The sequence below is a fragment of the Kogia breviceps genome, chromosome X (genome assembly GCF_026419965.1).
Source record: "Kogia breviceps isolate mKogBre1 chromosome X, mKogBre1 haplotype 1, whole genome shotgun sequence".
Taxonomy (NCBI): Eukaryota; Metazoa; Chordata; class Mammalia; order Artiodactyla; family Physeteridae; genus Kogia; species Kogia breviceps.
This window is the reverse complement of record NC_081330.1, coordinates 113006014-113078102: the sequence shown is the minus strand read 5'-3', so window position 1 is coordinate 113078102 and position 72089 is coordinate 113006014. Positions and strand designations below refer to the sequence as shown.

General features: G+C 37.3%; 1 long non-coding RNA gene across 1 annotated transcript; it reads left to right on the top strand.

Moving 5' to 3' along the window:
• The first annotated feature begins 21122 nt into the window (after nt 1-21122).
• LOC136793425 (uncharacterized) lies at nt 21123-57861 on the top strand. The gene is made up of 3 exons (XR_010838674.1): nt 21123-21180; nt 56732-56842; nt 57819-57861. It is a non-coding gene; the product is annotated as an uncharacterized lncRNA (long non-coding RNA).
• Nucleotides 57862-72089: the final 14228 nt, after the last annotated feature.

Below are 72089 nucleotides of genomic sequence, written 5' to 3'. Positions count from 1 at the left end.
AAAATTTTTAATTTAAATTTTAAATCTCTTTTCCTAACTCTTTCTATATATATATATATATATTTTTTTTTTTTTTTTTTTTTGCTACATGGAAATAATCAAAGATATACCATTGTAGAGATAATAGTATAATGGACCTGATGTATCTATTTCTCAGTTTAAAAAGTTATCCTACATAATTGATGCTGTGGGCCATGGTAGAGTCAGAAGGACTGGAATTACCCTTCTGCGTAAATAATTCGAAAACTGGAAAAATGTATGTGGCAATAGTCTTTGGACATTGGACGACAGTAAATTCAGGACTGTGATCTCTGTGAAAAGCGAAAAAACTGACATAAACCTAAACCTTGTGACTGCCCTGGCCTGTTGCCTGGAGGCCTTTGCTGTCCCACCTTCTAGTGACAAGGATCCCAGAGCAGGGAAGTTTCCATGATTTGAAGAGACAGAAAGGCCGAGGTGGCTGGAGCTTGTAGGGCAGAGTATGAGTGAGGAGAAGCTTCATGAAGAAAATGCTTCAGAAACCTGCATAGGAGTCCCCTGGAGTCTCTTCCAGAGAACTAAACTGTGAGGGGGGAGAAATTCCATGAAGCTGAGCAAAAATCAACCAGAAAGCTGTCAAGCTGAACAGCTCCCAGGAGTCACACAGGGCTGACAGGAGCAGACTGCTGTTCCAGTCCCAGCTGTTTGTGTATTTCTGGCATCACCCGCTAGGTGTGGTAGTGAGGAAGGCTTCAGATGCTTCCAGCTCCCAGCCTTGGAGCCATTCCGGCTTGATCTGGGGTGGCCACAGTGCACGGCAGCTTTGTGCGGCAGCTTGAAGCAGGATCTCAGTTCCCTGACCAGGAATCGAAGCCAGACCGTGGCAGTAAGAGCACCGAATCCTAACCACTAGACCACCAGGGACTAGTGCCTAGAAGCAGGGCCCTGGCTCTTGTCTTCTTTGGAAAAAGAATTTCAGCAAAGAGACAGAAATTTGTAAAGCAGATAGAGCATTTATTTAGGAGCAGAGTGCGAGCGGAAAGACACACAGGCAGGCTCAGAGGGAGTGGTGTGCCTTCGGGGTGGTTTAAGTCATTCATATGGGGACAGTTTTCTGGGTTCCCTCTGGCCAATCATCTTGCTTGTCTGGCCTCATGTTCATATCTTGTCTGACTCAGGGCCCTCCCAGATGCGCGTGTGCATCTGTTAGCCAGGATGGATTCCAGTGCAAGGGTCTCTGGGAGGTTGGCAGGCTATATTATGGGCTAGCGCCGTCTCCTTTCTCTGACCCCTGAGAAACTTTCTGTGCATGTGTAGTTTGGGAGGTCTCCTTGACCTCAAGAACGAGAAATATGTAGCCTCCTTATCTTTTTACCCAAGCAGGGCTCAGCTCCTCTCTGCTCCTGCCATTATCTTTTTTTTTTTTTTTTTTTTTGCTGTACGCGGGCCTCTCACTGTTGTGGCCTCTCCCTTTGCAGAGCACAGGCTCCGGACGCGCAGGCTCAGCGGCCATGGCTCACTGGGCCCAGCCGCTCCGCGGCACGTGGGATCTTCCCGGACCGGGTCACGCACCCGTATCCCCTGCATCGGCAGGCGGACTCTCGACCACTGCGCCACCAGGGAAGCCCCTGCCATTATCTTTATCTTGACGTGTCTATCCTCAGGAGACAAATTCCAGCAGCTCAGCCTGGAGCCCGTTTATCTCCTACTGCAGGCTGATGCTGTGTGGAGCAGAGACAGGCTCTCTCAAGTGAGCCCTGCCCAGGTTGAAAATTCATGAGCAGAATAAATGTTTCCAAGCAAAAATATTTGCTGCCATTTCTTACTCAGCACTAGATATCCAGAACACATCCTATATGCTTTCAGTTTGCAATTGCTACATGCTTTTCTCATTTACTGTGTTCTTCCCGAACACCAAGGTAAAAGTGGTTCTCGGGAGAGGGATTCCTCTCTCTCCTGTAACTCACACTTACCTCCCATACTTGCCCTTGTAGGTCAGGGCAACCTCCTAATTCCAGGAAGTGCTTCTTTACATCAGAATGATGCTAAGTGCCTGGTAAGGAGATGGGTGTCTGTCAAAGCACTGCCAGAATGTTTTCTATTTGGTGAGTCTCTCCCGCTAGAATAAGCTCTGAATGAAATTGTCCTCAGAGCGAAAAAGTGCTGTAACAGAGTCCTCCCCTTTCCCCCCCCCGCAACTGTTCCAAGTTCAGAGGTACTGATGGTGTTTTCTGGGTCTTCCTTATTTCCTACCATACAGCCCTCGTTTTCTTAGCCAGAACAGCATTGTCCCTAAGTGACTTTTCTTCAGTCTGAAATTCATGTCATACATTTGAAACTATTTCCTAGTTCAGCTCCTGAGGAAGAACGTTCCTTACTCTGTTTCCCTTTGGGCATAAAGGTCACTTGTTTCACCTTATTCTTATGCTGGCTCATTAGCTAGGATGTCCTCTGTTTCCCAAGTAATCTATTATGACCATATATTGTTCCTTCAGTGGGGATAAACACACACGCACACGCACACACACAGTATGGGAAGAGTTTTATATACTTCAAAAACCTACTACAAAGAGAACTTAAGAGCCAAAGATAAACTGGGAAGTTATTACCTGCAGATATGATAGAATTAGGGCAGGCCCTAAGTACTATCAACATTTTCAGTGGGATAAACTGTGGTTGTACGGCCTATTCTGTACATTGTAGGATGCTTTAGTAGCATCCCTGGTCTCTCCCAACCAGATGCCAGTAGTAGAACCTCCAGTTGTCACAAATAAAGATGTCAATGCCAATAGCCCTTGTGGTATGCAAAATCCAGCCCCCAGTTTGGAACCAATCATTTAGGGCTAGTCTCCTTTATTAGCTAGACTGTGCTCTGATATATTTCTTAGGTTATGTAAGGTCTCAATGTAAAATGTTTATTTTTTTTTCACATCACAGTCCTTTGCAGGTCAGCTGCCTTTTCTCTGTAGCTTTTCCCCTAAGAAGGCTATCTGGGACGGCTTCCATAGTTTTTTTTTTTTGTTTTTTGTTTTTTTTTTTGGTACGCGAGCCTCTCACTGTTGCGGCCTCTCCCGTTGCAGAGCACAGGCTCCGGACGCGCAGGCCCAGCGGCCATGGCTCACGGGCCCAGCCGCTCCGCAGCATGTGGGATCTTCCCGGACCGGGGCATGAACCCGTGTCCCCTGCATCGGCAGGCGGATTCTCAACCACTGCACCACCAGGGAAGCCCTGGCTTCCATATTGATTATTTAGGCCTCTGCGTTGCAACTTCAGGTTTGCTTATTGCAGTTTTGCCACCTTAAGAGTTCTTCCCTTCTTGCTATATGGATGAGAGAGCGAGAGAGAAGAATTCACAATACTTTTAACGGCCTCAGATGAGAAATGATGCATGACTTCTGCTCATGTTACAGCTGATGACCTAGTAGTTATATCACCCCAATCTAAGTGAAATGAAGAAAATAAAACTTCCTGTGTGCAGAGGAAAGTAGTGGTGTGGTAAACCAATCTCACTGTTATTGCAAAGCATATCTTATCTGAAAATGGTCCCTTGAAAATAATTTTAAAATCTTAAGTTTTCAGTGTCCAATATGAAAATTACAAAACCTATAGAGCAGTAATTCACCAAAGAAATACAAATGAATAATAAATATATTAAATTGTTCAACCTGCCAATAATCAAAGGAAAAATTTTAAATTATTTTCTCCTATAATATTGACAAATGTTAAAATATAGTAATAGTGCTGACATACTGATGGGAGTAAAATAAGATAGCACTCGTATATTGCTAGTGAGATGGTGAATTAATAAAAGCTTTGTGGAAAAACACTGTCAGTATATAGCCAAGACCTTATAATGCTCATACTTTTTAAAAATTGAGATATAATTAACACATAACATTATATTCATTTCAGGTATACAACACAGTGATTTGATATTTGTATATATAGTGAAATGATCACCACATTAAGTGTAGTTTACATCCATCTGCACACGTGGTTACAGTTGTTTCTCTTGTGATGAGGACTTTGAAGATTTACTCTCTTAACAACTTTTAAATATCCACCACAGTATTATGAATTATAGTTGACATGCTGTATATTACCTTCCCAGGACTTATTTTATAAGTGGAAATTTGTACCTTTTAAAAAAATTAATTTTATTTTTGGCTGCATTGGGTCTTCATTGCTGCACGCGGGCTTTCTCTAGTTGCGGCGAGCAGGGGCTACTCTTCGTTGTGGCATGCGGGCTTCTCATTGCGGTGGCTTCTTGTTGCGGAACATGAGCTCTCTAGGCACGGGGGCTTCAGTAGTTGTGGCACGGGGGCTTCAGTAGTTGTGGCACGTGGGCTCAGTAGTTGTGGCTCACAGGCTCTAGAGCACGGGCTCAGTAGTTGTGGCGCACGGGCTCAGTTGCTCCACAGCATGTGGGATCTTCCTGAACCAGGGATCAAACCCTGTCCTCTGCATTGGCAGGTGGATTCTTAACCACCATGCCACCAGGGAAGTCCCAAATTTGTACCTTTTAATGCTCATACTTTTTGATTCAGTAATACCACTTATAGAAACCTATACTATGATAAGGAGGAAATCAGGTATCTAAGATTTATGAGAAATGATTTTTATTAGAGCAGTTTTATACGACTAAATATGAGGAGCAAACAAATATATGCAAGAGTCAGGGAATGAGTCAATACAAACTTTCAGACTCCCTCCTTACCCCTCTCAAATTCTGATCAACTGTAAATAGTTACAGGGAATCAGAAAAGGTTCACCTTTTCAGCTTTATGGTAAGAAAAGCTGGAATGGAGAACAGGCCAGGGTCTCTGGCCTCAATTTCCTAACCTAGATCTTGGGACCTTCTTGATTGTAAATTATTGAATCAGGTCAGAGAGGATGGAACAAAGATGTTGACACCTGATGGGCCTGCCAGGAGCTTGGGGGTAGGTGGTTTAAGAGATGAGGGGGGAGGGGGTGTGGGGAGAGAGAGGGGGGGGAGGGGGAAGGGTGTGGGGGGGAGGGAGGGGGAGAGAGAGAGAGAGAGAGAGAGAGAGAGAGAGAGAGAGAGGGAGAGTGGGGGGGAGAGAGGGAGAGAGGGAGGGAGAGAGAGGGAGGGAGGGAGGGAGGGGGAGAGAGAGAGAGAGAGAGAGAGAGAGAGAGAGAGAGAGAGAGAGAGAGAGAGAGAGAGAGAGAGAGAGAGAGAGAGAGAGAGAGAGAGGAGAGGCAGGCCTGCATTGCTTTTAGGCACCACTGGTAATGTGGCCCATTGGGCGTTAGGCTCCAAGCAGTGTCCATTCAGATAATCCCTTCCTCTTCCTAAAAGTGATTAGTGGTTAAGTGGATAAAAGGTCAGAAGTTCTATGGTGATACTGCTTCCTCCCCCCTACCCCCCAACCCCGGGCTGACGAGGCAGAACTTTTCTCAGAGTCCAACAGAATTTAAGGGAGACATACATGTGGTGGTTGGAATAGGTAGACTATACACTTAATTCCTAAATGCACAGATTAGCTGCAGATGAATATCATGCCAGGTTAAAGGTGGCACCAGGTTAAAAGTGGTTCCAGGTTAAAAGTGGCATCAGGTTAAGGGTTCAAAGAAGGAGCAAGGGCTGGGGATATGGTTAGATCGAATATAAGGGTCTCTTTAGTTGTGGGTCAGCTAGATAAGCAAAATTTTAAAACAAAGGCGATTCATATGTGTCTGGAGGCTGGGGAGGGTGGCAAATGCATGCAGAAATGAGTTACAGGGTCAAGGCAGTCAGCACTTAGCAAATCTATAGTGGAAACTAGAGCGCTTAACATTTATTGAGCAGCTCCTAGTCTAGGATTTTGGCAAATATTTTTGATCATTTATGCAGACAGAAGCACAGATGCAAGTTACTAGGAGAAGGGAAGACCCTGTGTGTCACACATGCCCCTGAGCCTTACTGAGATCACTCCTGACTAAGCCTGGTGTAGGTGTCTACAGGTTGCTGATAGTTGACGACAGTTGGCTACATAGTGAGTGAGGCCAAGGAACTGATTTTTTTTCCTTGGAAGAGAGACAGTTCACTGATACCGGCTTTTTAATATTTCTGCTCCTCCCTCACTGCTGATTTGACAACTGTAACACAGTTTCCAGCAGGATATTAACTTTGCTTCAAATTGAAGCTTTCATTCTGTGTGTTTGGGAAATCAGATAACTCAACCTTTTCAAAATCCATGCTGAGCAAGCTAATGCATTTCAGAGGGTTCCTACTTGAGTATCTATACTTTGTGAGAGCTATTTTTGTGTCTTAGTGACTTTTAGTTTTGAATATGGTAAGGTTTAGATATGGCCTAGAGCAGTGGTTCTCAAAGTGTGCTCCCAAACTGGGCTCATCAGCACTGCCTGGGAATGCACACTCCTAGGCCCCATCCCAGATCTGGTGAACCGGGAACCCTAGGGTGGGACACAGCCCTCTGTTTTAACAAGCCCTCTAGAGACCTCTGACACACGTTCAAGTCTGGGAGCCGCTGGACTAGAGCCTTGTGTCTCAAAGCATGGGTGGTGAAACACTAGAAATTACAGTTATGTCTATTAGTAATCCAGAATCTTGGGCTATGCTTCAGAATTCCTCGATCAGACTCTACACTTCAAGATCCCCAGGGGTTTCATGTGCACATCACAGTTTGACAAGCACTGAGACTCCCCACCCCTGTGATCCAGTTACTAGGTTTTCTTAGGTTTCAGTTGATTGGGGACGTAACCCATGCCTTGGTTATGTTTTCTTACTGGTTTATTGAAGCATAATTTACACGCATCTTATAGTCATGGTATTTTTGAAAAGTCCCTCGGGTGATTGCAATGTGTAGCCAGGGTTGAGTACCCAGAGTGAGTGGGGAAAGCATAAACATCTTGTATTCTTAATAGCCTTCTTCCTTTATCCACCGAATTCACATTTTCATTTCTCGGTTCTTTTTAAGAGTCTATCTGCAATTGATGGTAAAGTAATTATGCTTGTCTTTTCTCGACAATGTGGACAATAAGCACATACACAATTAGGATGTTCTAAATGTGTTAACTTTCCATAATATTCTTTGAGGAGTCCTTTCTCGAGGCTGCCAAGGATTTGAAAAATTTTGCACACTCAACTTCATGAATATTTAGTGAAGAGCCTGGGTTAAATTGGGCTGATCACCAAACAGGTGCAAAGGGACCTGCTTAATAAACGGTGTATTTCCATGGCATCAACATAGTTATATTCTTTGTAGACAAATGAATGTGATTTCGTTTGTATGCATGAAGCACAATTTCTCTGTTGGCCCAGATGTTGATTAGCAACACTAGAAGTGAGGGGGTCGATCTGAAAATCTGGATGGAAAGCTGAAGTATTTGTTCACAATCAAAAATATTTGTGGCTCAACTGGCTCAAAGGGTAAAAAAATATTATGCTGTTTAGCCTCTTTTCCACAAATACTAAGCACCAGAAAAACAGTCCAGATTATGCAGCCTAGGCAGAGTGAACAAAGAACGGCACTAATCCAATTTATGTGGTTAAAACTGTGCCACTGAGACCTTCGCTCATAACGGCTGTTGGGCTAGACGTGAACAGGACTGTTCAACTCTAAAATGAATATCCGCCTTTGAGCGTGCCCATCTTCAGTATTAAAAGGGAAACAAAGGAAACCGAACAAGCAGCAGTTATAGCTTTGAGTAGCATTCTTTTTACAATAGTAAGAAACAAGCTGCTTTTACTTTTTTTTTTTTTTTTTGCGGTACATGGACCTCTCACTGTTGTGGCCTCTCCAGTTGTGGAGCACAGGCTCCGGACGTGCAGGCTCAGCGGCCACGGCTCACGGGCCCAGCCGCTCCGTGGCATGTGGGATCTTCCCAGACTAGGGCACGAACCCGCGTCCCCTGCATCGGCAGGCGGACTCTCAACCACTGCGCCACCAGGGAAGCCCCAAGCTGCTTTTAAACAGTGGGAACAATTGTTACTGAGATCCAGGTTCTGAGACCTCATATTAAATGTGAGCATAAGCATCCATAAACAAGACATATTGACAGAATATAATTTAAACTATGGTTCCCTGTTCGTAGTCCCAGTGATTTGAAATTTATCACTAACTGAAACATTCAATGCTTCTGTCTCATAATTTATGCAGGTTCTAAAAGCCTGACATTGCTAAGAATCATGAGCCTCATAGTTCTTTACTACTTTAAGAGAGCAATAGTAATGAGATGGAAAAAGGAGGGTTGAAAGCTTGCTGGGGCTGACGACAGATTGTGGAAGTGAGAAGCACCAAAAAGTCTGGATGTGCATGTTAAGCTTTATGCATTAAAATCTGGGGTTTATTTTTATGCTATAAAATCGTGAAAAGGGCATGGAAGAAATAAAAGCACCAAAGTAAAAACTCAGCAATATTTTGATTTTAATGAAATCAACATTTATGAATGAGGAAATAATTAGTTTTAATATCGTTAATTAAAGATGAACCAAGTATTGGAACATTGCTGGTGGAAATGTAAAATGGTGCAGCCCGTTTGGAAAATTTGACAGTTCCTGAAAATGACCACACAAAAATACGTTCGTGCATGCTCATAGCAGCATTATTCATAATAGCCAAAAAAGAAAACAGCCAAAATGTTCATCAGCTGATGAACAGATAAACAAAATGTGTTATATCCAAAATATAGAATATTATTAGGCCCTAAAAAGGAATGAAGTACTGATAAATGCTACATGGACAAACCTTGAAAACATTTTGCTAGGTGAAAGAAGCCAGTCACAAAAGACCACATGTTATGAATTCTTTTATATTAAATATCCACAGTAGGCAAATCTACAGAGGTAGAAAGTAGATTATTGATTCCTTATGGCTGAGGGGGGGGTGACTGCCGTGGACAGGGCTTCATTTTGGGGGTGATGAAAATGTTCTTAAATTCAATAGTGGACCTGTTTGTATAACTCTGTGAATATTGTATACTTTAAAAGGGTGAAGTTTATAAATGAATTATGAAATCAACAAAATAACTTCTTTGAGGCTATTAATTAGTAATATCTCTGTATATTGTCTAATTTTCTGAGACAGTTCTTGTTTTATTATTATTTTTGGTATACCTAAGAAATGTTTCAGGTAAGACAGAATGTGTGAGGTATTAGTCCACAAGAAACTGTGGAGTACATGGGTTACTTTATGCATTACCACAGTCAAGATTAATTAATGAATTAGTTAATTTAAAAAAAAATTATCTTACCCAGGGAATCCTGATTATATTTTTTCCAAGAATTTTGGATCTAAGGCTTTTTAAAAAATAATTAATTAATTTTTGGCTGCGTTGGGTCTTCATTGCTGCATGCGGGCTTTCTCTGGTTGCAGCGAACGGGGGCTACTCTTCGTTGCAGTGCGCAGGCTTCTCATTGCGGTGGCTTCTCTTGTTGTGGAGCATGGGCTCTAGGTGCGTGGACTTCAGTAGTTGTGGCTCGCGGGTTCTGGAGCGCAGGTTCAGTAGTTGTGGCGCACGGGCTTAGTTGCTCCGCGGCATGTGGGATCTTCCAGGGCTTGAACCCGTGTCCGCTGCATTGGCAGGCGGATTCTTAACCACTGTGCCACCAGGGAAGCCTCGGACCTAAGGGGTTTTGAATTTTAGATTTTGGGTTTCTTATAATGTCCTTCCTGTCACAGTAGTTATGGAGCTGAAACTTGGGTCCATGAAAAAAGAAGTATTGCCTTTCTCTCCTCCCTTCCTCTGTATAGCCTAGCTCTCAAATAGACTAGTTCATATAACAATGATTAGTCCAGGGTGGGATCACATAAGATGGGGATAGAATTATAAACAATCATATAGAAATGAAGTAAAGGTTAACGAGAGGCAGGAACACACATGTTCAGCTAATTTCACTCGGGTGGGTAAGTCTTCAGAGACATTTGGAAGGGGTTAATATGACAAAAAAATTGATGAGGAATATAATTTAGATCATAGATTAAAGGATTTATGGGAACTGGTGTACATAGGACAGATACTACAGATATGCTAATTCTTCAACTTACTTTGGTCAATTGTTGTAAGTAATAAATAATGTAGATTTTCTACATTTTCTCACAGGTTCTAATACTCACTATCATCTCTGATTGAAGGAAACGTAGGAACTCAGAGCTGGGCAATGAATTAGCTTTCCTTTAGATGTAGTTTTCTCAACGCTCAGCATTTGTTTTATGGAGACTAAAACAATCTGGAAATGTGACAATGGAATTGGGAGCTCTTGGGGAACCTGAAATGTGTTATAATTATTTGTGCTTTTGTATTTTATGAGCTAAATCTCGTGGGACACAGTATACTCATTATAAAAGTATTTTGGATGGCTAATATGTCAACTTTCTAATCAGGAAAATAGGCATTTACAAATTGTAGTAGTTAGCATATTTATTTGATAATTCTCAGTATTAATTTGGATATTTTTCAGATATCTTTTGTCTGGGTTGGGAGGACTTGGAGTCATAAATATGTAACTAAGGTTTTCTGTAAAAATCAGAGTTCACTAGAATTCTTGTGCCCCGAATGAACATTGATAAAGGGAAAGGAAAGTAGAAAGTAGATTAAAATAGTAGGTCTCAAATATGGGGTTTCAAGCATGTATTTCGGTTCTTGGGAATGAAAACTGGAAGATTTTATGCAAAAACCTTGAAACTCAGTTTTTTATTGTTATTTTCCACTGAGTGCATGGGTTTAATTTGTTGGTCTAAGTGCTGTATGCCTTTAATATTTTAGTGTTCCTCTGGGACTGGTTTGGATTTGTCTTTTTAGAGAGGCTGGGCTCAGGTGAAGCTGGCACAGTAGTTTATCTAGACCTGTACAGTTTCAAGCCAACTTCAGAATAGTTTGGCCACTGATCCAAATGAACAAAAAGAAGTACTCATGAAAGGAGGAAATACTCATGAAAGGAGATTTAAAGTCTTACATGGGATGGGGGAAATCACGATAATTTTAATCACATACACAGTATATAGCATGGCATCTTTAAGAGTGGATAACTCTAAAAGGTATCACTCAACAGAGAAAAAAATAGTGACATAATAAGGTCTCAGAGTAGAGTCTAAAGATAAGCAAAGGTAGAACTAAGTTGGAAAAATCAATATGAACTCTTGACCTTCTGACAAGGGAACTCTTCGTTTTTCAGTAAAGTGACCTATGTAATCTCTGGCGCCATCCTGGCTACTGAGGTCATTAAATGCAACATTCTCCTGTGCACTCTAGTTTCCCCTATTTTTGAACCCAGCATTATATTCCACTAAAAGGAAGAATTTCTCATTTGGGGCAGAAAAAATAAAGATGAGCTTAGAATATCTTATTATCATGAGAAAGCTAAGATTCATCTAGAGAAGACAAAGTGGTCAGCATAGAAAGAGGGCTGCAATTTGCCAAGAAGTGAAAATTTGACATTAAAAAGGGATAGAATGATTAAAGTCAATTAGAACGAGTTTAGAAGAAGTTCTGGTTTCATGTTGATACTGTAAAGAATAAGAGAATTCACAACTTGTTAAATGTAATTGTAATGCATAAACTATAGCTTATGAGATCTAATAGTATCTATAAAATATGTTATACATCAATTACCATAAATTAGATAATTCCTACACTGGACTACTGATAGATCATTAGGCTGTAAAGTACAGGCTTTTAAAAATAGAGGAATAAAAACTTTAATATGAGAATGCTGAGTGGGAAGTAGAATGGGAAGCAATAAGGGAGATTTAAAAGGGCAAGCTATTGTATAAGAGAAGGGAATAACATAAATGATATCTTATAAAAATAAAAGGAATGACTTTATACATTTAAAATACATTTTAGAGATTAGGCTGACCTTTGGGAGGAGGGAGAGAAGAAAAAAGCAAGCAAAACTGTGGAATAGTTTGCATTCTTTTGGCCACAGGAATGAAGGCAGTGAAAAACACAGTAATGGTCAAACTAAATGGAGTTATTAACCAGATAGTCGGTGAACTGTGTATGTTCCAGTTTTGTTACAGTGGTAATGGGTCCCAATCCTCATGCTAATGGAAAGATGATTAAAGGAAAAACATCACATTTAAATTGTGTTTGTTGAGAAGTGAGGATAGATGTTGTCTTTCGTTTTTGTTTTTTTTTTTTTTGATCTAGATGTAAGGTCTAGGACCAAGTTTGGCAAGGATTTATATGGGAGACACAGAAGTGATGTCATTTGGGAACTCTGAGTTACGTACAAAAAGATGAATATAAGCCAGCACACTTAATGAGGTTGCTAGGTACTGCAGACCTGCCTCTCCTATTCTCTCTGCTCAAATCAGTGGGGTTTTCAAATAATGTAGTTGATCTCTGTTGTCTTAGACACTGCACTTGTTGGTTTCATTGCTTGGGAGAATCCCTCAGGAACTCAGCCTGGAGAAAGACTGGGTCACTTGGCTTGAGTTGAGAGTAGTACAAGCAAGCAGGAGGGTTTGGTCTGTCACTCAAGATAGGGTCGAGTGGAATAGGGGAAGAATAATTACAATGTCTTTTAGTAAATCCTTGCTATCAAAAGGCTAAACCAGAATGTAGTTTCCTTGCACACTGGCAGGTAAAAGTTTCATTTCCTTATGTTACACATGGGATCACAAGGCCTGATGTGGTGAAGTGATTCACCCAAGATCACCCAGATGCTTCATGGCAGAACACACCCTTTGGCTTTTCAGTTCAGTGTTCTGTCTTCTGTAACATTAACAAAGAGCAAGTAACTTCATGTGTGATCTGAAGATGACATTTTAAATGTTAACAGTTTCCCACATATAAATGATATACACACAAAGATAACCAAAGATTTGGAAAAGAAAGAGAGTAAATCAGGAGAAAAATATTAATATGATTTATGTCAGAAATGCATAGACAGACTAATTTGTCTGAATTTTACCAAAGTTGGTTCCATTCACCATGTTAATGATGTGTAGAAATACCCAAATGCATCAAAATTTAAGCCTGGCAAATGAGAGAGGCCAGCTTGATTTAATGTCAAATCTGATTTCTAAAATATAATTAAAATTAATGGAGCTTTATTACTTTCAGAAAAACATAGTAACTAGTCATCATATGAAGTGTTTTTATCTTTTGTTGTGCCAAATTACATCAGAGTAGTTACGAATTAGTATTTTATTCCATATGGGGACTACAAACATTTTTTTAAAAACTTTGTTCTTTTTGGTATGTTAAACACCTCTCTTGCTTTTTTAACAAACTGCTGTGAAAATTGTGTTTACTAATAATTGCAAAGGTAAACACCTCAGAACCGTATATTTTAACTTTTATGAATTATATTTTAATAAGATTTTATTGAACTACAATGTGCAAAAAGAAAGTAGGTGTCCAGGGACTTCCCTGGCGGTCCAGTGGTTAAGACTCCACGCTTCGGGGCTTCCCTGGTGGCGCAGTGGTTGAGAATCCGCCTGCCGATGCAGGAGACACGGGTTCGTGCCCTGGTCCGGGAAGATCCCACATGCCGCGGAGCAACTAAGCCCGTGAGCCATGGCCGCTAGGCCTGCATGTCCGGAGCCTGTGCTCCGCAACGGGAGAGGCCACAACAGTGAGAGGCCCGCATACCGCAAAAACAAACAAACAAAAAAAAAAAAAAACAAACAAACAAGACTCCACGCTTCGACTGCAGGGGCTGTGGGTTCCATCCCTGGTCGGGGAAACTAAGATCTTGTATGCCGCATGGCACAGCTGGGGTCGGGGTGGGGCGGGAAAGAAAAGAGAGCAGGTGACCAATTCAGTGTATTATCACAAGTTGGGCACACACATGTAAACACTACCCAAGTCAAGAAATAATAATTTACTAGCAGCTCTGAAACCCACCTTTGTCCCCTTCTTACTTACTAGTTGCTCTATACCCACCCATAATTTTGCACTGTCCTTACACCATAGATTAGTTTTGCCTATTTGTGAGCTTTATCTTATAAAGCGGATGATATGGTAGATATATATATTTTTCCGTTTGGCCTTGTTTGCTCAACTTTGTGGCAGTCATCCATGATGTTGCATGTGTAAGTAGTTCATTCATTTTCTTTGCTATACAGTTTTCCATTAAATGATTACACCATGATTGACTGTCAGTTTTACTGTTGAAGGACATTTGGATTGTCTCCTATCTTTGGCTATTATGAATAATGCTGTTTCACATGCTCTTGAGCATGTCTTCTGGGGCACTTATGTACCTATTTCTGTTGGCTATATCAATAAGAATGTGATTGCTAGATCAAAGTGTGTGAGTATGGTCAGCTTTAGTAGATATCAAAAATCGTTGTACCAATTTATACTCTCACCTGTAGCATATTAGAGTCCAGTTAGCACATACATGTGTCTTAGAGTTGTCAAATTTCGTAATATTAGCGCTTCTAAGTGGATGTGTAATAGTATGCCACTGTAGGCTGAATTTGCACTTCAGTGATTACGAATGAAGTTGAGAAACATTTTAATGTTTATTTACTACTCTGGGATCATTTTGAAAGGGACTCTTCATGTCTCTTTCCCATTTTAACATCAGCTTCTAGATCGTATCTTTTTTATATGTAGGAATTCTTTTTATATTATAAAGATTCCTTATATATTACATATTATGGTATGAGTTCTTTGACAGTTATGTGTATTGCACATATTTTCCCCTAGTCTCTCTTAACTTTTTGCTTTCCTAATGTCTTTTCATTTAGAGAATGTCTTAATATTAATCTAGTCCATTTTATTAATCTGTTACTGTGTTGTTAGTGCTTTATGTATCCACTTAAGACATCTTTGCCAGATACTGAAGATGCATTCCAAAATTTATTTTATCTCTTACATTTAGATTTACAATCTGTTTAATTAATTGACACAGTGTCATTTATTATTATAAGATGATCCCTTCCCTACTGCTCTTCAGTTTTACCTTTTTGATTATGCAGGTGTCCATACATGTGTGTCTGTTATGTACTTTCTATTAAGTTCTATTGTTTTATAGACTATCCTTGGGAGAATAACATACTCTCTTAATTACTGAAACATCATAACAAGTCTTGATAACAAGTGAAGTAATTCCTTCAACTTGTTTGACTCCTCGAGGATTTTCTTGATTTTTCTTGACCTTTTACATTTTGATGTGAAGTATAGAATAAGTTTATTAATTTCCACAAATAAATTTCCATAGATGCTAGGTTTATAATAGAAATTCTGTTGAATATAGATCATTGTGAAGGAGAATTGATATCTTTCAACATTAATGTTCCAACTGATGAGCATGGTATATTCCTTCAATTATTTATATCTTTATCTTCTCTTAGTAATATAGTATTTTTTGTGTAGAGGTCTTATGTACCTTTTGATTTATTTCTATTTTATTGTGCTATTAAAAGCAGTATTGGTTCAAAACAGTTTTTAAAACTGTTCATTCAAGTAAAACATACATACATAAAACTGAACATATCTTATATGTACAGCTTGGGGAACTTTCACAACCTGGACACGCCTGTGTAGCCAGCACCCATGCCGAGAAAGAGAGCTTTACCACAAGACCTCACTGTTCTCCCTTTCAGCACCTACAGCCCTAAGTGTATCCCCTATCCTGATTTTACCAGCAGAAATTAGTTTTGCTGTAAAACTAGAATCATATGTCTTCTTGGTAGTTACTCTTTTGCTCAATATAGTATTAATAACTCATGCATATAAGTACATGTAATTGTAGATCATTTGTGCTGATAGTTGTATAGTGCTCAATTATGAAATATACAGCAATTTAATTATCCATTTTACTGTTGATGGGCATTTGGTAGTTTTCAGGTTGGGGGTTTGTGATGGTATTATCCTTTTTATTTTAGCCAACCTAGCTGATCTGGAGTAGTATTTCATTCTAGGTTTAATTTTCATTTCTTTAGTAATGATATTCAGGATTTTCATGTGCTTATTTGCTATATACCTTTGTAAATATCTTTTTTTTTTTTTTTTTTTTTTTGCGGTATGCGGGCCTCTCACTGTTGTGGCCTCTCCCGTTGCGGAGCACAGGCTCCGGACGCGCAGGCTCAGCGGCCGTGGCTCACGGGCCCAGCCGCTCTGCGGCATGTGGGATCTTATTTGGGATCTTCCCGGACAGGGGCAGGAACCCATATCCCCTGCATCGGCAGGCGGACTCTCAGCCACTGCGCCACCAGGGAAGCCCCTGTAAATATCTTTGTAAATTGTTTGTCTTTTCTCAATTTTTTTCATTGATTTTTAGGACAGTAGAATACTTTGTATATTCTCCATATAAATTCTATTTGATATGGGCTTTGTGAATATTTTCCCCCAGGGTGTGCCTTCTATATTTTCTTGTGATGTTTTCTGATGAAGAAAAGTCTTTTAAAAATGATGTCAAATTTATAAATTTCTTCTATTATAGTTAATGGTTTTGTTGTCTTATCTGAGAAAGCACTGACTCCCTCAAGTTTATGAAAATATTTTTTAATAGTTTCTTCTAGAAGTTATATATTAACCTATATATCTAGGTCTGTGGTGAATAGTGAATTAGTTGTTGTGTATTGTATTAGGTAGAACAAAGCTTCTTGATATTTTTTTCAGTATATATATTCAGTTATTCTAGGGTTGTTCATCAGAATGATATCTTTTTCCTATTGAACCGTTTTGATGCCTTTTTCAAAGTCATTACACTATATAGAACATGGTCAGAATCTACAAAATAGCAAACAGAGCTAATAAATCAGTGTTTCAGAATAAGTCAATATGTAAAGATAATTTTATTTCTCTAGACTGAACAGTTGAAAAATGCAATTTATAGAAATATATAAAATAGCACCAAGAAATATAAAATATTTAGGATCAGTTTTAACCCAAGATGTGAAATGCTTCTATATAAATATTAATACCTCTATAAAATAGGATATTTTTGTATAGTGATAATACATTACTTTAAAAATTAGAGAATAACTAAATTAATGTAAATATGTCCTATGTTCATGGATTAGAAAACTCACTGTTAACATATAGAATGTCTTCAGATTGATCTACAGATTAAATACAATCCCAATCAAAATCCCAAGAAATTGAGGAAATGCAAACAGTATTATTGGCTTTAAAATTGACAAGGTTTACAGAAATTGACAAGGTTACTCTAAATCTTATGTGGAAATGCAAACAGTATTGGCTTTAAAATTTTATTTTAGGGCTTCCCTGGTGGCGCAGTGGTTGGGAGTCCGCCTGCCGATGCAGGGGGCGCGGGTTCGTGCCCCGGTCCGGGGGGATCCCGCGTGCCGTGGAGCGGCTGGGCCCGTGAGCCATGGCTGCTGAGCCTGCGCGTCCGGAGCCTGTGCTCCGCAGAGGGAGAGGCCACGGCAGTGAGAGGCCCACGTACCACCAAAAAAAAAAAAAAAAATTTATTTTATACTTATTTGTGGTGTTTTATAGAAATTCAAATGACTTTTGAATATTAATCTTATATTTGGGACCTTACTAAATTATAGTTATACTAGTGTATACTTGATACTTATTTTATATATATATATATATATACACACACATACATATATACGTATATATATATGTGTGTGTGTGTATATATATATATATATATACACACACACTCTTTTGGAGTTTCTGAATAATCATTATTTTGAATAGCAAGTATTTTATTCATTTCTTTCCAATTCTTGTGATTTTTTTTTCTTTTTCTTTCCTTTTTAGCACTGACTAAAATCTCCAGTATAATATGGACTAGATGAGGTGCTAACAGGCATTCTTATTTTATCCCTGTATCAGAGGAAGATCTTCCATCATTGTATCACTAAATATAATGACTGTTCCCAAAATAACTTTTATCTAATTAGGTATGTGTACCTCTGTTTCTGGGTTGTTACGTTTTTTTTTTCTTCCCTGCATGTGTTGAGAAACTGTGTAATTATTCTTTTAATATAGTAGCTTATATTGATTGATTTTCAAAGTTAAACCAACTTGGCATTCTTCTAATAAATTCCTTGTGTTCTTAATAGCTTATCCTTTTGCTCGATTTGATTATTTATTTTTTATAAATTTATTTATTTATTAATTTTTGGCTGCATTGGGTCTTCATTGCTGCATGCGGGCTTTCTCTAGTTGGGGCAAGTGAGGGCTAGTCTTCGTTGTGGTGTGCAGGCTTCTCATTGCAGTGGCTTCTCTTGTTGCAGAGCATGGGCTCTAGGCGTGCGGGCTCAGTAGTTGTGGCTCGCGGGCTCTAGAACACAGACTCAGAAGTTGTGGTACACAGGCTTAGTGGCTCTGTGGCATGTGGGATCTTCCCGGACCAAGGCTCGAACCTGCGTCCCCTGCATTGGCAGGCAGGTTCTTAACCACTGCACCACCAGGGAGGTCCCTGGATTTGATTTATTAATGCATTGTTTAGAATTTTTATGTCTATATTTATGAGAAGAATCGGCCTTTAATTTTCCTTTCTTGTAAAACCTCTGTTATGTTTAGGTATCTGGATTATGATGGTCATAAAATTAGTTAAAGAATTTCCCCTTTTCCCCCTGTTCTTTGAAATACTTTGAAATGCATGTTATTTATCCTTAAATGTATGCTACAATTACTGGTTGAAGTTTTCTGAGCCAGAAATTTTCCTAATGGTGGGAGATATTCAGATTTTGTATTTTTGGGGGCAGTTTCAGTAAGTTTTGTTTTACAAGGAAATTGTGTCCATGCCATATAGTTTTAAAATGTACTGACATAAAATTTTTGATAATAACCTCTTATTTTTTGAATGTTTTCTTTCCTTCTTGCATCTTTGAGCCTTCCATTGGCATCATTTTTATTGTGCTGATAAACACACCCTTGGTACTTCTTTCTTTAGGAGAGAGGACCTGGTTATGATGAACTGTGTTTTCTTTGTCTGAAAATGTCTTTATCTTTCATTTTTGAGGAATATTTTACTGGAAATAGAAATACAAATTGGCAGTCATTTCTTTCAGTCCTTTGATTACATCATCCCATTGTTCTCTGGTTTTCCTCATTTTGTTGGGAAGTCAGCTTTCAGTTTTATTTTTACTCCTTTGAAAATAATATAGTCCCTTTGGACACTTTTTAGATTTTCTTTTTTGTCTTGGTTTCCATCATTTTTATTACAATCTTTCTAGATATGGTTTTATTTGAATTTGTCTTGCTAGAAATTCATATTACTTCTTTAATCTGTGGCTTGATGACTTTCATCAAATTAGGAAAATTATCAAGAATTATCTCTTCAAATATTGCTTCAATCCCCTTTACCTCTCTGTGAGGCCCCAAATTCTAGGCTGACCTCCTTTCTGGATCTTAGTTCTATAAATGCTCACAGCCTTGGTAGCTTTCTAATGCCTTTAAATAGATACGGAGTTTTTGTTAAGTATTTTATTCATATTTTCTGGAAGAGTTGGTCTGAATCAACCTATTCTGTCATTGTTAGAACTCAATATCTATGGAATACAACTTAAATAGAATCCAAATCAATGGGGTTAGTCAAGTAAAATCCTAAAAAGAACACAATAATTTGTTAGTTTTTTCATCTGTTAAAAATTCTAAATAAAACTTTTGTTCTTGTAATGTTTTTATATGATATATTTATTTCTGTATATTATACTATGTATCACATATTTTACTAAAAATGTGTTTTTTAGAAATTTTTTTAAAAATTATTTATTTATTTATTTATTCATGGCTGTGCTGGGTCTTTGTTGCTGCTCAAGGGCTTTCTCTAGTTGCAGAGAGCGGGGGCTACTCTTCATTGCAGTGTGCAGGCTTCTCTTGTTTCAGAGTATGGGCTCTAGGCAGGCTTTAGTAGTTGTGGCATGTGGGATCAGTAGTTGTGGCTCGTGGGCTTAGTTGCTCCGTGGCATGTGGGATCTTCCCAGACCAGGGATTGAACCCATGTCCCCTGCATTGGCAGGTGGACTCCTAACCACTGTGCCACCAGGGAAGTCCCAGATATGTTGTTTTAATATAACCTTTATTGTTTCTGTTAGAGGAGTATACTTGTGCTCCTCTAATTTCTCCCTAGGGTTTTCTCAAATAAATGTTGCAGTCCAACCATGGGAACTTACAGGGAAAAATCCTTCCTAATTTCTCTCCGTAATAAAGTTACTTGGCTTTGTTTCTAAGCCAACCAAAGAGTATCATCAAAGTACGTAGACTATGAAAGCAGTTTATCACTGTGTGTCAAAATGTGATATCGTATGGAAGTGATTTTTTTTCAAAAATCTCTTGACTACTATTGAAGTGATAACTAAAATTGACATGAATTCTTATCATGTTTTTATTTCAAACGTGTTTGCAGGGACTTCCCTGGTGGCACAGTGGTTAAGAATCCGCCTGCCAGTGCAGGGAACACGGGTTCGAGCCCTGGTCCGGGAAGATCCCACATGCCATGGAGCAGCTAAGCCCGTGCGCCACAACTACTGAGCCTGCGCTCTAGAGCCTGTGCTCCACAACAAGAGAAGCCACAGCAGTGAGAAGCCCATGTACCTCAATGAAGAGTAGCCCCCGCTCGCCGCAACTAGAGAAAGCCTGTGTGCAGCAACGAAGACCCAACACAGCCAAAAATAAATAAATTTATTTTTTTAAAAAATGTGTTTTGCAGTCCTCCTCCTTACACTCATATGCATCTGACACTTATATGTTCAAGCATATATGGACTTGTATAACAATTAAATTAAACCATTAAGGATTGGTTTGCTTAAAAGTTAGACAGATGGAGTCAGAATTTGTACAGGGAGGGTAGGGAATTGAGAGCCAAAATTTAATAGCTGCTCCTTTCTTTCTCAGGTCCAGACTCTGAACTTATGATTGAGTCACGGGAAGAGAGTGCTGAACTCAAATTAGAAGTGGTGGGCATCAGAAGCTATGGTCTTCCCTGCAGTGTTGCAGAAAACAAAGGGCATTTCAACATATCTCATTAATAAGGGATTGGAACAGGAGAGGAAGATCATGGCAGGTTCCACTCTGATAGGTAAGTTTATTCTACATGCACATATGGGTGATTCCTTAGTGAATTGTGTCTTCAAAATTTAATATATTTGCTTCTTTATTTAAAATGTACTGATGGTAGATAGTAATCGGAATATCAGATGAGAAATCAGGACTCAAACTGTCATTCTCTCTTTTTTGTTGACACTCTTTAGTTAAGCTTTCTGTGGCACTTTGTTCGCCTCCCACCCCACCCGGCCCGAAATTGATGATGCTGTCAACAGGTTGATTTACCAGCTGCTTCTATTCCTGGTAAGTTGAGAACCCTTGTGGAGATTCCCATATCACACAAAGAATAATGGTTAACACTACTCTCCTAACCTGGGTAATAATAATAGTGAGAAGCTGAATTCCTTCCTTCATTTATTATTCATTCACCAACTCATTTGATACTCATGTCCTGAGCACTTTTGGTGGTCCAGAGACTCTGTAGCTCCCTAGAACTTCCTCTTACCTAGATCTCTACTTTTGTGTGAAAAAAAAGTAATCATTGCCTTGATGGTTCTCTAATACCTTCAGCCAGATAATTTTTAAATGTATCCATTTAAACTTCTAGTTCAAAATTTCTAGTTCTTAGCAGGAGATTGATTTTTGACCCCTAAAAAACTACAGGAAATACTCTGTACTCACTTTGTATCTCTGCAGAGTAGTACAGGACCATAAAAATGATTGTGTGGTTTGAAATCATGCAAAATGATCTTAGTAATCAGTGGGGAAAATTATAATTATTCTCTGGCCTTTGAAAATTCTTATCAAAATATTAAAACTCTTATTTTCAGTTATAAATGTATAGAGAAGTAAAATAACAATAAAACTAGTGTGTGTAGTACTCCATTATTTAAAACCCAGACAGTGAGAATTAAAGTGTTTCATTTCTTTTTGAACAACTTAGCAAGAATAGTTTGAATAGTGCTTGCTTTCTTCTTGTCATGTAACTTATGACACAGAATAAGAATCTCTTCTATGCTTTGATGAATTATCATACCCTTTTTCTAATATTGGATCAGCTTCCAGTGTTTTATCCGTTGTTCATTCAGTGTCATGAAACATCTCCAAGAGTTCCTTGGAAATCTTATGAAGATTTTGTTGCTGGCATCACTCCTTATGGAACAATATCATACTTTTTATCACAACCACTGCCCTAATTATGTCACTAAGTTCACCTTCCCCAAGTTCCTCTGACTGCATAACGAGAGTCTCTTCAATGGTTGTGATACCATTCCCACAGTCAACTATTTCTTCTATAAATCTATTTATGTTCTATTTGAATTTCACTTCTAGGGTTATCATTTTTTGTTTCTTTGTTGCACTTACATTTTGTTGCCCAATTCCCTATTTGGATTATCCATTAAAAAAAATGTCATGTGGGTTTATCATGGGGAAACAAGGAGGCAACAGAACTATACACTTTGCTGTCTGTGTGTGAACTGAATAATACATGCTCAGTGACTAATCGCTGACAGATTTTGAAAGAAGGGACTTGATTTGTCATTAATCATGTTATAAAACTGTTACTTACAGAATGATCTATGGAACTGAAGAGCTAGCATCTTGGTTTGTACTTTAGGCAATTTCTCACAGTTAATGTACTGTGGTAATTGAAATTTGGATCGTGTGATTTCCAGGACTGGTATTTTTTAACTAAATTGGGGTAACTGAAATTTTTGTGTATCAGGACCATGCGAAGGGAAAGTTGTATGTATAATGTAAGCATTTTCTGCTCAGTGAAAACCTCTTACCGTGAGTGAAACTTAGGCTGGCGAAGTCACCATGAAGTGGAAATTTTCTCAGGATTTTGATCATGCATTTCAGTAGATGAGAAATTCAGTTGCTTAACTTCTGTGGCCTGCTGGCATCTCAGTGTTCTAGTTCCTCTTTGCATACTGAGGGATTCCTTTATTCAAATAACATTTAATGAGGCGCTAAGTTTAGAATGCAATATTGGCCAAATAGACTACGGAACAATTCAGACACTTGACAGTTCACAAATGCAAAATGACTTGTGAGTATTAGTGGAATCCAGAGATTTCACTTGACTGACTGTGGACCAAGTCTGAAAGGGAAGCGAGCCAGATGGAAGATTGTGAATAAAATGAGACGGCGCTATTGTAGGTGGCTGTAACTCTGCAATGAAGCAGAGCGTGGTGCTGCTGGACACCAGCTGTGGTGCCACTATGAAGATGAGCCAAACTCAATTGCCAATGTTTTATTGTTCTCATCTGGTTCATTCGTTACTTATAATCACCAAATTATTTTTAATATTTTCACTTAGGTAGAATAGTGTTGGAGGGATATCAATTATTATATGAAAGCCAAACAAAATATGTCCTCTGATGTGACATTGTGAAGTTGACTGTATGGCACAGAACAAATAATGTCCTGTGATTCAAGCTGTTACTGTCACTGCTGACTCATTGAATGACGGGGAGAAGCCACTTAAATTTTTTTTTATGTTTTGGCTTCTAAGCTGTTTAAGAATAATTATAAGAGCTTACCCACATCACAGAGATCTGGGATTTACGAAGTATTGGTTTTAAAATATTTTGAAATTTTTGGATAAAATGTGTTAAGGTTATTTTAAACATTGTTACTAAGTTACTACTTGAATCAAACTATTGTAGTAATAGATACTTTCCAAATTTTAAATAGTTTTTAATATTCTTTGCATGTCCAAATGAATCGTTTATATATCAATCCAAATTAGGAATTTCACAGGGAGTGGTAATATGGGTAATATGAGTTCCAATATTGAGGCAACATAATTGTGCTTTTAAGTGCTTTGTAGAAGGACGTATTAGACTGAATCGTATGAGTACCACTTTTGTAGGTCAAAATGTTAAAGTACTGGGAATTTCACATAGTTTAGCCTAATTTGAGGCCAAAGATTAATTCTATTTCCATTCTTTACCCTAGCTAATTATTTTAATCTCTAAGTCCTACCTACTTTTAAGTTGGGCGTGCTGTAGTCTGCCATTTAAAAGATGTAAGAATGAGCAGGAATATTTTTCTCTATCATCTTCTCCCCTATGTGTATCTCCTACTTGCCTATCTATATATTAATGCTGATAAATCCTTTATTTACTGGCTATGTGAAGTTGACCAAGTTATTCAATACCTTTAAACCTTAATTTTCAACTATAAAATAATAACAGTAAATACTAAATCAGACTGCTATTCAGATTAAAAGAGGCGATATGTGTTAAGTATATAAAATAGTACCTGGCACTTAGTACACGTTTAACAGATGTCAAGTATTAATTTTATAACTTCAGAGCAGATATAAAGCACTATTCCTCATGTTTAGTCCTATCTTTACATTTCTGTCTAGTCAGAAAACTTTCTGTTGTCTGGTATGATGTCGGTGTGCTTAATAAAATATTCTGATGAAGAAAAGTACCATATCTATCATTCAATTGTACATAATAAGTAGGCAGTTAAAATGTTTAATTGACTTAATTTCTCATTTAAGAAAATAGATTACAGTTGACTTCCAAATTATTCGAAATATAATTTGTTCATCCATTACTAAGAAAGTACTTCAGAATGCTGTAAAGCCTGAGGGTCTTTCTTGTAACTGTATGTTATGATTGCATTATGCATGTGTAGGTGGGTCAATGTTAGTCAATAGAGTCTTGGATAAAGTAGATTGTGTTGTGTGGTCTAACTGATTCATCTTTAATTCTTAAAAAAAATTTCTCTTTCATTATTGGAAGGCACAGTTTTCTTTTTCTGTTAGGAACCTTTTCTCCATAAGTGATGATCTAAATGGAGTTTCTCATATTGGAAGTTACTGCTGTAATGCCTTTTCTGCAAATATCAGTGGTACCTATTGGAAGAGCACTGGTATCCATGTTGATCTTGCCCTCTTTGGAAGGCAGCTGTGCCAGAGCTGTCTTGTTTGCCTCCATTTGGTCACGCTCAAATTCAATCTCCATCTGGCTTCTGCCTCTTGGCTCCTTCTCTGCCATTAGTGACCCTGCTTCTCTCTCTGGACTTGATGCTTCTTTCTGGTCTACCTGGCTTTGACTCTTGGCTTTCCTTCAAAGACTTTGGCCTGGCTTTGGACAGGAGGCTCTTCAGAGCACCCTAAATATTCTGATTTCTTCAGAATCTATTTCCTTGGCTCTAATAAGCTGGACCAACAACAGCTAGCTTGACTGGCCAGTGCATTCACTTATGCCAGAGAGCATTGAGAAATGGGGGTGTTCACAAAGGCTCTATCAGAAGCTTTGAACTCATGCAGAATCATTTCCCTTAACAGCCTTCAATTACCTTTGGGGGAAAACAGACTTTGTAAGTCAAAATAAATGTTTGACATTTTAGGAAAAACATCATTTGAAGTATAGAGTTTAATTTAAAACTCTAGGGTTACATGGCTGTCATCTGTCCGTTTCTCTATTCTGCATTGCTACCGAATACCACTTTTTTATAGGCATATAAAAATGCATCTGCATACTTCTCCCTCTGCTGTAAAAAACCTGGCCCTAAAGCCATCTTCTATCAATGTTGATAATTATTAGAGGAGACTTGCTATTTCTGCCACACAGAAGAAAATGCAAGAACACAAACCTCAAAGAGTCAGATTAGAGAGCTTTCATGATATTTGAGGTCAATTTTCCAACAAGCATTCTTGCAGGCATGATTAAATTCTGTGTGATTTTCAAGTATCACCCTAGAAATGAAAAGTTCCTCATTGTTTTATTTATATGTCTGACATAAACACTAACAGTTTCAAATAATAAAATATGATGGAAAGTGTTGACATTTTCAGTTTTTACATAGCAATATTGTTTTTTTAAAAATTAATTAATTTTTGTCTGCATTGGGTCTTTGTTGCTGTGCGCAGGCTTTCTCTAGTTGCGGTGAGCGGGGTCTCCTCTTCGTTGTGGTGCATGGGCTTCTCATTGCGGTGGCTTCTCTTGTGGAGCACGGACTCCAGTAGTTGTGGAATGTGGGTTCAGTAGTTGTGGCTCATGCGCTTAGTTGCTCCGTGGCATGTGGGATCTTCCCGGACTAGGGCTCGAACCCGTGTCCTCTGCATTGGCAGGCAGATTCTTAACCACTGTACCACCAGGGAAGTCCCAGCAATATTGTTTGAAGCAGTTACTTTGAAGTAAAGATTTGCACAATTTTGACATTTATAAATGAAAGCATTCGGCTGATTGATTTTAATGGTTGAATCATGAGAGATGCATATTTCAGGAAACTGAAAACTGCTCTTTTTTTCTCTCTTATCCGGTTAGCGTTCCTGTATAGCCATTTGTTTTAAACACGTCAGCTTTCTTTAATTATTCATTTTAAGCAATCACTGATTGCTGATGTTATTTAAGCGATCTGGGAACATCTGTAGACTAAAGCCAAGGTCAGTGTTTTAATTCTGGGAACAAGATTGGGACGTTTTTCCTAAGGTCAAAGACTGACCTGAAACTGGGGGAGGTCATGTTATAGAAGAATCCAAACCAATTATAAGATCAAAGCCAATTGGTACTGGGGCTTGGCAGAGGCTAAAGCGCTTCAGAGATGGCAGAAGCTCAAGCAGTTGCATTCAATGGGGAGCTCTGGTGGTGCGTTCTGGGGACCCAGACTCTCGGAAACTAGGCTGTAGGCGAAGTCAATGAAGTTAGAAGAGTGGCTGCAGGAACAGTGGTAGAAGGTAGTCAAATATGATTAGGGAATGGTGAAGGGAATCCCCCTACTAAGGACTCCGAAAAAAACAAATGGTCAAGCCAAGTTTGATGCTATTTTACTGCGCTGAGTACTAACGTTGTCCCTGGACAAAAATTAGTCCCAGAGAATGGGGCTAAACCTTATGTGGGGAATAAGAATGATATCTTTTCTGTGTTAGAGTGTTACAATTAAAGAAGCCAGACTATTGTAACGTGAGCCTTGTCTAGGATCCTGGCAGTGAAAGAGAAAATACAAAGGTAGACTTGAAATGCATCATGAGGGAAGAACTGATTGAATATGTGGATTTGTTGGAGGTTGAGACGGTGCCTCTGACCTTTTTAAACTTAGTGTGCCTGTGACCAGTTGATAGAAAAAGGATAGGCCAATAGGAGTGGCTGTTTGGTGTGAGGAGGAAGATTAGCTCTGCGTTAGGCCTGCTGAGTTTAATGTGATTGGGGAAACAGTGATAGAGACAAGTGTGCTGTGTGAGGAAAAATATTGCATGTCCGTCTACTGTGAATGTTCTTTCCTTATTTACATAACCATTTTGTTGGCATCAGTACCATTTCTATAGCTTGCAATACTGAGTGAACTACTGAGATGATAACAAAGAAGGCAAAACATTTAAACTTTCAAAGAATATTTGCCTTTCTTCTTAAAAATACTAATTAAGTTAAAATTAAAAATAAAGGATGTTAAAGTATACAATTTTTTAGCTGGAAAGCCAAATTCAATTAAGTATCTTAAAATATCGAGGCTGCAGACAACTCCAGGGTGTATCATTTATATTGCAGTGTATATGAAAACAGCACACTAGAATTTTACATTACACAATCTGAGCGGCTATCCTCAATGATGTGAGAAAAAGTATTCATAAATAAATTTTTAAATAACATTTACAGTTTGAAAGTTAACAAATATAACCAGTTACAAGTAAAATGAAACAAAATATTCTATCCCCATCAAACAAATTTAAAGCCGAAGAACAAACTTAACCACAAATGTGCGAGACTTATATGAAGAAAATTACAAAACTGTAAACAGAGTCTTAGAAGGATTGGTTAAGTGGAGACACATACTGTTTTCCTGGACGGATGCCTTAGAATTATAAAGATGATAAATATATCTCAAGTCAGTTTATACATTTAACACAATTCTCATAAAAATCCCAGTGGCATATTATTTTTTTCTGATCTTAACAATAGGGATTCTATAGTTTATCTGAACAAATAAACATATGAGAATAGCATGGGCAAAATTTTAAAAGAAATGTATTGAGAATTATGTAACATTGCCATAGTATTTAATCTTAAACATATTATAATGTATTAGAAAACTACAGTAATTAAAGTGGGTATTGGTTTACATATTGATAGACAACTGAGTAGAGAAGAATTGAAAGTACAGAACGAATCATAATTTGCATACAAATTTATCATACTTTGAAGTTAGCATTTCAAATCAGGGTTAAAATGTTGGACTATCCACTAAGTGATACAGAAGCAACAAGTTAAGTGTATAAGATAATAAATTTAGATGGTTATGTTACCTGAGAGAAATTGCAGATATGTTAAAGATACAGATACAAAAATTAAGCAATAAAATGCATAGTGAAAATAGTGTTGAAAATGTTATAATTTTGACATGAAGGGGGGTTTCATTAGGAGGGGACATGACAGTAAACAGTAAAAGCCACAAAGAGAATTATAACTTGAATACCTATGTATTAATAATATCTAATTACCTAAAAACATATAAAATCTACTGGAAAAAATATAGCATAATGCAGTAGACAGAAAAACTTATAATAAAAATTCTTCCTAGTTAATAAGAAAAATATGTATCCTCAAAGCAAAAGATGTGAAAGACATGAAGAGGTAATCCACAAAATACGAAGACAAAATGCAAACATGTAAAAATCCCAAATCATTGTGGTAATCAGAGAAATTGAAATTTGCAAATATAAGTCAGCATAACCTTAATATTAAAACAAGACAAAGACAAGAAGGGAATATTACAGTAAAATCTCTCTCATGACAATTGACGTACAAATTCTAAACAAAATATGTTTATATATCTGTTATGGGTTAATTTATGTCCATTCTCCCTCCCCACCACCCCCACCCCCACCCACACCCACACCCACACCCACACCCACACCCACACCCACATTCCTATGTTGACCTTTTATGTTTTTTTATTTTGTTTTATTTTTTTTTGCGGTATGCGGGCCTCTCACTGTTGCGGCCTCTCCCGTTTAGAAGCACAGGCTCCAGACGCGCAGGCCTAGCGGCCATGGCTCACGGGCTTAGTTGCTCCGCGGCATGTGGGATCTTTCCGGACCAGGGCACGAACCCGTGTCTCCTGCATCGGCAGGCAGATTCTCAACCACTGCGCCACCAGGGAAGCCCCCTATGTTGACCTTTTAACCCCCAGTACCTCAGAATGTGACCTTATTTGAAGATATGGTCTTTACAGAGGTAATCAAGTTAAAAGCAAGACATTAGAGTGGGCCCTAATCTAATATGACTGATAATGTTATAAAAGGGGGAAATTTGGAGACAAACAAGTATACAGGGAGAGTGCCATGTGAACATATAGACGGCTGTCTGCAAGCCAAGGAGAGGGGCCTAGAACATATCCTTCAATTATAGCCCTCAGAAAGAAGCAACCCTGCCAACATCTTGATTTCAGACTTCTAGCCTCCAGAACTGGGAAATAGTAAATTTCTGTTAAGCCACCCAGTTTGTGATACTTTGTTATGGCAGCTTTAGCAAATGAATACAATTGCTAATCTAGCGATGAAGAAAAAGGGTAATAGATTAAAACAAATAGGATTTATTCTTGGAATGAAAAAGCAATTTACATCTAAAATTCAAGCAATGTAATACAGTACATTAACAGAAAAAGGGAGAGAAATCATATGATTATAAAATGCCTTAGAAAAAAAAAGAAAAAATATCTTAGTAGATCAGGAATAGTAGGGAATTCCATAATTAGATAAAGAATATCTATAAAAGTTCTATAGCGGGCTTCCCTGGTGGCGAAGTGGTTGAGAGTCCGCCTGCCGATGCAGGGGACGCGGGTTCGTGCCCCGGTCCGGGAAGATCCCACATGCCACGGAGCGGCTGGGCCCGTGAGCCACGGCCGCTGAGCCTGCGCATCTGGAGCCTGTGCTCCGCAACGGGAGAGGCCACAACAGTGAGAGGCCCGCGTACCAAAAAAAAAAAAAAAAAGTTCTATAGCAATCCATATATTTGATGGCAAAATGTTGAAACCTTTCCCCCAGAGATTGGGAATGAGACAGTATGACTGCTCTCACCACTTCTATTCAACATAATAAAAGAAGTTTTAACCAGTGTAATAAGTAAAGAAAAAGAAATAGTAGGCATATGGATTAGCATAGAAGAAATAAAAAGGAATATGGGCTGTTAATTGAAGAAATAAAACTGGAATAAAAATGAGAAAAACTGAAAAGCATCTACAAACAAACATAATTAGCAACATACAACATATACAAAAATCAGTTATATTTAGCAGAAGCAAACACATAGAAAATGAAATGTTAAAGTATACTACTTACAATAGCATAAAATACCCAGGAGTAAACTTAATAAAATATGCCAAAATGTGTTCAACTATGTACAATATAAAATACAAAACATTCTCAAAATAAAGACCCAAATAAATGGAGGGATATACTACATTTATGGGTTGGAAAATGCAGTGTCCAGAGATGGCAGTTTTCCCAGGTTTTCTCTGTGGACTCAATGTAATCATAGTCAGAATCTTAGCAGATTATTTCTTTACCTTTGGAGAATATAAAAAACTGATTCTAAAATGTGTATGGACATCAGTGGGCCAAAAAATAGCCAAGGCAATCTTTAGGGAAAACTAAGATGGAAGATGTTCACCCAAGATATCAAGTCCTACTGTAAAGCTGTGATGATTAAAAGTCTGGTGTTGGTGCATGGCAGACAGAGTGATCAATGAACTAGAGTAGCTCAGAAACAATCCCACACACATATGATTGTGTGATTTATGACATTATGGTTCATTGGGAAAGGAACAGTTTACTAGATGGTGTTTGCTATATTTGTTATATACATATTGAAAAAGGCCTATCTGTACTCTCCCTCACAGTATATAAAATTAATTCCAGATTGATTCCTGTACTAATTACAAAATTAAAGCCACCGTAATTTTAGAGGGAAACAGAAAATATCTTCATGACTCTGGAGTAGGCAGAGATTTTCAGAACAGAATATGAAAAACATTATTCATAAAGGAAAGAAAAATGACAAATTAGAGTATACTAGAATTAGGAACTTTTGTTTGTTGAAGGACACCAGGAAGGAAGTGAAAAAGCAACCCAGAGACTATAATAAAATAGGTTCAAGATCTACATCCAAGAGAGGCTTGTTTCCACATTACAGACAGATTCCTGCAAATCAGTTAAAAGCTGTACCATGATAGAAAAAATGGGGGAAAAGTTGAATGGGCACATGACAAAAGAGGATATCCAAAAGGCTAAGAAATATATGAAAAGGCACTAAAATACCACCAGGCATTAGAAAACAAAAAAAAAGAGGACAGGGAACAAACAACAGATTTTGCTTTCCCAGAAGCCTTTGCACAAAACTACTATTTATATCTCATTGGCCAGAACTCTATCACTTGGTCAACCCTAGTTGCAAGAGAGGATGATGAAGGAGTACTTGGCTTCTCTAATTTCTCTTGTGTTACTGGCCAGAGAGGAGGAGGTTGGATATTCGTGGTGAATTGCGTGTTTCACCGTGCGTCATCGAGTCAAGTGAAACGTCTAAGAGCTGTACTGAATACACAGGTCTGGAGCACAGCAGAGAGATCAGGCTGGAAATAGAAAGTGAGGTTCATAATTATGCAGAGGGCATTTCAAAGCTATGCCTATGGATATAATTACTAAAGAAGGCAGAGTGAGTAGAGAGGTTAAGATAGAATCCTGGTGTAGACAAAAATTTACCAATCTGTCAAAGCAAGAGAGGGAATCACAAAGGACTGTGAAGGACTGCAGGAAAAAAGTCAAGTGAGAGTAGTGTTTGGGGAGCAAAGGGAAGTGAGTTGCAGGGAGAAATTAGGCAAAACTTCAAATACTAATGCTGGACCTGAATAGGCAAACTCTGAAAGAGTTCTCTTTAAAGCCAAGAACAGGCGGAAGCGTTAACTTAGGCTAATCAGAGAATACTTAGTAAGTTGAGGGCATTTTCACTTCAGTTCTCTACGTATTTTATGTCAAGTGTATGGGATTCTTGGGCTCAGCAGGATTCAAAGGTATTTATTCAGATGATAATAGTTGGCACAAATTTCATAATTTAACACCATCCACGACAGTTACTCTGTCTGGTCATGGACCCTAGGGTTGAGTGCCACATTTTCAGCTCACAATAGTCACCTGTGCAATTCAAAACAAATTGGAGACTTTCTAAATGTGTGGTCTTAGTGCTGCCATATTAGCCTAATGGGAACTAGGATTGATATTGGCATGGTTCTCATTGTCTTCACTGAAGGTGATGATAGTTTCTTTCTCCCAAGTTTCCTCATAGCCATAAAGAGACTCTGGGTATGGACTAATGGTGGCCTTGCTACTGCAGTGTTGAGTATAGATGGGAAAAAAATCAGTCGTTTGTCTTGTAGCACACTCATCAATCCATTCCCATATCCCTGCTAACAGTACTGATTTTCAAGTGTACTGTAAACTACCTAAGTAGAAATGGGAAAAAAAAATCTGTTGGTTGAACAAAATTGTTACTTTTAGTGAGATTTTGTGCTATTGATGTCATTAAAAAAAAACTTCCTGTGGCTTTGGATTAAATTAACACGTTTACAAACACTATAAGGCTAATTCCTAGCAGAGAGGGAAATCAACAAGGTGGACACTGAATATTCTTTTCCAAATATATTGAGGAAAAAGGGGTCTATAAGCTAATATGTCTCAATGAGTATTTTCCACTTCATTGTGTTGTGTTTTAACTGGTGTTTCATTTTAGATCGACTTCTTTCCGTTATCAAAGTTGCAACCTTCCTCTTCCACGTTATCAGATGGTATATGCTTGGCGAATATAAAATGATTATTAAGAAACTGAGGAATTGAAATGGAGAATGGCATTTCTAAGAGCATATAAAAGCTTGCATAAATCTAGTCTGCCATCTCCATGCCCCCAAATTTAGTTCCTCTTTCCTGTTTCTCTTAGTAAAACACTGTAGTTTTATTTCCTTGTATATTCTGCCTGCCCCTAGGAATTAAGTTTTTAAAATATTCTATTTAAATTAATGTTTGTGATTTTTGACAAATAAAAATTTCTCACAATTAAGACTTCTCCTTCTACATACAGATTCCTTAGACATTGCTACAGCCTGGAACCAGAAAGACAAGATTGAGTCTCCACGGTTGTTTACAAATTGCATTATGGCATGTGGCTTTTGGATGACTGGATGAATATATTTTTATTTTGGACTTTATTTTTCAATATGGAGACCTAGTCAGACATATGTTTCAGGGTCTTCATTGCCAGTATTGAGGCTTCCTATTGGGATGACACAACTTGGAGAAGTAGCATGCCCCAGAAATTGTACACTTACGATTCCTCTGGTGGCAGTATCAGCTTCCCACTTTGTAGAGCCATTTAATTGATGTGTTTCATCCTCCTTTTCTCTCATTTCATCAGTTTGTATTTAGATGTATGTAAGTGACACGTCATTTCTGAGCAGTTCTCAGGGAATTGAACATGGCTTTGCTCTTCAGATTCCTTAACTTCCTTCTTTCCCTTCCATTCTTCTTTTCTTCCTTCCTCCATCTCTCCCTCCCTACTTTCCATCTTTACTTCCTTATTTTGTCCTTCCTGTGACAAAGATTTACTAAATGTCTACTATGGGCACTGAACTCAAAAGCAGAAAAAATGTGCAAGCACAGGCTTGGCCTGAAGGCACTTAGTGTCTGACTGCTTTCTTCCACAGGTGCCTGAGGCTAACACAATAAAAGTCTCAGGAAATCCAACCGGATTTGTTTAGCAGATTCTTTACTTGTGGTTGAGATTTTGAAAATTTGGAGGACCATGTTCAAAGTCCTTCATAGCTTTCCGAAGCACTTTTGGAAGGATACATTTATGTGCAATTGGTATGCTTCTCATAAATCACTCCTACCTGAACACCAGCTAGACAGCAGAGCGAGTGAACTCTATTAGCTTGATTTGCATTTTTTATTACACTCATTTTAAAAATGAGCAAAGTTTTGAGAATAGAATATTCTTCAATTCATATTTTCACAGCCAGAATCATCTTTGCCCTAGTCCTAATTAGTGTGTTTTCCTGCATTTTTGTCTCACAATCACACTGTGCCTCTTTTTCTCATCGTTGTGTCTTGGCAAGGGATGAGTGGAAAAATGTGAAGATTAAACATTCTCTCTAGAAGAGTTTTATTTCTCTATTCATAGTCTAAGATTTTTTTATTAATGATTTAGAAGTACATGAGTAAATTTGATGATGTTAATTCTGTGCTTATATGAAGATCTCCTAACATCAAAATAGATTTTTGTAGCTATGTCTCAGCTTTAGTGAGATGGAGTTCAGTGACGTTGCCAAAGAGCTGATTGATTAATTTTATAAAGTCTAATGGTTTTTGTCTTTGCAAAATGTAGGTTTGCCTGTCAGTTGTGCTTATTTTTCCCTCAGAAATTTGAAATGGCAGCTGAATGTTTTACCAGGTTTCTTAAGGGCTTTTTATTTCTGGGATAGCTGCTGGGCCATCAGACTAGAAAGAGAAATACCATTTGGCAAGATGGTCACTGCATGAAGTTAGGGAGTTTGAAAGTTCTGTTCTCACTTTGCTCCAGGCAATTTTGCAATCGTAATAGATTTTTACCCTTTTAACATGCTGTTCATCTTCAAAAACCATACTGCTAATGTCTTAATAGCTTCATTTGACCCAGGAAGGGATATTTTGTTGTCTGAGAGTATAGTCATAGGGCAAGTGGTCTTTGCTGGGCCACAGGAGTGGATGAGCAGTACGCTTGTGCACTGTCCCGTTCATGTATAGTTTAGAAACCAGCCAACTTCTCCTGCCATGCTGTTTAGATTTGGATTCAGTAGTTAGCCTGAACCTCACAGAGCTACTCAGAAGTCAGCCAGAAGGGGAATTTTCTTCTACTTTTCTTTTTAAAAAATCTGTACACTCTCTGGTCTTTCTCACATAACAGTATGAATGACAGTGATAGGAACATCTATTTTACTTCATTTCTCTCACACTGATCACTTTCAGATGTCGAAGTCTGTTTCATCTTGTTTTAACTTCAGGATTTTCCATTTTCTTCTGATTTTATCTTATTCTTATTTTTAAATAATAAATGTATATCCTGCCAGTGTTCTAAGGAATGTTAAGATATTTCCTTCATAAACCATAAGTATCCCAGTGAATTAAAATAGTCATTGTGACCAATAACCTAGATTACTTTTGCAAAGAAACTAGTAGCTATTAGAAAATTATAGTATTATACGATAAAATGGAAGTTATATTTAGAAACGACGTTTAGGCACCATTAGATTCCTCATCAGTTTCAAGAATGAAAATATTTTCTGTACTATGCATAACATTTTACATCTCCCTTTTTAACAATAATCACTTTCTTTTTAAATTAATGGTGTACAATTAAAAGTAAATGTAGAAAAGTAACAACAAAGTAAAACTCCCTTAAAACATGCAGAAGAGCAAAAACAAATTAAAACCTCATTCAAATAAATTTTCAAGCATGAAAAGAATTGTTTAAAATAAAATGTCTATGCCTCATGTTAATGATGTTAATTTTTTAATAAATTAGACATGGTCAAAATTAGAACAGAAGTACAAAAAAGAAATGAACTCATCCAAAATACAAAGAAGAAATAAAAATTTTCTTAATAAATGGAATGAAACTATAGTACAATTAATTTTTTCATTCCAAATATCTTATTAATAGATATGGAGAGAAGGATATCTGGAAGGATAGAGAAAATTCTTACAAAAATAGGATTATACTGTGCACATGTCAAATAAAATCATTAAATTTTATTTGAACTCAACAGGAGGAATAAGAGAGGCGCAGGTGTTGGCTAAACTTCATTCCTCAGAGGTAATGACTTCCCCCCACCAACTTTATTTAGATATAATTGACATATAACATTGTGTAACTTTAGGATGTACAGCATGTTGATTTGATGCACTTATGTATTGCAAAATGATTACCATGATAGGTTATCTAACACCTGCATGATGTCACATAATTACCGTTTATTTTTTAAGGTTACAACATTTAACATTTATGAGATTAGCAACTTTCAAGTACATACTACAGTATTATTAACTATAATCAGCCTGTTGTATATTAGATCCCCAGAACTTATTCATCTTATAACTGGAAGTTTGTACCCCTTTGACCAATATCTCTTCATTTCTCCCACCCCACTCCTGGTAATCACCAATCTACTCTCTGTTTCTATGAGTTCAGCTTTTTTAGATTCCACATGTAAGTGATATCATATGGTATTTGTCTTTCTCTGTCTGACTTATTTCACTTAGCATAATGCCCTAAAGGTCCATCCATGTTGTCCCAAACCAGAGGTAATGACTTTTGACTGTTTTTTTTTTTTTTTTTTAAATTTATTTATTTATTTTTGGCTGTGTTGGGTCTTCGTTTCTGTGCAAGGGCTTTCTACAGTTGTGGCGAGCGGGGGCCACTCTTCATCGCGGTGCGTGGGCCTCTCACTGTCACGGCCTCTCTCGTTGCGGCTCACAGGCTCCAGACGCGCAGGCTCAGTAGTTGTGGCTCACAGGGTAAGTTGCTCTGCGGCATGTGGGATCTTCCCCGACCAGGGCTCGAACCCGTGTCCCCCGCACTGGCAGGCGGATTCTCAACCACTGCGCCACCAGGGAAGCTCTTGACTGTTTTTAATACTTCAGGATATTGCCTACTAACTCTAAAGGATGCATTTGCTTATCTCTTTGCTTTGGGATTTATCATCATTAGGCAATATGCATTGGCTCCAAGTTATGAAAGAGGATTAGCTTCCTTATGCCATATATCACTCTCCTATATTTGGGTTTGTTAAAAATCAATTTTTTGATTACTGATATGATACTTTTACTAATCTCCAAAAGTGTATGTCTCCTTCTTCATCAACTTGAGAAAGTATCTCTTGACTTCCCACCACATAAAACAAGGAACTTAGACCCTCTATTTCCCTCCAGCTCTACTTCCCTCTTTCACCTCTCACTTTCTGTCAGTCATAATATCACTTTTATATTGTCAAGGTATATAATATGTACCTTCTGGTTAAGTGCTTCATGCTATGGGTTGATTCTGATTAAACAAATTTCAAAACTCATAAAATACATTAACAGAATCAAGGAGTATGGCTTCCTAGGTAGCTCTGGTCATGGCCATTCCAGTGACGAGGGAGGATGAACGAATAGAGCAAACATATCTTCTTTGGTACAAGTTCCTATGACTTCTGTCCATATTTCACTGGGAAGAATTTAGTGGCATGGTCATACCTAACTGCAACAAGGGTTGGGATGAGTGATGATCTGAAACATCTGGTTTGTATCTCATTTTGCCTGAGCACACGTACATGTGTAGGATCAATGCCCAGAGGTGGAAATGTTTGGTAAAGCAGCCTATGTATTTCTCAATTAGATAGGTATTGCTGAATTGCCCTGCATAGGGGTTCTCCCAATTGAAATTCTTACTCAGTGTGTGAGAATGCCCATTTCACTATATCTTCAAAACAGAGAGGCTTACAAAATCCATTAAGATCAGGAACAAGACAAGGTTGTCCACTCTCACTACTATTACTCAACATAGTTTTGGAAGTTTTAGCCACAGCAGTCAGAGAAGAAAAAGAAATAAAAGGAATCCAAGTTGGAAAAGAAGAAGGAAAGCTGCCACTGTTTGCAGATGACATGATACTATACATAGAGAATCCTAAAGATGCCAGCAGAAAACTACTAAAGCTAATCAATGAATTTGGTAAAGGAGCAGGATACAAAATTAATGCACAGACATCTCTTGCATTCCTATACACTAATGTTGAAAAATCTGAAAGAGAAATTAAGGAAACACTCCCGTTTACCATTGCAACAAAAAGAACAAAATACCTAGGAATAAATTACCTAAGGAGACAAAAGACCTGTATGCAGAAAACTATAAGACACTGTTGAAAGAAATTAAAGATGATACAAACAGATGGAGAGATATACCATGTTCTTGGATTGGAAGAATCAACATTGTGGAAATGACTGTACTACCCAAAGCAATCTGCAGATTCAGCGCAATCCCTATCAAAGTACCAATGGCATTTTTCACAGAAGTAGAACAAAAAATTTCACAATTTGTATGGAAACACAAAAGACCCCGAATAGCCAAAGCAATCTTGATAAAGAAAAAGGGAGCTGGAGGATTTAGTCTCCCTGACTTCACACTATACTACAAAGCTACAGTAATCAAGACAGTATGGTACTGGCACCAAAACAGAAATATAGATCAGTTGAACAGGATTGAAAGCCCAGAGGTAAACCCACTCACATATGGTCACCTTATTTTTGATAAAGGAGGCAAGAATATACAATGGAGAAAAGACAGCCTGTTCAATAAGTGGTGCTAGGAAAGCTGGACATCTACATGTAAAAGGATGAAATTAGAACAGTCCCTAACACCATACACAAAATAAACTCAAAATGGATTAAAGACCTAAATGTAAGGCCAGATACTATTAAACTCTTAAAGGAAAACATAGGCAGAACACTCCATGACGTAAATCACAGCAAGTTCCTTTTTGACCCACCTCCTAGAAAAATGGAAATAAAAACCAAAAGAAACAAACGGGACCTAATGAAACTTAAAAGCTTTTGCACAGCAAAGGAAACCCTAAACAAGATGAAAAGACAACCCTCCAAATGGGGGAAAGTATTTGCAAATGAAGCAACTGACAAAGGATTAATCTCCAAAACTTACAAGCAGCTCACTATCAAAAAAACAAACAACCCAATCCAAAAATGGGCAGAAGAACTAAGTAGACATTTCTCCAAAGAAGATATACAGATTGCCAAGAAACACATGAAAGGATGCTCAGCATCACTAATCATTAGTGAAATGCAAATCGAAACTACAGTGAGGTATCACCTCACACCAGTCAGCATGGCCATCATCAAAAATCTACAAACAATAAATGCTGGAGAGGGTGTGAAGAAAAGGGAACCCTCTTGCACTGTTGGTGGAAATATAAATTGATACAGCCACTATGGAGAATAGTATGGAGGTTCCTTAAAAAACTACAAATAGAACTACCATATGACCCAGCAATCCCAGTATTGGGCATTTACCCTGAGAAAACCATAATTCAGAAAGAGTCATGTATCACAATGTTCATTGCAGCTCTATTTACAATAGCCAGGACATGGAGGCAACCTAAGTGTTCATCGACAGATGAATGGATAAAGATGTGACACATATATACAATGGAATATTACTCAGCCATAAAAAGAAATGAAATTGAGTTATTTGTAGTGAGGTGGATGGACCTAGACTCTGTCATACAGAGTGAAGTAAGTCAGAAAGAAAAACAAATACCATATGCTACCACATATATATGGAATCTAAGAAAAAATATGGTTCTGAAGAACCTAAGGGCAGGACAGGAATAAAGACTCAGATGTAGAGAATGGACTTGAGGACACGGAGAGGGGTAAGGGTAAGCTGGGACGAAGTGAGAGAGTAGTATGGACATATATACACTACCAAATATAAAACAGATAGCTAGTGTGAAGCAGCCACATAGCACAAGGAGATCGGATCAGTGCTTTGTGACCACTTTAGAGGTGTGGGATAGGGAGGGGGGGGGAGATGCAAGAGGGAGGAGATATGGGGGTATATGTATATGTATACCTGATTCACTTTGTTACAAAGCAGAAACTAACACACCATTGTGAAGCAATCATACTCCAATAAAGATGTTAAAAAATAAATAGAGACATACCACAATGTTTATTTCAGCACTATTTACAACAGCCATGACATGGGAGCCGTGTAAATGTCCATCAACAGATGAATGGATAAAGAAGATGAAGCAGATATATACAGTGGAATATTACTCAGCCATAAAAAGGAATGAAACTGAGTTATTTTTAGTTAGGTGGATGGACCTAGAGTCTGTCATACAGAGTGAAGTCAGAAAGAGAAAAACAAATATCGTATGCTAACTCATATGTATGGAATTCAAAAAAGCGGTACTGATGGACCTAGTGGCAGGGCAGGAATAAAGACGCAGATGTAGAGAACAGACTTGAGGGCGTGGGGGGAAGAGGAAGCTAGGATGAAGTGAGAGAGTAGCACTGACATATATACACTACCAAATGTAAAACAGATAGCTAGTAGGAAGCAGCCACATAGCACAGGGATATCAGCTCAGTGCTGTATGACCACCTAGAGGGATGGGATAGGGAGGGTGGGAGGGAGACTCAAGAGGGAGGGGATATGGGGATATATGTATACATATAGCTGATTCATTTTTTATCACCTGCCAAAAATGGCACCCTGGTTTGCCTATAATAGATGCTTGAGTAGGATTTTCTTGACTTGTATTGCTGTAGATACATTCAGCTGGCTGATGGTATTGTGGAGACATTTCCTTGCTGGATCATAATTTTTGTTAGAATTCTAATCATCAGTACACTTGCTATGGTGTGGGGCGCAAACCTCAGGAGATCATTATTATCTGTGAAAGAGACTGTTGCACAATTTTATTTGTGTTTTATACTTTCTCTTCCTTCCCTGCCTTTTTCTGAGATGTTAAGGAGTGAAATATGCAAAAACAGAAAACAATGTGGGTTTTGCTTATATTTGTAATAAGAACAGGTGATGGAGTTTTTATATCCACAGATTGGATAGTTAATTTCAAAGTTAAACAGAGTCTCCTGATTCCTTCCTTCCTTCCTTCCTCCCTCCCTCCCTCCCTCCTTCCTTCCCTTCTTCCTTCCTTCCCTCCCTCCCTCCCTCCCTTTCATTTTTTCTTTCTTTCTTCACCTTAAAATAGAACCTAAAGGGAAAGGCAGATAAATGAATAATCAAATAAACTAATATGAATCATTTATTTGAAAATTGAGAAATTTTCTCTGAAGGTCATCAGTAGGAAGATGTGATGTGTACTGAGTTGGGAGGTAACTGTTTCTGAACATGATTACAGGAGGCCTGACTTAGAAGATCTTCAAACCAAGACTGGAAGGATGAAAAGAGCCTGAAGGAGGACTGTGCAGGCAGGATCGCATGTGCAAAACATATAGGAAGAATCAATTTTGAAACTGAAAGGAGACCAAATATTTCTCTTTAGGTTTTTAAAATTTTTTTTTAATTTATTTTTGGCTGCGTTGGGTTTTTGTTGCTGTGCACGGGCTTTCTCTAGTTGTGGCAAGTGGGGGCTACTCTTTGTTGCGGTGCACGGGCCTCTCATTGCAGTGGCTTCTCTTGTTGCGGAGCACGGGCTCTAGGTGCGTGGACTTCAGTAGTTGTGTCACACTGGCTTCAGTAGTTGTGGCTCGTGGGCTGTAGAGCTCAGGCTCAGTAGTTGTGGCACATGGGCTTAGTTGCTCTGCAGCATGTGGGATCTTCCCGGACCAGGGCTCAAACCCATGTCCCCTGCATTGGCAGGTGGATTCTTAACCACTGCGCCACCAGGGAAGTCCCTCTCTTTAGGTTTTATTTGCATATATTCAGTAGCTTAATGATACTTCTTGGTTCAAAAGGAAGGTGAACTACAATTTACTGACTGTCTACTATGGGCCAGGCTCTTTTCTTGATGTTTTACATTTCTAAATGAACGTCTTGTGAACCCCTCATATTCCGGAGGCTTATCAACAAACTCACCATCTTCCCATTTCTGTGTGCTTCTTTTGAAATTTCTTATATTGGTGAGGAACAACTACCATCCATTCAGTTGTCCAAGTCCCAATCCTAAATCTCCTTCTAGATCTCCTCATCTTCCATACCCAATTTTTCTGCATATTTATTCACTCTGCTCCATAATAAATTCTTGATGTATTTGTCTCCATCCCTTCTGCCACTACTCTCACCAGATATCCTACCCAGTATTGAATGTCCTGTTCACTGTGCTCTCCTCCTTAATTTTACCCTTCTCCAATCCATCCTCTAACATCTCTTGTGAATGATCTTTTGAGAACAAATATGACGTCAGCTCTTTGCTCAAAACATGTCATTGGCTTCTCATCATCTTTCGGAAAAAAACACTAACAAACAACAATTCCTTGGCACGACATACCAGTCTCTTCATCCTCTGGCCTCTGCCTACCTGATCAGCCAAATTTTCTATAACTGCTCTTTAACATCCTCTTAGAAACCTCTTGCCCAAGAGCACTCTTACGCCTTCCTGTCATTTACACCATTGTTCTTTTTGCTTAGATGTGATCCTTAAGTTAGTGTCTCTGATAAATGCCTGTTTGAATCCTTAAAGTCTCAGCCCAAGCCCAAGGTTATCTTCCTTGTGAGGAGTTCTTTGATTCTTCCAGGCATTTCTGGACTTCTTCCCCCTGTCTTCCCACTACACGTTATAATGACACTCATTACCATATTCTATTATAATGATTTATAAGTCTGTATCCCTACCACCCGCTAGTCCCCTTGAGTGCAGGGTTTGCCCTTTTATCTGCATCTTCACAGGCCTTGTGTCATCCATGAAGTACAGTAAATGCCCTATAATTATTCGTTGAAGAACAGTCTGGTCTTCTGACCTGACCAAATACCTCTCAGTCTTCTCAGCAGCTCCTCTCTATTTTGCTAATGATAATCTGAGGCTTAGATATCTTAAATTATTAGTAAGTAGTAGAGTTATCATTTGGTATCAGGATTGTTTAATGGCAGAGTGATTGCTTCCTCCTTATGGGGGGCTGTTCCTGTATTGGTTGACTACACTTTGACTTAACTAACAGATCCCTGAAGACATTCTTTAGCTTAGCTTCAGGAGTTCCTGAACTTTGCTTGATCAAATCTGTCAGGCAAATCAGGATGGAAGCTTATGGAATCAATAGGCAAGTTCCCTCTCACATCTTCAATCCTTTCCACATAATCTTATCAGTTCTGCTAGACTCTAAGAATATGTCACTCCTCCTGAATCCTAGGAGGCCTCTGGGTGGGGGGAGGAAAACATCTTTTTAACTAGCCGTCTCCCATGCTCTTGCCCTTATTTATGAACAAGCAGAACTATGGTGAGGTGAATGCACACAATAGAGACTTTAAATAATGTTAAAAATGTTATGGTGATATTTGCACCAAGCAATTTACAACATAGTGCTTTCCCACCATTATATTTCAGTATTTCTAGGGTTATCACCTTAGCAGAAACATAATCACTTTGTGAGATGCAATTTGAGGAGTTTCCTAACACAAGTAATAATACATCTATCTCCGCTGAAGGAAATACTGAGGTCTTTCGCTAGTCTTCAGCCAGTGTCATTAAAGAACGTGTGGTTTTGTCAAATATCCACCAGCTAAGAAAGTTCTTACTTTAAATATTGAGAGGCGATAATTAACTGATGATGTCATAAATCAACTGTACCTTCTAATAAAAAAACAAGATTCAGAAGTCCTCTCTTCTCTGAGAATTGAGAGCCTATATCAACGAGACAGCTCTAATATCGCAAGCAGAAGGACCGTTGAAAGAACTTATATGGCTCTTAGCTATGAAAAAGGCCAGCTATCCAAAATCTGTCTCGTAAAGCTGCTACATGATGCCCTGTTCTTCACTGATGCCCTGTTCTTCTCTCAACTCCCGAAGGGAATTGTGTGTGTGTGTGTGTGTGTGTGTGTGTGTGTGTGTGTGTTCACAGCTTTCTTGCTGATATGCTGCAGCTGTATCTGTCCTTCATCCCATTACCACAGACCATCCCTCTGAGTAAAGTTATGAAGTTGTTTGAAATATAAGAAGCAAATAAAAATGACTGGTATTAAGTACAAAAGAGGCAAATAGAATTTAAGTTAAAAAATCTGGTTGTGCCAAAATGTGAAAGATGACAGTAAAACACACACGTGCATGTGCGTGTGTGTATGCACACGCACACATTTGAGGGTGTGTAACAAGTTGTGGAAGGCTTGAAGGGAAATGGACTTAATTTAATTCACTTTACTAGAACCACTAAAATAGTATGCATTTCTAGCAATCTTAAATTCTTTCCCAAATCCTGGCCTGAAACTTATTTTGTGATCCCTGTCAGAAAAATATACCTTACTTCTGTCTATCACAGTACCTACAGATTTAATAGATAGGATATATTTTAGAAATGGAACTTCCAGATAACGTTTACTTCAAAACTAGTATTTTTAGACTTTAAAAAAAGTTTGTATACATGAACAAATTATAATTGATCTAGACATTAATCAACCTATACTATGTATGATTCAAGAAGTAACAGAAGAATTAGCTATGGTCTTAGAATCCCTATGGGAAAAAAGACTCCTTGAAGACATCTAACTTTATTCGTAGCAAGTCCATAAGCAGTATCAGCTGAGGGATGCTTCAATCTCTATTTCAGTAGTTTAAACATAATTCCTACATTAATATTTCACTAGACTTGAAGCATCATGTTATTGGTTTAATTCAACAAATATTCATTGAACAATTACAGTGTTACAATTACACTTTACATCTGTAAAGTGTGACTCTTCAGTGTTCTCTAACTCATTACTATTAGCTAAAATAGTGGTTCTCAACATTAGAATCTCTTAGCTTTTTAAATATCCCAATGCCCAGTCCATACACCAGCTGAATGTAAGAAGAATTCCTGGGGCTGGAACCCAGGCATCCGTGGTTCCATAAGGTCCTCAGGTGATTCCAGTGTGCATCCATGTATTGAAAACCACTTCTCTTTCCTTTATAATTTCTGCATATGGTAATCTGACACCTCACTTTGGAATGTCACATTTATTGGGCTTTGGGGGCTTGGTTTAAACTTCAATTTTAACATGTTGTTATATAAGGGATCTAAATTAGGTTTTATTTTTCTTCTCTAATCTTGTCTCTGAGATAAGGAGAACAAAACACAGGGGAAAACCCTTATTCCCAATGTTTACAGGCTGAATCTAAACTATGTACTAGATTGAGTTTAACCATTTTTCATTTGAAGTCTGAACTTTCTGCCACAGACTCTGAAAAAACAATATGAAGAATGAAAAGAGTGTTAGAGGCAAAATTGGAATGAGAACCCATAGTTTATACAGTTTGACATTATATTGTACAAAAATAAACTAATACATTTATCTACTTCATCCATTTATCAATGTACGATAGAGAGATGAGTCAGAAAAAAAAAAACTATTAAAAAAAGGAAGTGGAAATGTAGCTAGAGTTAGTGGAATTGGAATAGGAAGCTTAAAAACCTCAGAAAGAAGTGTTTACACTCAAAGTACACAGCTTTCCTCATCAACTTATGATCACGTGTTCCTAGTTTGTACTTAATGTAAAGAATGGGTGTAAATTCATGTCATAACCGTTAAGTTTTCAGAACTTAGAAAATAGAATGATCTAGGGTTACCTGCTATTCTGATGGAGCACTGGTTTCTTTCATCATCAATGAATCTAGCTTTGCTAGTGTCCTCTCTAAAAGCTTAAACCTTGGAATATCTAAGCCAATTTTAGGGTGAATCCTACCTAAAATAGTTTAAGTTATAGAAAGTGGTTTGTTTATAGAAAGGGTATATATCTTCATGGTAAAATGTCTGAGGAGGATAATTTATTTCCCTTATGTCTATGAGTAACTTATTGTTACTCAAGATGACTCATATAAAAGATAAGATTGAATTCCTTATTGTGTTCAGTTGGCCTGATTAAGCCCCTGCATGAGGAAAAGTAAAATGTGAGTCAGAATCTGGGCTAGGAACCTTAGACTTTTTTTTCTTTGATGTTTAGCATGTGAACTAAGTATATGTCATGTTTAGAACTGCCCTAGAACATTGAAGTCATGTTCTTACAATCCATATCATTTCCCTATCAGGATCATAACTAATCGTAATATTAAAAAGAATGTTTTTCCCACAAAATAGTATTTTATTTTGAACAGTTATAGAAGTCTGTGCGGAGAAAGAGCTTATACAATCCTGAAATCATCAGTAATAGAATTCACACACACGTGCACGTGGGCACGCTCGAAGTGATACTGTATATACAATTTGGGTCAAGTTGACATCACTATTTCAATCATTTTGATAATTATGGCTTTACATATTATTTTTCTTCACATGTGAGATACAAAAGAGATACATGTGAAAAATATTTTGACTCAATGCTTTCAATAAGTTGAATTCTCTTTAAAATGTATTTGTTCCTATAAAGTCAAAGAACTATGAAAATTGACCACCAGGCCCTTGCCGACCTGGTCTATGCCCTTGTCCCCAGTAAACTGACTGACATGCCTGCCATTCTACCTCTCATTTACTCTTCGCCAGTCTTGGATTTCTTGTGAAGCTCCACAAACCATTCTGCCTCAGGCTTTTGCAAATACTCACCATGTGAAACATTCTTCTCCGCCTCCACTCTCTTTTCTCACTTTTAAGAAACAGATTTTCCTCTTTCATCTCATAGGATAAAGTCACTTCTTTGGAAAAGCATCCTTTGATCCCCAGAGTGGCTTGCTTTCCACTGTGTTATGTTCTCCCTGCTACCTGCACTTCTTTGTAACTGTTGTCGTGAGTGAAAGTATTCATGTGGTTATTTAACATCATCTTCCAGCTAGACTGAAGGTTCCATGAGGAAAGGGCTGTGCTACACAGGACATTTATAAATGACAATATTACTGTTCTCTAACTGGTTTCAATTTCCCCCAGAGTGTGGGATCCATGAAGATAATGACCTTGTCTTTCTTATTCACTACTCCATTCTTAGCCCCCCTTGGTATAGCATCTAGCTTATGGTATTTGTTCAATAAATGATTTTTGAATGAATGGATGGGTATATGACTGAAACTCATTAACTTTTAGTATGCAGAAGAATTGTCTCTGTTCTGTCAAGGTTTAAAAGTTTCAAACAGCAGGTTTTAAAAAATTTCTAGTTTTTTTGATATTTGTATATTAGGTATGTTAAAGAGACATTGCAATTCATGTCAACTTTCAATCTTGGAATATCTTTTGCAAAACTGAGACTGCATAACATAATTTATAAGCAGGAATGCTTCATTAATTATGAATCGTGATTGTATCACAGCAGCTCAATAGCAAGATATGGTTGTAAATATATATGTTCAATAATTAGTAGAAATAGAAAGTCAGGATTTGAGAGCTGGAGCATCCACAGGTTTAATTTAGCACAACCAAGACATGTTAAAAACAAATACTTACAAATGATAAGTGATTTACCCAAGGTTATAAGGATAAAGTAGTACTAGAAGAATATTTTAAGTCCAATTCTTCTTTTTTTTTTTTTTGGTGGTACGTGGGCCTCTCACTGCTGTGGCCTCTCCCGTTGTGGAGCACAGGCTCCGGACGCGCAGGCTCAGCGGCCATGGCTCATGGGCCCAGCCGCTCCGCGGCACGTGGGATCCTCCCGGACCGGGGCACGAACCCGCGTCCCCTGCATCGGCAGGCGGACTCTCAACTACTGTGCCACCAGGGAAGCCCAAAGTCCAATTCCTGACTTGTTTTTATATTGGACAATACTCCACTGTTCTCCTATATTTTAAGTATCAAATTTTGAGTGATTATGAGGCCAGGCCAGATTTGTTCATTTCCCTTAAAGTGCAGTCAGGAGACTGGAATAGAGGCTTTTCAGCAAGAGAATACAACTCCCTGAAACTGGACCAAAGAGCCTTACCTTTTACCATGGTGTGGCATCCATATCTGACAAACTTCCTTTTCTTGGATCTTAAAATGGGCAACTTTCCTGTCTCTTATTGCTAACGCCGAACACATCTCTTTGAGTGATTTTCCTGGCAGCCCTGAAAACGGCCATCTCTCTGGTTGGATCTTTGTTGTGTGGCAGGCCCAGAACTCTTGTCTTTCCAGTCCTGCCCCACAGAATCTGGTTGAACCATGCGAAGTTGTTACACTCCACTCTACTGCGACGCTGGCGCCAGAGTTGGCAGAGGTCCATGTGCTCTTCTCCTCACCCCTTGAGATTCAGGGTGTCCTCTGGTGACAGCAGGTGTTCAAAGGGAATTAGAAGCCACACAGGTCAAGCTGAAAACAACTCAGGTTTACATTTTATTATACCTATTGCATGTTGCCTATTAGATGGAATCATCGTAGCCATTAATAACAATGCTTGGTAGGGGCCAAATTCATAACATTTGAGGAAATACTGAGATAATTGAAAAATTAGTGCACAGTGTTTTGGAATCAAATACCTCAAAATCTCTTGGACATGGATTATAACATAATACATTCTAACACGTTTGTCCCTGATTTCCTTCCTACTAGGAAAAGGGAGGTTAAGCAGACAGCACGTAAACTGTAGTATTGAGGAGGACCAAGAAAATCTTTAACAAGATTTGGTTGAGCACTGGGTCAGAGAATCTGAAGATGCCCAAGATCACTGTCATTAAAGGAAATCTAAGTTATTAGGAGAATGCCATAATCTGAAACACTGTAGACACTGTTCTGAGAGAACTATTGATTCTTTGCTTTCAGGCTATTCATTTGTTTAAGACTAAATGTGTAAGCTACACCACGGAACACCAAATCACCTTGGAGTTGCTGCCTCGGCAGTGGCACGACAGCTAACAGAGACAGGCCTGCATTTTCTCCTGAAGTCTTCTATCTTCCTTTAGTGTCACTGAACAAGGGCTGCTGGAGTGTCAGAAAAAATATTTATTGCTCTTCCATATGTCACTGCCCTCCTGCCAGTGACATGTGTACTCATCAGTCAAACGGAAACGACCCACCATGTTTGATTTACTGCAGTTGAAGATCTGTTTGTTGGTTCCTATAACATAAACCATTTTGCTAGAGATTAATGCTCTGATTTGCATGCAGCTCATGGGATTTAACATCATTTAGTTTTCATGATGTGTCGGGACTAAATGTAAGAAATGCAACTCCGTTTTTTCTCCGTGAGGTTCTGCTCTTTTCCTTTCCCCTCCCTCACCTTTTCATTAACTTTCCCCTTATTTTTCAGTAAAGCATTATTTTTTTTTAAACATCTGTATTGGAGTATAATTGCTTTACAGTGTTGTGTTAGTTTCTGCTTTATCACAAAGTGAATCAGCTATATGCATACATATATCCCCATATCCCGTCCGTCTTGCTTCTCCCTCCCACCCTCTAGGTGGTTGCAAAGCACCGAGCTGATCTCCCTGTGCTATGCGGCTGCTTCCCGCTAGCTATCTGTTTTACCTTTGGTAGTGTATACGTGTCAATGTTATTCTCTCACTTTGTCCCAGCTTCCCCTTCCCCCTTCCCGTGTCCTCAAGTCTGTTGTCTACATCTGCGTTTTTATTCCTGTCCTGCCCCTAGGTTCATCAGAACCATTAGTAAAGCATTATTTACTTTGTGCTTTCTCGGGACCTGGTAGAAGATTAAGTGATTAAGTTTTAGCAATACGGGAACTGTGAATGAAGTCCTTCTTCAGAACATGGAAAATGACTTGAATAGCAACAAACTTCGAATCTTGCCAATGGACTTTGAGCAAACATACGCTGGTGAACCTGCAGAAAAATAAAATTGACTTTTCTCACTGACATCTCTGATCCATTTATATTCTGTGAGACGTGGAGTAGGAAGGTTTTCACAGCTTTCAGAGTTGCTCAATTTGAAGAAAGTTTTCTAATATACTACAATTCTACTGTATAGAACTCAAAATCTATATTAAGTGACATTTTTGTGCTCTGAGTAAAAAAAGTTCTATAGGTGCATAACTGAATCTGCTTTGACTAGCCACACCTGGTTGCCACATTGCTCTCTGTGGCCACGGCAAGATTAATAACAGCTCCTTTCATTTAGTGCAGCTTTAGAAGTGGGAAACAAGTTATTGAGGTATTTCTTCCATATCCCCACATCTTCAAGAAAGCTCCTGAAGCATATCAAATTCTGTTTTACTAGTGCCCCTGCAAGGAAAATATTTTTCTAAGTAAAATAAGAAAGGATTTTATTATAATATACAAAAATGGAATCTTTTACATTTTTCAAAATGTAGCCAATACATTATAAAGATTTCACAAAGTTTAAAGTTAGGCAAGTGAATGATGTGGGTCTTGATCTTGTATCTATAACAGATACTCTAAATACTTAGACATTAGAGGGGATATCCGAGATCTGAATGTCTCGAGTGGTCTAAGAATTTCGCTGCCTGACTTCACACAGACATATATTGAACTCAACGATTGAGACCGGAACTAAATGCTATCATCACATGTCCAATGAGCCACGTACTGAACAAGCTGTCTGTTAAGACTCCTTGAGTGTTACTCTTGTTGACATAGGTCTTCACCTGAAATTTTTACTTCTTACATGTGCCACCTATGGAAGCTTAATTTAAGAACCCTTGCTTCAAGTCTCTAGTAACCAATTAGGTCCTAGGGTATTCTGTGATTCTAGAATTTTCTGAGTTGCCCTCAGTATATTCTGTTTCACTTCAGGTCATCAGGAATTGGCTTACAACCAGTATATCTGTAGTTGCATTTGGACAATAAGCAGTGAAGGAGTGATTAAGTGCTTGTTATCTTGAGTAGGACATACAAAGAGTTCAAATTCCAGCTCCACCTTTATTATCTGGGTGATTTGGAATAAAGTATTCAATCTTTCTAATTCTCTGTTTCTTCTTAAATTTGGTTGATAAAATGTGTGAAACACTTAGCAAAGTCTTTGGCAGGTAGAAATTGCTAATTAACGTTAGCTATTATTATTGTTATGAATAATATTTAGCTCTATAGAAATTTCCCAGTGGCAGACCATAACTGCTGTTCAGGCCCCCTCTGAACTATGTTCAAGCCCCCTCTGAACTATTGAATGCAAATGGGAAGTGAGAGAGTGGAGGGCAAGATGCAGGGAATGTTTATTTGGTGAATCACAGTAGGTACTTTTTCACATTTGTTGGGAGAAATCCATATAGGCCAGAAAGGAAGCTTAGGGAACATCTACTCAGAAGACTGAGGCATAGACTAGAATATTGGGCATGTGAAACTTTACTTCTGTGTGCTAGAAATGGAGGTATGTTGATCAAAATGACCTGAGCCAGCCACCATCTTGCTGGGAGAACTACCACTACTATTGCTAGGAGTTTTGGTAGAGCGTATGTAGCTGTGTGTGTCTTGAGGGTGGGCGCTGTATCATTCTGTTTTTTATAATTATCAGTATTACCGGCCTTCTCTGATATTAATTTTACCAACAGTTCATTAAAAATGAAGTAGCTAATGCCACTTTAACAGTGCTTCTTCTAAGTGGGAAACTTACTCTCTTTCAAATTTTTCAGTTTATGACAACGTATGTGTATAACAACAAAGAAGGAAGATGATATTGATAAAAAAAATTTTCCCACAATTTTCTCTTGAAAAAGTGAATAATTTTGTATTAGCTAAGTTATTTATTCTGAAGAGTATGCAGTAGGTTTTTAAAGCTTTCTATGTATATTACCTTTTCAGTCATGGTAATTATGGAATCATTAAATACATATTTCATTTATGGTGGCAACATATTTCAGGGTTTCATGTGTGGTCCTATTTATTGTTTGTTTTACTTTCCTATTCTTGCATTATACTTTCTTCACAGCTGTGAAACAAATATTTGTACAATGGTGATAGTATGTCACCCTCTTACAGACATTCTACCAAGAAACAAACAAAACTTGCCCCTGGAAATATCGTAGAGGAGCATAACAAGCATTTTAATATAAGCAGCAGGAATTCCTTTGGACTACACAATCCCTTTCATAAGAACTTCCATTGAATAATTTAAATATATATGGAAACTAACCTACAGCCTAAAACTTAGGCGATCAAGATCGCAATCTTACAGTAAGCTTTACGTCTCATGTCTACTTTCTAAGCTACACATACACAAGGTCACACAGTCATACACATAGCCAGGGCTTATATTCTATTTTACCCTCTTTTCTGTGCTGTTTTTGAGAGATTATCATCTTCTGTTTCAGAGAGATTAAGCTATTTGGGTAAAATAGGCATCTTAGAAATAGACCACCTCACTGATCATGATTAAAATCTTTAGCCATTCCAATTCTAAACGCTTTAACTTGACCTCTTTCTCTGTTTCACTAGCTTTCATGTTAAGAGTTTCTCATGATTCCAAGGGTAAGTTTAATGCCCTTGTGAACCAGTTCATCCAGCTCTCTCATAGCTTCTGACTACATTCAGGTATTCCCTTTAGAACAGTGTGCTGTGGTCACTAGGGCGATTATGTACAAGAGAGTAGAGATGGAGTGGGTTCCATTACACATGTAAATGTTCCTTACTGTTTGAACAACGACTCAGAGGGAAACCTAGCACCACTATTGCTAGGGGTTTTGGTGGAACATACCATGGTATGTGGGTATATATGTCTTGAGATTTGTGTGATGTGTGTCTTACAGATATGTGTGCCTAGAGCTGGTGTGCCCATAGTGCTATCTTTGGAGTGGAAAGGATACAGAATTAACTCATTTTACATGGCCTGAACCTAAACCCATATGAAATACAGCTGTTTATCCAGTGCTGCATGTATGAAGGAAAGGAAGTTCCTTACTTCATGAGCCACCTTCCTTTTATATTCTCTTCTGAACAAATTGGCTCTCTTAAAATCATTAAGGAGTTCTTGTTGAAAAAAATAAAAATGAAGTAAAATGAATTTTCCGCCTATGACTTATGATTTAGGCCTATAAGATTTAAAATATTGTAACAAACTTCCAGTTGTAAAATAAATAAGTTAAAGGGATGTGTTGTACAGCATGGTGCTTATAGTTAATAATACTGTATTGCATATTCGAAAGTTGCTGAGAGAATAGACCTTAAAAGTTCTCATCACAAAAATAAAAATTTGTAACTATACGGTGACATGTTAACTAGGGTTACTGTGGTGATCATTTTGCAATATATACAAATATCGAATCATTATGCTGTATACCTGAAACTAATATAATACTGTATGTCAGTTATACCTCAATAAAAAGGCAGGATAAGCACATAAAAATGTAAATGTTTTCCAGTTAATCTTTCTTGATTCTTGGTAGAATTGCTTTCAAATCAGTTCAGGTACATGGATATCCCTGATTTAAATACTATCTTCATGAAAGGATTTGTTCTCTTTCCCAGGGTCTCATCATGATTCTCTGGGGAATTGAATTTTACACATTTCCCTCAAATCTCCTTCTCATTATTCTCTATTACAGGGCTCCAACATGTGATTTTAGGCTTTTTTTGATTTCTCATTTCCCTCATTTCAAACTTGTTTTGACATCTAGTCAAGGTCTTAAAGAATTCTTTCTTTGTTTCCAGAATCCATGCTTTTTACCTATCATTGTTAACAGATTTACTGTTTGTCGGGCCTGTTGCTTGGCCACTTATCTCCCTTATTCCAGCCTCACAAAAGTGAGAGTTTAGCCACTTCAGTCAGTAGTAAAGATTGTGGTAAAAACTAGACTTGTTGCGTATCTAGCTTGATATAAATCTATACAAACTTTTCTGTGTACTGCATTTTGTACTAAGGAAATTTATGGTCTTTTTCAATGCCACCCATTCATTGATCCATCTACCTATCAAAAAGAGAGGATCTTACAATCATTTTATTTCCTCTGTAAATAATATCCAACACACATATACATATACACACATGCATGCACATCATCTAAAAGCTTATATAGTATGAACCTGGGATGAATAACTTTTCCTGGTTGTTTTATAGAATCTGACATTAAGTGTGCTCTAAATTGATATTTATTGATAATACTCTTAAAAACCCAAAAGTGAAAAAGATTTTTGTCATGAAAGATGGTGCATTATCTTCCTAAATTGAAAGCATTGACTTCTCAGTTGGAAGTCAATGACACTTGGATGGTTTTTAACGGACTGTAGGATTAAATCTTACAAGTAGATTTATTTCTCTCTGGATAAAACAAATAAGAATGTGCTAGTCAGTCTCTAACTTTTCAACTTTATGGGCCTGCTAGGCAATTATTAATGGATTAGGAAAAAGGCAAGCTAAATAAAATAAACTCTTCAATTGTTACCAGCATTTTTCTGTAAAGATATCCAGTACATTCAAAGATGTCCACTGATGGGAAAATAAGCTGGAGGGCTAAAGGGGACAGGATGATACAAGTGAAGTAAATCTTTTTTCAAAGGAAAGGTAAAGGGCTAAAAGATAAAAAGGAATCAAAACTGGGAAGGAAGAGACCAAAAGGATCAGATAAAATTTCTAATTATGTTATTAAAGGTGAATTGATATATTTCACATGAGAGGTAAAAGTGCTCAATATACACACAGCGTTGGGAATAGGGCCGGTTTCCACCAGACAGACTGGAAAACCTTATGACTCATGGGGAATTAGGTAGAATACACAGAAGAGTCTTATTTTAATAGGGAGGAATAATAAGCCCTAGACTGAGCACTGCCCTGGTCCTGCCAAACAAGTCTTTAAAGGAAAATCTGAAAAAAATCAAACTATTCCAAGAACTTAATGGTATCCTAGAACAAAGATGAAGAATGTTTTAGGCATACAAGAATATCCAGCACTCACCAAGGTAAAAATCGAAATGTCTATAATACAGTCAAAATTTACCAGGTATGCAAAGTGGTAGGAAAATAAGACCCATGATGAGGAGATAAATCAAAAGTGACCCTGAATTGACACAGATATCTACCCTCTTAGTATCCACATATGTGTGATTGGTAGATGTCCTTTTAGATGATATTCTATATATCTTTACCAACATATAGATGTGCCAACAGTAACTGAGTATACTGGGTCTTAGTTATCTGAGTGTTGATCATCAAAGTCCCTTCTTTAGTTATTCTATAGGAAAATAAAAGTCATTGCAACATTGGAATGTCTGCTAATGAATAAAGAGGTATGCATATATGGCCTTCACTACGTTGAAGTATATTCTTTCTGTATTCAATTTGTTGAGAGATTTTTCTCTTGAGTACATGTTGAATTTTGTCAAATGCCTTTTCTGTAGCTATTAGATGATCATATGATTTTTATCTTTCATTCTATTAATGTGGTATATCACATTTACTGATTTGTATATATTGAACCATCCTAGCATCCCAGGGGTGAATCCCACTTGATCATGGTGTCCAGTCTTTTAAATGTACTGTTGAATTAGATTTGCTAGTATTTTGTTGAAGTCTTTGCATCTATAAACATCAGGGATACTGTCTTGTAGTTGTTTTTTGTTTTGTTTTGTTTTGTTTTCCTGTAGTGTCCTTATCTGGCTTTGCTATCAGGGTAATGCTGGCCTTGTAAAATGAGATTGGGAGTGTTGCCACCTCTTCAATTTGTTGGAAGAGTTGGAGAGGGATTGGCAGTGCTAATCATTTAGCAATATATACATCTGTCAAATTATTATGTTGTATATCTTCATCTCATACAGTGTTATATGCCAATTATATCTCAATAAAACTAGTAAAAAGAGAGTTATGCCATTAGTCTCCTATCCCGCAAATCCTTCTCTGCTTAACACTAGTGTCTCTTATGTTGGCCTTTTCTTCATTGTCATAAGCTGCAAAGATAAACTGAAATCACAACTGAAAACAAATGCAAAAGCTCTTCAGAAATGAATGACTTGAATAATTAAGGATTAATAGAGTATATTGAAAATAAGGATAAAGCTCTCAAATATTTAAATGCATTCTGAGGAGTTAAGGGGTGATTTTGAACCTTTCATATATACTATGGTTTTAATTTAATTTTGCCAACTTCTGTTATTTTTTTCTGTGTAGTGGTATACTTTCTATATTTTCTCCTTCCTCCCTTTTCGGCTTTTTGTTGGATTTATTGAATTTGTTTATTTCTTTTCATCTCCTGTTTTCAAATTTTAATTTTCCATTCTATTCTAATATTCTAATATTCTAATTTTTATTATTCTGTGAATTGCTCTTAAATTTTCAAATATTTAACTTATAATTTTCCAGTAAATCTGTAATTAGAACTCTACAGCAAACAAAACAAAAACTCATCATGGTTTCATTATCGTCCACTCTTTCCCCTTATCATTTCAAATTCTAATGTGGCTACTATTTAGAATTTTAGTACCAGATTTTTATAAGCATGATATTTTACAATAAATACTTAGATTTAACGAGTTCCTGATTTTTTGTTTTGCTTTGTTTACCATTACTTCTTGTACCCCATTCCTTACTTCTAATTTTATTTTCTTTTTTTGTTGAAACACATCTTTTACTTGCTCTTTCAGAACGTGTTCTTTAATGGTTAAGGTTTTGAGTTCTTGAATGTATGAAAATGTTTTTCTTTCTCCCACTCTTAAATTACATATACAATTCTATGTTCAAAGTTTTTCGCTTTTTATCTCTTCTAATTTTAAACTCTCTTCACAGATTTTTTATTTCAGATACTTCTGATTAGAAGCTTGATGTCAATTTTTTACCTATTATAAATAATCTCGCTTTTCCCTGTATCTTTTGTCTGACATTACACTCTACTGTACCTAGGAATGGGTTTTAAAATCCTGCTTTGCAGTATAATTTTTGGCTGTTTCAATCCAGAATATAGTGAATATTTTCAGCTTGGAGAAATTTCTAAGCATTATATTTTCTCTCTCAATTCTTTCTTTGTTGCCTTTTTGGAAGTCCCATTAGATGGACGTTGAAGTGTCTGGATTCATTCTGCATTCCACTTAGCATTTTTTCCAAACTTTTTAGTACATTATTGTTTGCTCTATATTTTTGGATACTCTCAGTCTCATTTTCTAGAGTTTAAATTCAATATTTAATAATGTAAAATCCTTAATTCTGCATATATATACATATATATATATTCATTGCATATTATTGCATATTCTTGTTTCAACATAATTGCGTATGGGTGGAGACACTTGACTAGCTCTGGACAATATATTGGGCTACATTTCTAGGCCTGTGCTCTTAAGTTTTTCTTACCATTCTGCATGTTCTTTCTCTTTGTTTATCAGCCAGCCAAATGCACAGCCATTAGATGGTTGGAAACTGGACTCATGAGTCACCACGTGGAGGAGAACCTCCTGACCAGGACTCTGCATGAGAGAGAAATAAACATTGATTGGGTAAGTTCCTGAGATTTTGGGGTTATATCCTGAAGCAGCTGGTGTTCTTTAAATAATGCAGATATTATACAGTACTATCTAGTATAATGCTGACATTTGATAGTATTAGACAAAATTTAAAATCTAACATAGTCTTATTTGCATCTCATTTCTTCTCATCCCATGGTTTCAGACTTCAGTGTCTTGTCAAGAATGGTGCAAAGGCACTTATCTGTGCCTTTCCTATAATTATTGTATCATTCGGCACCCAACACAATTCACTACTCATTGTAAGTTTTCAGAAGCTACTTTAAAAATAAAGTAAGTTTATTCTGTATCTTAGAAATAGATTCCTAGGCTTATATAAAATCAGTATTTCAAAATATTTTCCTCCATTTGGAATTTGAGTTTTTGCCATATTGTACACTTTACATACTTTTTAAGGGTGTTTAAATTTAAAAAAAATTAACTCGCACCTCTTAAGTTGTCCATAATGTGGAATTTCAATGTCCCATAAGACAGTGAGTTAAAGGTGACAAAACATTTAAACATTCTTATTGTTGACCCAAACTATACTTACTTTAATTTACATTTAATGTGCTGTAAAATATAAGTAGAGCAAAATTCATAACATAAAATATACTAAGTACAGTGGTATATACCATGAAAATGATGATGAACAATATAATGATAATGGATGATGATAATAATACCTGTATTAGATGGGATAGACTTCAGTATGCTAGGGTAGCACGGTAACTGCTAAATCTCAGTGATAATACAACACGTTTTACTTTTTCACTCAAAGTACACGTCCAAACAAAATAGGGCAAGGAGGAACCCAGTGCCACACAGTCACTAAGAGACCCAGGCTTGGATTGAGGCACCAACTTGTCACAACACCATCTCAACATGGTCTTCCAGGGTTGCCACAGCAGAGGAGGCTGGGCAGGGCCTTTTCATACTTTCTCTCACTAAGTAATTTATGTCACTTCAGTTTACACTTCATTAGCTGGAGCTATTCCTATGGCCACACCTACTTCAAGACAGCTGGAAAGTCAGCCTCCCATGAGTCAGAGAAGGAGAGGAGAACCAGTTATGGGTGAGTACTAATAATATGTCCAGAATAGCTAACACTTATTGAGTATACAGCATGTACATTACATTTAACTTTCTAAACTAACGTATATTGTATCTACTTTTAATATTGCCATTTTACAGATGAGCAAACTGAACCCTAAAGATGTTAAATGACTCACCTATAATTTGAGTTAGTAAGTGGAAGATCCAGAACTTAAAACCATGTTTATATTAATGCAAGGACCATGTTCTTATTCCACCTCCCAACAATAAATAGTTTTTATGTTGATATTTTCCCAGCTGATGGATTGCCAGATTATCAGGAACATTTAAGGAAGATCGAAGTGACCAAACTAACTCCCATTTTTACCTCTTTCCAGCCCCCATGGTTGGGTTAGTGACCAGAGCCCTGAGGTTTAAGCTACCCTTCTGCTGCCTAGGAGACTAATCTTTATGTTAGGACAGAGTGGGTCAAGAGAATACACACCTCCAACAGGGTCAGTCCTGTGCAAACTCTGCCGTTCTAAGAAGTACTCTTTTGTTTTGTTCATGTGTCCAAACGTCCTGCTTCTGTTGTAAGTCTTAACAGTGTGGGCTTCCCTGACTGTCCAAGCTGGGCTTAATTCCAGGTTCTAACAATTATTAGCTATATGACTTTGGAAAAATTATGTTGCCTTCCCAGATTCTGTATTTTTCAGTTGTAAAATGAAAGCAATAATGATAATAATTATTATTGTTAAAACTGACATTTTTTGGGTGCTTACTATATTGCCACCACTGTGCTAAGTGCCTTAGCATGAATTATCTTATTTAATCCCCTCATCATTCCCCTGAAGTAGGTACTATTATTCTGCATATATGATACAGGAGAAATTATATAATTTGCCCACAATTAAAGAGCTAATAACCAGAATTCACTAACTCTAGAACCACAGTCATTACTTCTAAAAAGTATTTATTTTTATTAACATTAAAATTATGTATATGTTCACTTATTTCCTCCCATGTCCCCCAGTAACTTGATTTTTTTAGCTCAAATTTTTTTTGTTTAAATTTTTACTAGTTCAACTACACTCAAGTCACAAACATAAGACCCAAGATGGTGTCCCATCTTGCTTGGTTCCCATGAACACAGTCCATTTGCTGTGTCCCTCTATCACTTATAAGGACTTTCTGGCTCTTTCTCCACTGCACCGAATGTCCAGGTATCTCCTGCCTTGAACATTTCTATTCCCAATCCTTTTTTTTTTTTTTTTCAGTTGCAGTCTAGTTGAACTACAATGTTGTGTTACTGCTATAAAGCAAAGTGACTCAGTTATACACATATATACATTTACATACATTCTTTTTCATATTCTTTTCCATTATGATTTATCACAAGATATTGAACATAGTTCCCTGTGCTATATAGTAGGACCTTGTTGTTTATCCATTCTATATATACCACTTTGCATCTGCTAATCCCAAACTCCCAATCCAACCCTCCCCCACGCACCTCCCCCTGGCAACAAGTCTGTTCTCTATGTCCCTGATTCTATTTCTGTTTCATAGATAGGTTCATTTGTGTCGTATTTTAGATTCCACCTATAAGTGATAGCATATGCTATTTGTCTTTCTCTTCCTGACTTATTTCACTTAGTATGATAATCTCTTTTTGCATCCATGTTGCTGCAAATGGCATTATTTCATTCTTTTTATGGCTGAGTAGTATTCCATTGTATATATGTACCACATCTATATCCATTCATCTATTGATGGACATTTAGGTTGTTTCCGTGTCTTGGCTATTGTGAATAGTGCTGCTATGAACATTGGGGTGCATGTATCTTTTTGAATTATAGTTTTGTCTGGATATATGCCCAGGAGTGGGAATGCTGGATCATATTGTAATTCTATTTTTAGTTTTCTGAGGAACCTCCATACTGTTTTCCACAGTGGCTACAGAAACTTATATTCCCACCAACAGTGTAGGAGGGTTCCCTTTTCTCCACATCCTCCCCAGCATTTGTTATTTGTAGACTTTTTAATGATGGCCATTCTGACTGGTGTGAGGTGGTACCTCATTGTAGTTTTGACTTGCATTTCTCTCATAATTAGTGATGTTGAGCATCTTTTCATGTGCCTAGTGGCCATCTATATTTCTTCTTTGGAGAAATGTCTATTTAGGTCTTCTGCCCATTTTTTGATTGGATTGTTTGTTTTTCTGTTGTTGAGTTGTATGAACTCTCTGTACATTTTGGAAATTAAGCCCTTGTTGGTCGCACTGTTGGCAAATATTTTCTCCCAGTCTGTAGGTTGCCTTTTCATTTTGTTTATGGTTGTCTTTGCTGTGCAAAAGCTGGTACGTTTAATTAGGTCCCATTTGTTTATTTTCACTTTTATTTCCATTGCCTTGGGAGACTGACCTAAGAAAACATTGGTATGATTTATGTCAGAGAATGTTTTGCCTGTGTTCTCTTCTAGGAGTTTTATGGTGTCATGTCTTATGTTTAAGTCTTTAAGCCAGTTTGAGTTTATTTTTGTGTATGCTGAGAGGGTGTGTTCTAACTTCATTGATTAACATGTGGCTGTCCAACTTTCTCAACACCACTTGCAGAAGAGTCTGTCTTTTTCCCATTGTATATTCTTGCCTCCTTTGTCAAAGATAAATTGACCATAGGTGTGTGGGTTTATTTCTGGGCTCTCTATTCTGTCCCATTGATCCGTATGTCTGTTTTTGTGCCAATACTACACTGTTTTGATTACTGTAGCTTTGTAGTATTGTCTGAAGTCTGGGATGGTTATGCTTCCTGCTTTGTTCTTCTTCAGGATTGCTTTGGCAATTCTGGGTCTTTTATGGTTCCTTATGAATTTTAGGATTATTTGTTCTAGTTCTGTGAAAAAGGTCATGGGTAATTTGACAGGGTCCATTCCCAATCTTTACTTGGCTGATTATTATGCACTCCATTGTCTTTCAGTGGTCTTTTCTGTTTTAAACATATCCATCCAAATAAACATTTACTAAATTCCAACTAAGAAAGGTACTGATGGATCAGACATATATCCTGCTCTCAGTGAGCTTACACACTAGTGCAGGAGATAGGATGCATGTAGAGATAACTATAGTGCAAGTAGGAAGTAAATTATGCCTTAAGAGAGACATAAACATTTGTGTGAGTGTTCAGAGAAAGAACTGAGTCAGCTGACATCTTTGAGTGTCTAAGATATACCAGATACTGTCACATGTCTTATTTCAATTCCTCATAACCCTGTGAAGAAAGCATTGTCACACCTATTTTTCCAACTAAGGAAATTGAGGCACACAATTATGAGGTAATTTGCCCTAGAACATTGCCCAGCTTGGCCACAGTGCTCAGCTCGTCTGAGTAGACCCCTTTTGTTCAGTGGACATGTCTAATCTCCGTACCCTAGTCTTCTTCCATTCCGCCATTTGGTTAAGGCTATTCTAGACTTCCCAAAGAATTCAGTCTCTCCCCCTTTACACCTCTTTTCTTACCTTCCTCTGTTGATTTCTGATTGGAAAAGGAGAGGGGAAAAGCAGTGGGGAGGAGGGGGTAAGCAAGTAATTTAAAGATATGCATCCCTAAACTTTATGAAATCCTATTAATATTGTGATCCCATTAATACTGAGTATTCCCCAGGGCCAGCCCAATGTAAAACTGGTAAGTAGGGGAAGTTTACCTGGAGTGGCTCTGATACCTGATTTTGCACCTTCTCCCCACTGAAAGTGTATTATAATGTTTGATTTGTCACTGCCTGTTTTCCAGGGCTCCCATGCTAGCCTGGCATGAGGAAAACTTCTTAAATGGGTTTGGCCTCCTGCCCATGCAGACCATGAGTATGTGATTACCTCCCACAAGCCTTCACACAGGCTTATTTGGCATTGACTCTGGGGGGCTGAATAGGAAAGGTAGGTGCCTTATAGGTTGAGAAACATCTTTTCTGAGCTTTAAGTACTGATGATCTGCTCTTTACCTATTTGCTTCCCTTGCTCTAATTTCTAGCTTTCTTGTACCTGCTTTCGCTGAATCTTAGACATATTTTGTTCTTCCCTTTTAAGTACTGCACATCTCCAAGTTCCTGATCTTTTCCTTGGACTTTGGATGCCTAAACTGTTCCATCTTCCTTTGGAATATGCCTGTAGGGGCCATTGGTCTTAAGATGTTCAGTTGGTGTCAATGGTGTCAACTTAGTTTTTTGACAAACCAGTCTTTAGGGAAATTGGAGCTTCCTATAAGTAATTATTCTAGGTTGTGGGTGTTGAAGATAGTTCTTATTGTTCTTGAGAGTCCTGTGTGGGAGCAGTGAATAAATGAGAAGTATTTTGAATATACACGCATATGTACGAATCTGGGAAACAGTAGGGCGTGGCAGTTAAGTAAGTGAGCTTCGTTGTCCCTCTGCCTGGGATCAGATCTTGGCCCCAACATTTGATAGTGCATAGTCTTAGGAAAGTTACTTAACCTCGCTATACCTTATTTTATTTACTAAACAAGAATATCAACCATAATAATAATAATATAATTTATCTTACAGCTTCTCTTCCTTTTTTGGGGGTGAGAGGTAAATGAGATTATACATACAAACCACTTGGGTTAGATAATGGTATACGTAAGCACTCAATAAATTTGGGGTATAAAGGAAAATACACTTTTCTTAAAAGTATTGTTCAATTAGGTTTCAGTGGGAATTATTTTTAAAACTCTGAGATGTCAATTTTACTTTAAAGTAAGAGTTACATGTATAGGTAACTTCAGGAGAAAGAGACAGGAGATCTTATCTTAGACACTGAGACACTTCTAAGTATTCTGGAGGAAACTAAATGTGGTATCTGACCTGTGGTAAGAAATAGGTTAGGGTCAGGTCCCTTAAGTTCTTACTTTGTATATCTTTTTAAATGGTGAGCTTTTAAGTGATTTGTTTGGTACTACATTGCTTTTTTTCCCCCCATTTTTCAATATGGAAAATGTATTTACAAATTAATAAGGATATATGACCTAGCAATTCCATTCCTAGTTGTATACTTACATATTCACCAAAAGGTACACATTGGAATGTTCCTAGCATCACTACTTGTAATAACCCCAAACATCACCACTTGTAATAGTCCCAAACCCAAACTACTCACATTTCCAAAAAAGAGGAATATACAATACATTATGAATGTGTATACTCTCTGTTTCTCTCTATGGAATACTATATAGTGATGAAAATGAGCAAACTATAACTACATGGTAGCCATGTAGCTGAATATCACATGCATAATATTGGAAGAAGCTAGTAACCAAAGAGCCCATGATGCGTGACTCTATTACATAAAGTACAACATCAGGGTAAAGCTTATCCATTCTGTTAGAGGAAGGATAGTAGTTACCCATGGAGGTGGGGTGACTAGCAGGGGGAATAAGGAGCTTCTAGGATGTATGTAATACTCTGTTTCTTAATCTGAGTGTTGGTTATATAGTTGTATACTTGGTAAAGATTTATCTGGTGTAAACTTATGAAATATGTCCTTTTACATATTATACTTCAGTAACAAATTTTAATAAGGAGAAAGTCTCTTGATCACCAGCTTAAGAGTTTTTGATGTCCTAAAACATTATGAAGAACTTCCTGTTTGGAGGAAAACAAGACAAATTTTAGACTTGAGATCTAGAACAGACTTTGACAGTGCCTTATACATATATAGTTGCTGAATAAAGTGTTGATGGACCAATGTGCTTTATTCCGTTGCTGTGATTGTTTTAAAGCATAACGTTAACACTTTGCTAAAATATTCACTTTAAAACTAGGTATGCCAAGTCATACTTCATAAACTCTGTAAAGGTTTTCCCTTGGAGTATTTAGTGGTGCCTAATGTATCATTCTTTAAAACATGGAAGGCTGATAATGCCTGTTAAAATGCATCTGTTCAATTTCAAAGGACATTGCTAACTCCCCGCTTTATCTTTATTAGTACTTTCTATTTGGCTTCAGTCCTCCTTTTAAATGGTATTCACTGAATTTTCCAAGGACAGTAATTTGTTTATCATTATGATGATGCATTGCCCTAACAGATTGGTAGCTTGATATTGTTGTGGGTTTTTTTTTTTATCACGAGCAAGATATCTTTTACAGTGAATGAATAATTTATTTCATTTAGGAAAATATTTATTTTAGCAAATATATAGTCATTGTTTATATTAGGATGGAGAGAGATTTACTTTAAATGCTGCAGAAGATTTTTTTTTTAAACAAATGGCTAAGTTTTTGAGTGCATCCTGGGTGTAAAAATAATATCTCATACATACAGAAAATTTAAAAAAATTTAAAGTTTATATAAAAATAAAGCACTCAATCACTAGAATACAATTTGATTGTCAGCTTTCAATTTAAGGATTAGTTTAAGGGTTTTTTGAAATTTAGCAGACTCTGTAGGCATATCCTTGGATACGATTACATCAAAGTCTCATAATTGTGAAATGCTTTTGTTTTGGCACTCTTTGTGGCTAACTAATGTATATTTTATATGGAAATATTTTATGCCTCATTAAAGCCTAACTATATATAAAGGTTAATTGAGATATATATATATATATGTGTATATATATATATTTTTTTCTCATATGGACCAAGTAAATATTTTTACTGAATGTTCTGTTTTCAACCCTTACTTAAGCATTCCATAGAAATTAAAAAAAAATTTTTCCGTCATCTTTTACGTTCAAATCTAATTTATGTATTTTGTTCAAATGCAATTTACATGTGTTACCTTTCTGAATATCTTCTATTTCCTTGACTTGGGGGGGCTCAATTTTTTTCCCCTTTTTTCATAGAACTCTAACTCCATTTTCCTCACAACGATCTCTCCGAGAAGGGTTGACAGGCCTTCTTCAAATGCAGCCCCAGTGAAAAGTCTTGAGCTTGTTCTGTTTTATGAGAATGTCTTCTGTACTGATCCCAGGCAGCTCTATAGGTCTTTGTTGAGGGAAGCTCTGGAAAGATGAGCTAGGTTTAAAAATCTAGTTGCACTTTAAAGACATGAAGCACCAGCATCTGAAAAATACATCAGGGAAAGCAGAATAAATGAGGGTTGTGAAGAAATAAAAGTTACAGAGGTTGAGGCTTGGGCTACTGAGGTTTTTAAATGCAAACCTAGAGTTATTGGATCTCAGAGGATTTTGGAGATGTTGCAGAAAGGAATGAAGAATAATGAATTTGAAACAACTCATGACTGATTACTGTTCCTTGAAAGCACATTCTAAGTTTATAAGGATATATAAAAGAAAGAGGTGGCTTTGAATTATGTAAAAATTAGATTTTAAAAAGCAAAAGCCCTACTATTTTTAGTAATACAAATTAACTTAATCAGGTTTGATAGAGAAGCTGGAGTGTTTTTCAGTACATCACAGATAAGAAACAATGAAAAAATGTTAGATAGCTTTACATAGTCTTCATCACAGTCATCTAATATATAGTGTCCAAACATCATGCAATTTTCAAGGAGTAGAGAATATCTAAATTAAATAGACTAGCTCCTCATGTTACATTTTATAATGACGAGTAGTTAAAATGCGTAGGGATTTTGAAACATCGTTTTAGAATTTAACCTGCTCTAACCTGGCTTCCATCTTGTCTTGAGAAGACTCACTCAATTCTTAGTCTTCTCTTCCCACAACCATGTAGGACTTTTGGTTACAATTTATGGTCAGTTCTTACAATGATGTGCCTCTTCATGTTGTTCCTTATTAATGTACAGGAAATTATGGCAATTGCTTTCTCCAGACCCAACACGTTGATATGTTTCCAAAGAAAACAGCACATTTTCAAGATCTCCTCTCAGTAAGAGTGATTTTTAGTGCTGTAGTCAGATGAAAATTATGGTCATGATCAAGTGGGGTTTATTGCAGGAATGCAAGGATTCTTCAATATATGCAAATCAATCAACGTGATACAGCATATCAACAAACTGAAGGAGAAAAACCATATGATCATCTCAGTAGATGCAGAGAAAGCTTTTGACAAAATTCAACACCCATTTATGACAAAAACCCTCCAGAAGGTAGGCATACAGGGAACTTTCCTCAACATAATAAAGGCCATATATGCCAAACCCACAGGCAGCATTGTTCTCAATGGTGAAAAACTGAAACCATTTCCACTAAGATCAGGAAGAAGACAAGGTTGCCCACTCTCACCACTCTTATTCTACCTAGTTTTGGAAGTTCTAGCCACAGCAATCAGAGAAAAAAAAGAAATAAAAGGAATCCAAATAGGAAAAGAAGAAGTAAAGCTGTCACTGTTTGCAGATGACATGATACTATACAGAGAGAATCCTAAGGATGCTACCAGAGAACTACTAGAGCTAATCAATGATTTTGGTAAAGTAGCAGGATACAAAATTAATGCACAGACATCTCTGGCATTCTTATACACTAATGATGAAAAATCTGAGAGTGAAATTAAGAAAACACTCCCATTTACCATTGCAACAAAAAGAATAAAATATCTAGGAATAAACCTACCTAAGGAGACAAAAGACTTGTATGCAGAAAACTGTAAGACACTGATGAAAGAAATTAAAGATGATACAGATAGGTGGAGAAATATATATATATATATATATACCATATTCTTGGATTAGAAGAATCAATATTGTGAAAATGACTCTACTACCCAAAGCAATCTACAGATTCAATGCAATCCCTATCAAATTACCACTGGCATTTTTTACAGAACTAGAACAAAAAATTTCACTATTTGTATGGAAACACAAAAGAACCCGAATAGCCAAAGCAATCTTGAGAACGAAAAATGGAGCTGGAGGAATCAGGCTCCCTGACTTCAGACTGTACTACAAGGCTACAGTAATCAAGACAGTATGGTACTGGCACAAAAACAGAAATGTAGATCAATGGACAGGATAGAAAGCCCAGAGATAAACCCACACACATATGGTCACCTTATCTTTGATAAAGGAGGGAAGGGTATACAGTGGAAAAAAGACAGCCTCTTCAATAAGTGGTGCTGGGAAAACTGGACAGCTACCTGTAAAAGTATGAAATTAGAACACTGCCTAACACCACACACAAAAATAAATGCACAATGGGTTAAAGACCTAAATGTAAGGCCGGACACTATCAAACTCTTAGAGGAAAACATAGGCAGAACACTCTATGACATAAATCACAGCAAGATCCTTTTTGACCCATCCCCTAGAGAAATGGAAATAAAAACAAAAATAAACAAATGGGACCTAATGAAACTTAAAAGCTTTTGCACAGCAAAGGATACCATAAACAAGACCAAAAGACAACCCTCAGCATGGGAGAAAATAGTTGCAAATGAAGCAACTGACAAAGGATTAGTATCCAAAATTTATAAGCAACTCATGCAGCTCAATAACAAAAAAACAAACAACCCAATCCAAAAATGGGCAGAAGACCTAAATAAACATTTCTCCAAAGAAGATATACAGATTGCCAACAGACACATGAAAGAATGCTCAACATCATTAATCATTAGAGAAATGCAAATCAAAACTACAATGAGATATCATCTCACACTGGTCAGAATGGCCATCATCAAAAACTGTAGAAACAATAAATCCTGGAGAGGGTGTGGAGAAAAGGGAACACTCTTGCACTGCTGGTGGGAATGTAAATCGATACAGCCACCATGGAGAACAGTCTGGAGGTTCCTTAAAAAACTACAAATAGAACTACCATACGACCCCGCAATCCCACTACTAGGCATATACCCTGAGAAAACCATAATTCAAAAAGAGTCATGTACCAAAATGTTTACTGCAGCTCTATTAACAGTAGCCAGGACATGGAAGCAACCTAAGTGTCCATCAACAGATGAATGGACAAAGAAGATGTGGCACATATATACAATGGAATATTACTCAGCCATAAAAAGAAATGAAACTGAGTTATCTGTAATGCGGTGGATAGACCTGGAGTCTGTCATACAGAGTGAAGTAAGTCAGAAGGAGAAAAACAAATACCGTATGCTAACACATATATATGGAATCTAAGAAAAAAAAATGTCATGAAGAGATTAGTGGTAGGATGGGAATAAAACACAGACTTACTAGAGCATGGACTTGAGGATATGGGGAAGGGGAAGGGTACGCTGTGATGATGTGAGAGAGTGGCAGGGACATATACACACTACCAAATGTAAATTAGATAGCTAGTGGGAAGCTGCCACATAGCACAGGGAGATCACCTCTGTGCTTTGTGACCACCTAGAGAGGTGGGATAGGGAGGGTGGGAGGGAGGGAGATGCAAGAGGGAAGAGACATGGAAACATATGTATATGTATAACTGATTCACTTTGTTGTAAAGGAGAAACTAACACACTATTGTAAAACAGTTATACTCAAATAAAGATGTTAAAAAAAAACAAAGAAAATTATGGTCATGATGCTTAGTAAAAATCAAGCAATTATAATGATAATACCTATTGTGAAATTTAAATACTTTATATTTGATTTTAAAATTTACTTCCATTTTTCCTATGCTGTTATTTAAAAATTATACTTTGGTATTTCCAGGGATTCTGATATAGTAGTAACTCACCATTCTGTTAAATGGCCAACCTTTTTCCAAGTATTACAAGCAGTAGACATTCAAAACCAAAAGGGCTAGCATGTACTTGGGCTTTTTAGCATTTTTAATCCTCTGTAATATTACATTTTCAAGTTAATTTTATTTTAATTTAACAGCTTTTGACATGCAATAAAATATTTAAGCAATTCCTTTTGTTAAAGTTAGAAAGCACGATACACTGTTCAAATATAATCTTCATGAAATTTTGCGTATGTGCATATTCTTAAGTCAACTGAACACCAAATTTTTAAATTATCTTTGCAGCTGGACGAATTTATTAATAGAGTAGGAACTGTTTCATATCACACGAAAGTTTTTGGTTAATTGAAAAAGTTGTTAAAATGAGAAATAATTTTAAAAATACAAACCATAACCTTAAAAAATTTATTTTCTTAAATGAGATATGCATCTACCCACCAATCTTTGAGTTTAAACCCACCACAGGAAGTTTGCCTTTGCTTTTTTTTCACATAAACTACAACCATGATAGATTGTATATAATTTCCAGTTTTGTTTATATAAAAATAAAGCAAGATTCTAAGGACACTTGTGAAACAAGTTGAATACAGAATCCTCCTAACAGGATGCTTTACCATGTTTTGACTTCCCCTCCGCAATCTTCTTGCTTTTGTTTACTTACCAGAGAGCTCAGGTAGTTGCTTTTTTTTTTTTTTTCAATTGAAGTATAGTTCACATACAACATTATGTTAGTTTCAGGTGCACAACATAGTGATTGGACATTTAAATACGTTACAAAGTGGTCACCATGTTAAGTCTAGTAACCATCTGTCACTGTACAAAGTTATTACAGTATTATTGACTATATTCCTTATACTGTATATTACATCCCCATGAGTTATTTATTTTATACCTGGAAGTTTGTACTTCTTAATCCCCTTCACCTATTTTTGTCCCCACACCCCTCTGCTCTGGCAACCACCAGTTTGTTCTCTGTATCTGTGAGTCTGTTTCTGTTTGTTTTGGTTAGTTGTTTTTTTAGATTCCACATATGATTGAAATCATAAGGTATTTGTCTTTCTCTGTCTGACTTATTTCACTTAGCATAAATGGTGATGGGAAAACTGCACAGGTATATGCAAAAGAATGAAACTTGATTACTTTCTTACACCATATACAAAAATAAACTCAAAATGGATTAGAGACGTAAATGTAAGACCTGAAACCATAAAACTTCTAGAAGAAAACATAAGCAGTAAACTCTTTGACATCAGTCTTAGTAATATGTATATTTTTGATCTGTCTCCTCAGGGAAAGGACACAAAAACAAAAATAAATAAATGGAGCTACATTAAACTAAAAGGCTTTTGCACAGGGAAGGAAACCATCAATAAAACAAAAAGGCAACCTACTGAATGGAAGAAGATATTTGCCAATGATATATCTGATAAGGGGTTAATATCCAAAATATTGAAAGAACTTGTACAACTCAATATTAAAAAAAATCTAATAAAAACGTGGGCAGAGGACCTGAATAGTTTTCCAACGAAGACAAACAGATTGGCAATAGGTAGTTGTTTTTTATGTTTTGTCCAGAGATCTTGTAACCAGTGGAGAAATGGGCTGCAGTGGGCTTATACTTCTATAGTGGAACCAGAACCATGCTGTTGTTTTAATTTTTAACTTTTTTTTTTTTTTTTTGCGGTACGCGGGCCTCTCACTGTTGTGGCCTCTCCCGTTGCGGAGCACAGGCTCGGGACGTGCAGGCTCAGTGTCCATGGCTCACGGGCCCAGCCGCTCCGCGGCATGTGGGATCTTCCCGGACCGGGGCACGAACCTGTGTCCCCTGCATCGGCAGGTGGACTCTCAACCACTACGCCACCAGGGAAGCCCTAATTTTTAACTTTTAATGTGAATTCCAATATGAAAGATACAGAAGTACTACAGATCTTCCATAGTCCTTTATCAAGGTAAACAATTGTTTATGTATTTTGCTCCTTTAACTTTATCATTCCCTCTCTCTGTGTGTATATATATGTGTATGTATGCATACATTTTCTGAACTTAAAGTACTGTCTCCCAGAATTCATGAATATAAAGTAACTATATTTTTCTTTGTAATGCATAAGTAATTTGTGGAGTGATGCACTGAGGCTACAGAAATATCCTCTCTCGCATCACATTTCATCCATTAATTTTATTCTCATTGATGACATTCTAACTACATTATTTATTTAACTCTATTAGTTGGCATTCTACGATGAGGAAGAGCTTTTCCTTCTTCATTTGTTTATTTGCTCATTTATTTATTTAATTTGGAAACATGGATTCTTATTTTGTTCAATGGGTTATAACTTTTTATTATTATTATTATTTTGATGCTCAAATTTCCCCAGATTTGACCTTTGTGAGTCCCTTCTAGATGGCTCTTCTGTGCTTTGATGTGTTCTCATGATTCTTTGAGCACTTAATTATTTTCTGGCATAATCTCAGTGCTGGTATCAGCCATTTTTCTAAGGAGTTATATTTCCTTTTAGTGGAAAACTACTCAGAAACCAAGATCTAGGTGCTAGACATATCATGTTGCTGGAGAGCTCTTGTCTCTTTCAGTGGCCTGAACTAGGAAAGAGACACACACACACACACACACACACACACACACACACACACACACACATTTATTTACCTGACAACTCTAATTCCCACACTAAAGACTTTATTCTAGTCTTCTCTTTCCATCTTTGTATCTCTCTTCTCAACAATGAAAAAACTTTTACCTGTTATCTTTAATACACTTATTTGTTCACACCTGGGATACAAAATTAGTTTCAGAATTGCTAACCCATGCCCCTACAAAAAGAAAACCTACTAACTAGAGTTCAGTATTTATTTATCGTTCTTCATTGAGGCAGCATTTACACACAGTGAAATGCTCAGTTATGAAGGGTATAGTTTGATAAATTTTGATGAATGTATACAATTCTATATAATGATTTCCCTATACAATAAACAGGACATTTCCTTGATCCCAGAAAGTTTCCTCTTGCCCATTTACAGTCAGCCCACACCCCTCACTGTCAACCTCTTTTTGAATTCTATCACCATACATTACTTTTACTTATTCCTTGAACATCATAGAAATGGAATCATTCAGAATATACCCTGTTGTGTCTGACTTCTTTGACTTAACATACCCTACTTGAGATTCATTACTATTATTGTGTATCCCTAGTTCATTGTTTTGTAAGTGTATGCTTCCATTTCATGGATAAGGTGTTGATGGACATTTGGGTTGTATCTGAATTTTACCTATCACGGGTAAGGTAGTATAGACATTCTTGTACAAATATTTTGGTCAGTATGTGTTTTCTTTTCTCTTAGATAAATATCTAGTGGACATCTTGAGTCATAGAGTAGGAGTATGCTTAACTTCATAAGAAAATGCTAAAATATTGTGCAATATGGTGGTACCATTTTATGTGTCACCAGCAATGTATAAGAGTTCAGTTGTGCCACATACTTTCCAACACTGGTGCTGTCAGATTTTTCTTTTCGTTATAGCCATTCTAGTGTTGGTGAAATGGTATCACATTAGGTTTTAATTTGAATTTCCCTGAAGAAAAATGATGCTG